The sequence below is a fragment of the Armigeres subalbatus genome, chromosome 3 (genome assembly GCF_024139115.2).
Source record: "Armigeres subalbatus isolate Guangzhou_Male chromosome 3, GZ_Asu_2, whole genome shotgun sequence".
Taxonomy (NCBI): domain Eukaryota; kingdom Metazoa; phylum Arthropoda; class Insecta; order Diptera; family Culicidae; genus Armigeres; species Armigeres subalbatus.
In genome coordinates, this window is record NC_085141.1 from 150,765,813 (window position 1) to 150,826,948 (window position 61,136).

Below are 61,136 nucleotides of genomic sequence, written 5' to 3' on the forward strand. Positions count from 1 at the left end.
GAACTCCTGCACAGATCTATTACTGTGTAAAACGCAGCCTAAATACAACTGTCAAACGTATTGGCTGCGTTCGACAGTTACTTATCAGTTGCGTCCGTATGTACTTCTGCAATATGTTGAATAGATGGCAGTACTGAGCCAACGTATATCACTTCAAAAGTTTACACAAGATAATCAATAAAATTTGTTCTAGCTTAAATATCTGTCATCTGCGATATTTCGGAAACTGAATTTTTTAGAATATTGCCGTATTCCACAAAGTTGTTCGGGTGGTCAAAACCGATGAAAGCAAGTTTTGTTTTAAACACAATCGTTTAGCGGCGCTAGTGTATAAGAAATAACCTGATAGGTCAAATATTTTAAAATCTGGAATTTTTATAAAATTGCCGTATTCTACAAAGTTACTTCATAAGACTAGTTCGTACCATTCCATTTAATTCCACCACTTGGTTGTACCTTTGACAGATACGTATTTCGACCTCTACAGTAAGGCCTTCTTCAGTGTCTCATACTTGACTCGATTCGACTCAACTTGAGCGCCAACGAGTATTGCGGTTTAAAACTAAACTTGCTACCCTTCTAAATCATACATAATAACTAACCTAACAGATAATTCGGATTACTTTTGTATAAGATGGCAACTTTCTAACTCTAACGGATTTAGAAATATTTAACCTAACAGGTTATCAGGCTTCGGAATTCTCGCTCATATGAATAAAAACCTGCGATTAATCCATTAAGCGGAGAGTGATTTTCATGGTCCCGCTATGAGGAACTATTCTCACACAACATTTTTATCCGGATAGAATGGCGGGTGATAAATTCGTGAGCGCCGGATCCGGATAATTTAATTTAATCCAATTTTCCTTCTCGTCGCTTCACCAGATAAATTTTAAAGCATATTTACAAAAATTAGGACGCAACGGATTCAACCCAAAACAATTTTAAAATGTTCAGAGCGCCCACTAAAACCAACCACCACATGAATTGATTGAAAGCGAGGGGAAAAACTGCTGTTTTGAACCTTCTGCTTATCGTGGCGCATCATCAGATTTGATCAGCTTGGAGAGGCAAAGTAAGCTGCATTTGATTTTCGCGAAGCATGGGAAGGAGGTAGGGCTGTGACGATATCGATATATCCGATAATATTGATAAATATCGGGTTGAAATTATCGATATTTCAAAATCCGATATCGTCGATAATTGACTCGATAATATCGCCGACATGACTTTATTTGATGATGACTGTAAACTTTTCTATCACAAGCAGTGTTAAAATATGTTAATCGAATAATTCGATTTAATCCTTATGCGGCCGACGGGGTACCCGTGTTCCTTTTTCAAATTCAAGTGAATTTCGATTTTTATAGCTGAACGCTGAAACTCGGTGACATCTAAGAACTCCATAAAATGTAGCATCTGTGAGAAACCCACATTGATACAGTGTGGAGGGACGTGGGGAGGGGCATCTGAATTTTTTTACCACGTGGATGGCCGACAGGGTACCCGTGTTCCCATAAATTGATATTTTCCTAACTTTTACAATTTTGAACCGATTTAGATAATTTTGACAGTTTTGGAAACAGAAACCAATATACGTTTTGCCCATTGTTAAGGTTTACAGCTTTTTTCCATGGTTATACAAGAAATCTTTGAAGTAAGGCTTAAGAGTTTACACACGTAACCGAAGGACTATCAACCAGTTTCATATATTGTCGGCGTAGCACCAACTTAGAATTCGAAGTCGGACTTCCGAACCGAACTTTCTTCCGAAGTTTTATCTGTCAAACAATTGATGCGTTGTTTAGCGCATCTTTAGGTGAATCCAGCGCACTATTTCCGAAGTTGGGAAAGTTGCCTGTTTCTGGAGAAAAATCCAACTTCGGTATAAAAAGCGTTCTAACTTTGTTCCGGATAGACAATATATCACATGCTCATTGCGCTTCTCAGAATAGTCGGTGTTCACAGTATATATTCTGGGTCTCCAAAAACCCCTGGAGTAAGGCCTAAGTCATTCAAAAAATCCCTGGAATAAGGTCTTATGGCTGCTAACGTAACCAAAGGTCTATCGTAAATTCAAAACGGTACATGCTCTTTATGGTGCTTAGCATATAATGCTTTCACAGTATATGTTCCGGGTCATCCAATGACCTTTTCTTAAAACATGTTTGCATTCCAAGTAGTTCTTGTTGCTGTCATTGATTCCAGATAGTCTACGAACTCCATACAGCCAAGGTCTTCGGATCAATATCCGTAGAGTAGAGTGGGGCAAGAGTACGCACTTAGTTTTCAATCGATCATGTGGCTCTTATGAAGCAAGCTTCTGCATATCAAATCAGTGTCGATGATTCATATACTCTTCCTTTATGTTACCCAGTGGAAAAATATTGAAATTATTGAGATTCCTTTTAGTAGAACCCTTATTGCAAGACAGTGAAAACAATTATCACGGTGGGGTAAAAGTATGGTGTAAGAGTACGCATTTATCCAATCATGTGTTTTAAGTATATATTAACACAAATAAGAGATAACATTTAATTGATGTTTAATGAGCATATATTAGGGAATGTTTAAAGATTAGTAACTTTCAAAGGGAGGGGTCCTAAAATGTGCACTTTCATACGAAAACCATTGTTTTTATATATACAAAAACTACAAAGGTAAAATATATATCCGGTTTCTGGCGTATACAAAGGCATTTTCCTTAAAGAAAGTCCACCAATCACGTAACTATTGGCTATTTCATCACCCTCCCCTATCTTAACTATTTGTATGAATCCTCTAAAATTATATGGATCTCACACATCTCGCAACCCTCCCAGCTAAACGTTGCGTAATTTTTGATTGAATGAAATTATCATTTAGATGAAATTGTGTTTTCGTACTATGTTTAGGTGTTCAACAAGTTCTAATACAATTTCATTATTTCGCCACAGTGCTTTGTTCGCTAAGTCCTTTCTAACACCGAATTACTTCAACTTATCCTAAAACTTGTGATATGAATTCTGTCCCTTTTTTCTTAGTTGTAGATCTTTACGCTTTGAAGAAGTCTTAATTCGGCGGAGATACGGGTTTGACATCATAACTTGAAGATTCATATGCGTACTCTTGCCCCGATTCCTGCGTACTTTTACCCCACATTCCCAAAAATTATTCAAGTAATGGTTCTGACTTCTTGGAAAACCAACCGGATCGGTGTTCTGTACCATAAAGTACTCTATACAATAGGTTATCGAAATGGTATAATGTTCACCTGATTGAACCAGAGCGTTAATGAATAAAGCTTCCAAGGAATGATTAAATTGGTAATGATTAAATCATTTAACTCTATGATTAACGATTATGATTGATGATTTATTCATTTTGACAATGATTAAAGAATATGATTGAAGAATATTTTTTTTTACGATGATTAACGATTATGATTAATGAATATAACGTTTGAAGTATGATTAACGATTACCGATCTTGATTAAATGTTGACAGAATATGTGTATGATTAATGATTAACGATCGATATGATTAATGAATAGTGATAATGAGTAATCAAATTGAATGATTTGCATAGTGATCAATAGTCAAGAAACCTTTCTTTCAAATTGGGTTATTGAAGGGTATAACATTATATGTTTATGATTAAAGATTAATGAATAAAAGCAATGTATGCAATGATTGAAATTGATGATTAATGAATAAACTCAAAACAATTATGAATATGATTAGTGATTAATGATTGAATGTAAAATTATATGATTGACGATTAGTGACTAATGATTAAATCATATTTTTGGATGATTATGATTAATGAATAATGATTAAATAACCCATTATTCATTAATCATGATTAAATATGGTAATGAAATACTAGTTGCGGAAATCCAATTATTTTTAACAAAATGACCAAAAAGTGATCTAACTCCATATCTCCTTTGTTGTTTATTCAAATCGTTCACAATTACACATGATAATAGTTGGCCAGGATTGTTGAACTGATGCAGTGCTGCTAGTTTATCTTTTTTACTTCAAAAAATCGATCTTACCCCACGCGCACTCTTGCCCCACTCTACTCTAATGGAGGTTAAGAGAAGAAAAAGTTGCGTGACCTCTTCTTGGTATATGTTGTATTCTAAGTAGTTCTGTTGTTGTCTGGGCTTCAGGTAGTCTACGAACTCCATAGAGTCAAGATCTGTGGATCAACCTCAGTAACGGAGGCAGTTATTGAAGAATAAACAAGTTGTGTGACCCCTTCTTGGTATTTGTTTGTATTCCAAGTATTTCTTGTTGTTGTCATTAGTTCCAAGTAGTCTCCAAACTCCATAAATTCAAGGTTCGGATCAACCTCCGTAATGGAGGCAGTTAATGAAGAATAAGCAAGTTGTGTGACCCTTCTTGATATATATCTGTTTTTCATGTAATTCTTGTTGTTGTCGTGAGTTCCAGGTAGTCTACGAACTCCATTCAGTCAAGGTACTCGGATCAATCTCCGTAATGGAGGCAGTTATCGGAGAATAAACAAGTTGCATGACCCCTTCTTGGTATATGTTTGTATTCCAAGTAGTTCCTGTTGTTGTCGAGTTCCAGGTAACTGAACTCCACACAGTCAAGGTCTTCGAATCAATCTCCGTAATGGAGACAGTTATTGAAGAATAAACAAGTTGTGTGACCCCTTCTTGGTATATGTGTGTATTCCAAGTAGTTCTGGTTGTTCTCATGGGCTCTAGGTAGTCTACGAACTTCATAGATTCAAGGTCGGATCAACTCCGTAATGGAGGCAGTTATTGAAGAATAAACATGTTTTGTGACCCTTGTTGGCATATGTTTGTTTTTCATGTAGTTCTTGTTGTTTTCGTGAGTCTAGGTAGTCCACAACTCCATACAGTCAGAGTCTTCGGAACAATCTCCGTAATGGAGGCAGTTATCGAAGAATAAACAAGTTGCGTGACCCCTCCTTGGTATATGTGTGTATTCCAAGTAGTTCTTGTTGTTGTCGAGGACTCCAGGTAGTCTACGAACTCAATAGAGTCAAGGTGTGGGGATCGGCCTCGGTAACGGAGACAGCGTTTGAAGAATAAACAAGTTTTGTGACCCCTTCATGATATATGTTTGTATTCCAAGTAGTTCTTGTTGTTGTCGTTGACTCCAGGTAGTCTACGAACTCCATAGATTCAAGGTCGGTGGATCAACCTCCGTAAAGGAGGCAGTTATTGAAGAATAAACAAGTTGTGTGACCCCTTCTTGGTATACGTTTGTATTTCATGTAGTTCTTGTTGTTTTCGTGAGTTCCAGGTAGTCTACGAACTCCATACAGTCAAGATCTTCGGATAAATCTCCGTAATGGAGGCAGTTATCGAATAATAAATAAGTTGCGTGACCCCTTCTTGGTATATGTGTGTATTCCAAGTAGTTTTTGATGTTGTCGTGAGCTCCAGGTAGTCTACGAACTCCATGGAGTCAAGGTCGGTGAATCAACCTCCGCAACGGATGTAGTTATTGAAGAACAACTGGGAGGGACGGAAGGTAGCGGTTTTTCTCCAATACCTTTTTCCAAACTTAATATATCACATGTTGTGCATATGCATAATCGAGTTTCAGACATATTAATTAATTTCCACTGCGGGTGGCTCAATACCCGGAACATAGGCAATTAACTTTGAATGTACTGAACTCGAAAGGCGATCTCTTCGCTTATGTGGTCGGGTTGGGATCTGAGACCAACTGGCACAATCTTCACAACCCTACTTCATCGAGCGCCGTTGGTGATGAAGCAAGTGTAGAGCCAGATAATACAAATACTCATCCTACTTGGTTCGCATTGTCAAATCATATAAGAGAGTTAGTTCTGAGAATGTATTGCGAGAGTTCGGCTGCATGCCCGGTGCTGTGAATTTGTCATCAGTACCCGCTAAGCTGGGAGGACGAGGGAGGTCCTTCGTAGCAGTAGGGAAAACACCAGCCTAGCGTACTGGTTTCGTGGGATCAAGCCCCACCGAAGTTCTGTAGATCAATCTCCGTAGAGGCAGTTATCGAAGAACAAGTTGCGTGGACCCATCTTGGTATATGTTTGTATTCCAAGTAGTTCTTGTTTCTTGAGCTCCAGGTAGTCTATGAAATAGAGTCAAGGTCGATAGATCAACCTCCTTAATGGAGGGTTATTTGAAAATAAACAATTGAAACCCTTCTTGGTCTATGTTTGTATTTTAAGTAGTTATTTTCATTGTCGTAAGTCTTTAGAAGGCAAGGCAAAATACGTGAATGGAATCCGTATATTTTGACGAAGAGACTTACAAACTTATTAACAGGTACTCATAAATGATTCATAATAAGCTACAGGCAGTGAAAGTTATTTAATGAAAATCTTTATTGTTTGGGGCAAATTGGGTCGAAAACGTGATAAAATCGGGTTAGGCAAAATCAGGGGTAGACAAAATCTGGGATAGACAAAATCGGGTCAACCTCATCTGAGTGAATGTACGCATTCCTAGTACAGAGCCGTTCGATAACTGCAAATGTACTTTTCAGTTATCGAATGCCGTTCGATAACTGCAACACTCTAGACGTCCGCAGATAACCGCACTCTAGACGTCAAACGGTTGTCAATCGACGTCAGATGCAATAAAAGTGCATCTAAATGTGCAGCGCAATGCAGTTGTCATTGAGTCTGACGTCGCACAGTGGGCGCAGCAAGCCAAAAACGTGCGTTTTTTTATTTGCGTGCAAACGGTTGATTTTACATAGGTGGTGTCTTCGGAAGAAAATTTTATCAAAAAATAAGTTATCTTTTGGAAGATTGGGTGACCTAAAAGTTTGCCTGTTAGGGTGATCAAAAAATTTTTTCATTTTCTTTCAAAAAATTGAGCGCTACAGAAGTGATAGAGCTAAAATACAAACAACTTCGTAGAATATACCAATCTCTATCTTTTAATGGTTTCAAAAATCGATCTAAACCAGTTTTTCAAGAAAACTTTTTTCTTATTGTTTTCAACATGGATATGTTCTACAAAGTGAACAAGTACATCAAATCACACGTTTTCCAAAAATGTGGATATTTCGGAGGTATATAGAGAAGTTATTCGACTTTTTCATATTATATATATTGCTATGTCCATATCTTTAATTGAGGCAAATAGTGGCAGATCAAACACAACCATATGAAAGTATAGACATCCAACACCAAATGCACTCTGTTTTATTAGGAGGAATTCGGAGGAAATATTGATTTGACAAACATTAAGATGACTCAAATTAGTATAAAAATATTTTTTTTAATATATTCATGGACCACCCTATTATTTTATTTCGCTTGAAACACTGATGCTATGAATATATTTGCACCGAATTGTTAAACGTTTTGTCTTCACAAAAATTATTAGAAAGTTTTTGGAAAATGAGTCGGGAAATATGTATAACTGAACTGTTTTTCATGCATTTTCTCAGTCATCACCGCAATGAGCTTAATATCGTTCAAACGATAACAATATAGATGGAAATGTGAGCAAAGCATCAGGACTTTGAGAAAAATAAAATTAAGCGGATTGATATGCCAAATGCATTCTTAATAGAAACTTGGAGGAGCTATTGATTTGATTTACATAAAATGACTCAATCTTATATAAACATGCTAAAACACTATTGTGGCCAGACACGTTTAAATACTTTTGAGAGCAGATTCCATTTCGATCAGCTAGAAAGCTGTACCATAATTTATTTATTATTCATTCACATTATAAATTCATAGTTTTAATCTTACATTCTAGTATTATAATCTAGCAGACCTTTTTCCCAACATACGAGTCCTTTAAATTTCTTCGATTTGTCTGACTGTAACTCTTAATGTACGAAAAGGTATAAAGCAAAAGAAATGCCTAAAGCATGTATAAGAACGATGTTAAACTCATTTATGTGAAAATGTATGAAAAATGTTTAGATTTATTTCCCAACACATTAAAAAAATGATTTTTTTGTATCTTTAAAGGAGGCTCCGAAAAAAGAATTATGTCCTGTCAAAACGTTCTCAATTTGGACCCAAATATGTACAGAGCATCGAGCGAAATAATTAAAATGATTCAATGTTCAAAGCAAATACCACCTGAAGCTGTTCAGGTTGGTATAAGCACACAAAAATTGTTATCGAGTCTCAATGGATCCAAATAATGTGTGAAAGTTCTAAATTGGAATGCCCGTCTCTAAAGGGTAAGGAAGATGAATTGTTCAACTTCCTAACAGTTCATAATGTGCATATTGCCATATAACTGAAACGTATTTAAAACCAGGATCTCCATTGAAGATCCAAATTATTTTATCTAGAAATGATCGTCTGTGACAGCGCTCGGTGGGGTCCATATGTCATTAGTAGAGTATCAAACATAAATTATTTTCTTCGTTCGAAACCAAAGTTTTGAAACCTTGGGAGTTTCTGTTGAAACCAATTTTGGACATTTTCCTTCATTGCAGCCTTCATTCTTTCAATAATGGGCAGCAAAAATTTGTTGAAAGCTGATCTTCAAATTCTGACTCGCAACAAATCAAAATTCTTCGTAATTGGTGACTTCAATGCCAAACACGTTCATGGAATAATGCTCAAAGCAATTCCAACGGCAAAATTTTATTTGAAGATTGTTCTGCGGGATATTATACTATTCAATATCCCAATGGCCCTACTTGTTTCTTCCAGTCGAAATTTCTACAATTGATTTAGTTTAACGGATTCAAGTCAGCGTGGCCATGGTAACCTATGCTGACTTTGATCGATCACCTTCCTGTGACATTTGACATCTCACAAGAAGATTTATATTCCAATAAGCTCTACTTTTAATTATCATAGAGCTGATTGGGATTTATATAAAACATATATCGATAGGAATTTTGATGTTAATATTCCTACCAAATACCAAAAGGATACCAAAAGTGATATTGATAATGCGCTCGTATCTTTGGCAAATTTAATTGTCGAAGCCAGAGGCATTGCAATTCCTAAATGTGAAATTCAACTCCATTATTATTGACGACGATCTTCAGCTACTGATCCGTCTTAAAAATGTGAGGCGAAGGCAATACCAAAGAACTCGATCCCGCTTTGAAAGTTATTTGGCGATTTGCAAATGAAATTAAAAACGTTTCGCTATTCTGAGAAATATCAACTTTCAGAATATCTCAAAGTTGGATCCCAATTCGAAACACTTGGAAATTAACAAAAATTCCTTAAAATTCTCGAAAGCCTATTTTAGCGCTTAAAGGGGAAATAAAATTTTATTAAAAATGGCGAAAAGGCTCAAAAACTTGCTCAGCAGTTCGAGAGTGCCCATAATTTTAGTCTAGGTCTCACTAGTCCAATTGAGGATCAGGTTACAGAAGCTTCGAAGACATTCTCAATCATGAGAATGTTTTGACCCTCGTTGGGAACTAATTTGGATGAAGTGAGATCTAACAGAAAATTTAAAAATATGAAAGCCCGGTGATGATGGTATTTTCTACATACTTATCAAAAACTTCCTGAGAGCTCTTATTTTTTGGTTAATTTATTTAACAAATGTTTTCAATTGGCATACTTCCCAGATAAATGGAAAACGCCAAAGTTGTTCCAATTTTGAAGCCGGACAAAATCCAGCTGAGGGTCCTAGTTATTGCCCAATCAGTTTGCTTCTTCAATAAGCAAACTGTTTGAAAAGATTATTTTAAATAGAATGATGGTTCATATTAATGAAATTCTATTTTGCTGATGAGCAATTTGGTTTTCGCCATGGGCATTCAACCACTCATCAGTTATTAAGAGTTACGAACTTAATTCGGCTCAACAAATCTGAAGGATATTCGATCGAATTGATCTTGATATAGATAAAGCATTTGACAGTGTTTGGCATGAAGGTTTGATTGTAAAATTGATGAATTTTAATTTCTCTGTACATTATTAAACTGATCCAAATTTATCAGATCGTCACTGCAGGTAAACCATCAGAATTCTAAATCTGATAGATTACCTGTTAGAGCTGGTGTTCCCAGGCAGCATACTGGGGCCCATATTGTATAACATTTTACTTCTGATTTACCTGATTTCACCAGGGTGTCAAAATCTTTGTTTGCAGATGACACAGGTCTCTCAGACAAAGGCGAGCCTGTGTCAGTAGTAGATTGCAAAAAAGTTTGGATATTTTCTCCACTTACTTGAAAAATGGAAAATTTCCGAATGCTTCCAAAACTCAGCTTATAATTTTCCCACATAAGCCAGAGCTTCTTATTTGAAACCTTCAGACATATTGTCTCTATGAATGGGGTTCCAATTAATTGGTCTAGCGAAGCTAAATATTTAGGACTTCTGCTAGATCAAAATTAACTTTTAAAATCATATTGAAGGCCTTCAAGCCAAATGTAACAAATATATTAAGTGTCTATATCCACTTATAACAGAAAATCAAAACTTTGTCTTAAGAACAAACTTTTGATTTAAAACAAATTTTAGACAGCCATGTTGCTGTACCAATATGGACTAGTTGCTGCAATACCAGAAAGAAGGCACTTGAGGGTCAAAATAATTGAAAATGATTCTGAAGTTGCCTCCGTGTATAATACCAATGAACTTCATAGAATTTCTAATATTGAGCCATAGCAAAAAATGTCCAACAAAATAATTTCCAATTTAGATAAAAATCGTTGCAATCTTCTATTGCAACGATTAGCCTTGCACCTTAGGGGCCGTACACATATTACGTAAGCACTTATGGGGGAGGGGGTCCGTCATTTTCTTATGCACCATATAAATAAAAATCATTTGTAAGAAAAAATCTTACATGGGGAGGGGGGGGGCGAAAACCCAGAAAAAGTAGAAGGTTGATGAGACACGACGCCAATTGGACGTAGGATTACGTAAGTGTAGAAGATTTTATTTTGAAACTCTAAATATGTTTCTTGGTGCTGATTTTTGAAGATAGGGCTGTATATTCAATCTGGGTTGGAATATCCTCGACATGTCGCATATCCCGGAAATAAATGGGCGAAAACCCGATTGTTACTATAAACTCATTTGGTTTATAACTATAAGCAGAGTATTAAAGAAACAGAAGATCGGTAAACAACAGCCTCAACAAATCTTCCTCCATGAATATTTGGGCCCTGAAAAGGGCGTTTGTTTATGTTGGCTTGAAGCCTTTTGAAGTGATGTACGCCGTGGTCCCGATGAATGTTAAAGGATGTATCAATCCATGTTGGGCTGAATCTGTAGAAAACAAAGAAAAGAACAAAACGGAAAGAATGTTTCATATTAAATACATTATGATCTAAATATAAATTTAGTTACCAAATACTCAAGTTCATTTTCAGGATCAATTATCTATTTTTGCTACGGACTGTCCGGCTGATGTCAATGATTGGTCATTCTGGTTGAAATCGAACGTTTTGGCAGATGAACTAGCGGAACAACGACGATCAGTGACGTTAATTCACTTCACTGGGATGGCATCGGTTCTAGAATAAAATAACATAACTGATGAAGAGAACTATGTTTAATTCTAAATCATTAGTTTTACCTCGGACACCGCAAGAATCGACAAAATAGGCCGGTGGTAGGAGAAGACGTGCAGTATCTCCTGCATTCACACTTACGTTCCGGGCGAACGTTAGATCGAGACATGTGCTACCCAGAGTAGTCGCTATTGTTGGATCCGAAGCACAATCCAGATAGAGAAACTTCCATGAACCAGATGAAATCTCTGTTCTCCTCTTTCGTCACATCAATATTAAAGTCTCCCGACACTACCACGGGCATGGCAACATGGGTGTACTTTATGAGGTTGCGCACTAAGAAATATTTCTTTTGCTTCAGGGTGGTACCTAGTAAATATACAAAATTTAATGCAAACACTTAAATACAAACACAACTACTATTTGATTATACCTGGTGAAATATAAACAGTAACGTGCGGGTTTCCATGATCGAAACCTCTGCAGCACAGCAGTCCATATTCGTCTGCTACACTCAATGCTGGGTCATAGCTTTCATTGAGCTTGCAATGGCGTGAGAAACGGCCATAGTCGACGAACCAGCACGTTCAAATATTGCCACTCCTCCCGCTCTTGTTCCGTCACTTCTCTTGACAAACACAAAGGTATCCATTGATGTTTGTGGTTGTGCCGTTGTCAGTAGTTTCTCCATTGAGCAAATCAACGGCGGTAAGCAACGATCGTTGCAATGTCCGACGAGTGTGATTCAAACTTTGTACATTGATGCTCATCAACGTACAAGCCAACTTGTTTGCGGTTATAGCTTCCATGATATCGTCTGTAATGGTGCGCATACGATGGTTACTCAAACGTTCAAGTTCCGTCCGAAGGTCGTTCATTCTAGGGGTCATAGAACCCTTTCCGTGGTGGAACCGGAATGAGTTACTGGATTCGTCAGATACAATCCGTCGATTGATGTAACCCTGGAAAGACCAACGTAACAGCTGCTGTTCCTGACCCTTACGTAATTATATACGACTTCCGAGAATGTGCTCCCTGGGACTTATGGATCGAGGACACACGCACTTACAACGGAAACTGAACTCTTTGCACTTAACACCACCGTTAAGGGTTACGTCTCGATCGTTTGACGATTGAGTCCAGCCTGTTTGTAGCACCCCAGGTCTCGAATACACCAGCGGTCTGGCCTTCACTCTCAACATCTTCCCAATGGACTCATTTTCTAATGCCATCCAAAGCCTCGTGATTGTTGCTTGCGAGTTCTCATTGTACTCAACATGCATGGGCTCTCCGATCGCTCCGTTCACGATGCCATCTTCGACATCCACGTTGGTGGTCAGCATATAAGGTGTACCAAGAACAAGACGCAACAGATACGGTAAGCCACCAGTCTCTACTACACTCATCTTATGCACCTTGTGCGAGCACTGGCCAGCTGGGAAGTCCTTATAACCAGAGTATAGGTCATCTGCAGACATCTGAGCCTCTCGATCCATCAACGCCACAGAGTTATACGTTCGACATCAGCGTTCCGATGGAATAACCGGATCCCTCGAGGGACATGCTGCCGACACCACCTCCGTACGGAACCTGCTTTCAATAAACTCGATTTCTCAGACGACATCCGCTCACCGTTGCCAATTTTGTGAGAATGCTGGAGAACTGCTCTTGGTTTGTCGCATAACTTGAACCAATGGGTAGAAGTCGAGAGATTGCCATAAAACGGCGCTCGCATGAGTTTATGCTCGGTTTAAACACCGCCCGTGCATTGACCGGGCAATTGACGAAGATCGCGCAAAATACGATCGGCATTCCACCGAATGGATCGTCGTGTTCCCGTGATTTCCTGAAGCCGGACATGTACTGTGTTGAGGACATCAGCACCCAGCATGCTTGTTTCGTCGATAATGATGAGCTTCACGTTGGCGAAGGCGTTCCGGTACAGTTGTAATGCCTCGAAACTCAGCTTTGAGCTTTGCCTACGCGAATGCAAATCCGGAATGCGGAATGCACTGTTGTTCCACCTTTTACAACTGCTGTCTCTCCAGTGGAAGCGAATACTACATAAGCATTGTGTTGCTTATTATGAGCTTGGCTGTACCGGTTCACTGTCTCCATTAGAATGCGCAAAGTGAACGTTTTGCCACAGCCGCCGGGCCAGTGAAGAATATTTGCACTGGTTTGCAGTTTCTTCAGAGGAATGCTGTGGATTACTTGCACAATCAAATCCCGCTGTCTGCATTCGTGGCACGCACCATTTCACAATATTCTTGCTTTGACAAGACATTTGATCGCTGTTTGACGACAGCTGCCAAGGGTCCTGTTGGCAAGTTGTGAATATCGTCATCATTCGGCTCCATGACGATCGTGCGGACGAACTCATCGCGCTTCTGGTCAATCACCTGCTGCTCATCGTCTTCGCTGCATATGCGGATGTATTCCTCCACAACCTGATCCAAGTTCATTTCGCAGTCATACTCCTTGTGCTTTGCCAAAATGGCGGCCCTGTTGTTCTTATACAACTTCAGGAACTTGTTCCGATCAAGTACATCGCAGACTTCATTCCTGAACGGAGGAAGAGGAGAACCATCTCACGCTTATAGTCGACCATTTCCGCCATACTGTATGAGCACCAACGCAATACACGGGGAACCAAACGGAGTCTATATGAATGCTTCGTGGATCTTTCTTCCGAATAATATGCTGCGAAATCCGCGCAGATATCATCCATTCCTCGGCGCAGTCTATACCGTTGGATGATGTTTAGCCCACCCATCGGTGGAATTGTCGTCGAGATCCTCTTCGTCCATCTGTTTGTTCCGTTCTTGGATTTTATTCGCTCTGTGGCCACATTGTCGTAATAAACTCAACCTAAAACGAAATTGAATTCTAAATTGTGAAAACTATATCATTTGATGAATGGTACCTTGCGGCTGGCTTCTGACATCGGTTGCAAGCAAATACCAAGCAGCCTCCTGGGCAAACATTTCCACGGAATTTAACATTTTATGCTGACCTTCTTCAGCAATCCATTGTAGTCCTGGTCTGGATGTTTACCTACGCATCCGGACGGTCCGGACGAAAACGTGGTATTTGCGAACGGGCTCAACCTGGTCGATGACAGAAGGCGCAGAAAGATGTTTACCAACAGAAATATGCACAGCACGTGACAGGATCTTCGCTGACAAGTGTAGCACGCTGGAGTGCAGACACTCGTTGCAATAAATCGTCCATTTCCGCAATGTTAGAGCCACCAGAAAGCTTCCGCAGAATGCTTAGTAGGTGAGGCCATCTAATTTCATTTGCACTCATCGTCAAAAACATCGGGTTTCCCCAGCTGCCGGATCATGGCGAAAACATCCCGTTTTTTGCAGTCATATTGAACGGAGTTCGGAATAGATTTCAGAAAGAGAGGTTACGCTCAATACAGCTTTCAAAATTCCGATCTTGCAACTGCGCCCTTGTTATGTTGGCCGCCCATGCATTTAAAGGTATTGTTCAATTCTTCCGATACCGCAGCCGCAGATTTTCATGGCCATATACAAAATATGCTGGTCTCGCGCCCCGCCGATCCCGACGTCGCACCTCGCTAGTAGCCATCATGAACGCTGTCACATGGACTTCACGGTGAAGCATCTCGGATGACCAAGATAAATATCGGGAAAGAGCCTCAGCAAACTCATCGTAGATAATGGAAAGCGGTTTCTGATTTTGTGCCGGTGCAAGTTCCAGACACTTGTCTTCATTCCAATGAGCGTATGTTGTTGTCCAATCATCATTTCTACCTCGTTCATCTCGTCGACGACTTCGGCTTACTGCCCTACGTTCCTCCGAAATATCCGTCTGCTCTGTTTGTCCGATCGCAGCCAAGTTTTCTTCATTGAAAACAATTCCATTCCGCCGTAGAGCGGTGTAGTAACCATAGTTCAGCCATGCTTTAACGGTACCTTTCTTCACGTAGCCGGACAAGTAACTTGATTTGTGTATGAAGTGCTTCTTGATGCACACGTTGATAGCATAGTCGCATCCAGGTGGCGGGAAGTTCGCTCACCATCTGGGCCACGTCGACTGAATGTTGATAATTTGGCCGATTATTGCCAAACTACCTGTTGCATGTTAATGAAAATAGGTTAGGAAAATCATATATTTATTTGATGTAAACATTTTAAGTTAAAATAACTTTCCCACAAACCTGCAGTATGCCGCAAACGACGAAACTGATGAAATTGATCCTGGGAGACAACAGTCTTGTGGTGATGGGTCTAGCGGAGGCAAATTGGACGGAAACTTGGGATATGTAAAGCATCTGATTGCGACAATGTGGAATTGATCCGCGGTTCAGGCTTGTTCGACAAGTAGCACACGCCAAAAATCTTCCACCGTTTCGAAATAATTTGTCGCCAGTAACACGGCAGCATTTGAGTCGGAGATTGGTTTCAAATCATTCCTGAACCAGATTCTAGCACACACATCACAAGCGCAACGAAATCGTTTTCCACGAAACGTTTCTGGAACTCCCGATCAGCCCGATCGAAATTGGGTTTGTCTTGTGTTAAAAGCGAAGAAATATGTTCGACTCAGCGACAGCAGACACGTTTTCTTCAAAGTCACCACGCTCATCATCGACATCTGCTCTTGGGACTGCATCACAACATTTTCACCGGCGTGGAATCTTCATGATCAGAGTTTACGACTGTATCAGCACGGATTAAGTTGAATTCTACTCGAAGAAATTGTACACGGGAAGATTAATCCTTATTGACAGACAGATATACATAATTGAAGATGCATTCGCATTTAAAATGACTGTACCAAGTACAATAAACATTTAAAACATAAAAGATGAAATGAAAATTATTGCCAAGCGTACTATAAAAATAGCATAGTAATATAAAATTCAAGTAGTATGTTTAGGATATATTTGTAAAACACATATCCAAAAGTTTAAGTAAATCTTAACTTTATGTCATAAAAATCTATTTGTTAAAATTTTGCGATTCGCTGGAATCTAATATGTTATTGTTCCAAATATTAAATTCAAAATTCAATTGAATCAAATAATAAACAAGTAAAAGACACCGTAGATTTATACGACCCGATAATTATTAAATAAAAATAATATTTGAGAAGCTCCAACTATTTAATTCAAATTTAATCCGAATCATACTCAAATTCAGAACAATTAAATAATATGTCCGAAAAATATATCGAAATTCAAACTCAAGACAAAATAGAAATTGGTTCAAATCTTATCCATTAATACATGGATGAATTCAAACACAATCGATTTGAAATTTAATTCAACACCAAATCAAAGGACCAAATCTTACCGATTGTGTGATTTCAACTCTACTGGAAGGCTAATGTAACCTACCAAGGAATGAATATCGGAACTATATTAACAAATTGAATATCTAAGAACTTTTGGGCTTTTGGGATTGGAATTATATTGTTCCATTTATCGTTTAGCGATTATAAAACCCAACAAACAATTCAGGCTAAATAAGCTAATAAGTAAACATTTGCAGTATATATTTCGAAGTACTTAAGAACTTCAGCCGTTAAAAGTACTTACCATGTTGTCAATGCTACATTTATTGAAAATAATATATAAATTATGTATAATAATGTAATACATTCGACGACAAGCAAAGAGAAATAGAGGTAATCGTAATAGAAAATAGGTAATAGAAAATATTCGTTGATAATTTCACATTTATAGATAAATCTGCTATATAAAATGATAAAATGCAAAATTTCTATAATGTCATCATAGAATTTAAGATTAGTTCACATTATTGATATGTATTTACACATTTGCTGCTAATAATAACTTCCCACCTCGAGTTGAGGGCCCTTCGCAGCGTCCCAACCGAGTCGACGACGTACTACCCTTGGCCGCTCTCAACTTGGCCCGATAACCGTGCCCGATCAGCGTCCGTCCTTGAGTTTGAGGGTGCGTCCGATTGTTGATCCCTTTCACGCTTCCTGGAATCGCGTTTATACTTCGCTGCCAAGTATTGCGACATCGCACTGTATTCACTAGTATCGAATAAACTTCTTCTAAGCACAACTAATGTTTCTCACTTCACCGATGTGACATGAGACACTAACTGTATATTGAAAAAATATGAAAATTGCATCACGTTAGCTATTGAAAAGTTATGCTAGAGAATGCATGCATATTGAATGCCAACTTGAGAGAAAATGTTTATTTCAAGAATACCCCTGTTTAGTAGGTGCTGGGATTAGAGATGATATTCGATTGAAAATTTACTCAAATGTTAGCAATTTTCATATTTATTTAAATACGGCGTTGTTCTGTTGCTCTCAAGCAATTATGAATTGCACTTTGCAGAAAATTCGTCTCAGCTCAAAATACTCCTGTAATATGATAGTTATTATAAGAACCAATTTGTTTTCCACAACGCCTATCCAATCACAAGCAGCAATAAAGCTTATGATTTGTACTTTGAAAAGCATTTGTCTCGGCTCAATCTTCTCTCGTGTGAAATTATGATTCTGAAAAGAACCTATTTGTTTTCAGTAATGCACCTTCCCAATCACAAGCAGCAACAAAACCGAAGCAGAATCTAGAAAAATTTCATTTCATTGCTAAGACCCCAATGTCAGCCGCTCGATAAGTTACCGCTAAACGCGACATACGCCATCAGCGAATCAATTTCGCAGCATCCCTCCGAAGAGCGCTTGCGCTGCTGCCGACGCCAAGCGATTGTAATTTGCACTTTAAGAAGTAAAAAGAAGAAGAAGAAGAGTCGCTGGTTATGTTCGAAAGCACTGGCATCGAACGAACGAAAGGCGGAGCAAACAAGCCGATGCCAAGCGATCATAATTTGCAATTTGAAGAAGTAAAAGAAGAAGAAGAATCATTCCAGTTCGAGACAGCAACACGTACGGACGTGTTTTTTTGCTCGCGCATTTTTTTCGAAGTGTTTTTTCTCGTTCGTTCGCTGTTTACGTTTTCGCTTGTCGCGTTGGCGTTATTTTCTCCCGGACCCGTTATGGGAGACTCGGTGGCCGATTCGGTCGCTGGAAAAGTGCTCCAAGCGCACTGCTCTTGAGGCGCGGTTAACCCCTCCAAGCAGCTTTTGCAGAGCAACGTGTTCTCCGTTGCCACTTGATGATGCGCAATCCGCCGAAAAGAGAAAGAAGCAATCGCAGGTGCAACGGAGCGGAAGGAGAAGTGCCCGCCGGTTTGTCAAGGGCGATCCACCGGATTTGCGCCCAAAGATTCGCCAGCTGATCGCTAAGGGCTGAGATGTACTTTCAGCTCTGCAGCGAGGGCATGAAAGTGATTCCGGCAAACAAGGACCATCATCAATCCGTCGTGGAGTTCCTCGAGGTCCACAAGTATGAGTACTACACCTCGACCACCCGGCAACAGGCGCAAAGGCTTTGCTGCGAGGACTCAGACACATGAAGGAAGAGGAGCTAAAGCTGAGCTCGAAAGTTGCGGATTGAAACCTGTGGCCGTGCACAAGATCGCTCGTCACGACAAGACGAGGAGATATCGCGATCAGCTTTACCTGGTCCACCTGGAGCACGGCTCCACCACGTGGAAGGACCTGAAGCTGGTCGATGTTATAAATTACACCGTCGTTGACTGGGAGCGATATCGGCCAGTGCACCGCGACGACACGCAGTGCACCAACTGCTTTAATTTCGGGCACGTCACCAGGAACTGCCGCATGAAGCCGCGCTGCGACAAATGTGGCGAACTCCATCCGACCGAAGAGTGCGACAAGAATGGAGGTTGTGATCCAAAATGCGCCAACTGTGGCGACAAGCATCGGGCTACAACCAAGGACCGTCCAAAGCGGGCGGCGTTTTTGGAAATCAGGAAGAAGGCCACCAGGTCCCTGCGAAAAGAACGAGTTCCTGCTCTCAACGAGGTGAACTTTCCGGCCATCCCGGCTCCCGGCGAGCGATACCAATTCTTCCACCTTTGCAGCCACACAAACGGCTGGCGGCTGCTGCAGCATTAGTTCAAGCTCCAACACCATCCACCAGCGATTCCGCTTCCTCCCCTGGATTCCGTCGTCAGGATAATGAGCCCTTCCGGCCGAGGGCGACCCACCGCTCTACACATCGGAGCAACTAGTTCCGATTTTCACCCAACTGGCAACGCGACTACGCGGTTGCAAAACTCGCTTCGACCAGATCTTCACCCTGGGCATGTTCGCATTGAAAAGTGCTAGGTGGGTCTGGTCAATTGAACGCTTGCTCACCAAAGAGCAAAATCATCGAGCTCAGCGATTTCTTCAGGAGAAGGAGATTGACGCGCTTTCATCACCGAAACCCACCTGAAGCCGAGGTAAGTGCAACAATTCCGGGTTTTAGGTTGGTGAGGTTCTGATCGAACAAGCTCCAGAGGGGAGGAGGGCAATCGCCTTGCGAAGCACCATCGCCTGCCGCCTGCTGCCGGACTCGCTTAAACTCATCGAAGCTCTGGAGTGGAAGTCACCACTTCTGTCGGAGTCGTCACTCATCGTGGCTTACTGTCCCACAAGCCAAAGTCGACGATGGCTCGTCAGCTGAGCTACGAAGGGACATAGTCAAGCTCACTCGGCGGCAGGGCAGTTCACATCGCCGGAGACCTGAACGCAAAGCACCAATCGTGGGGAAACACCGTCTCCAACCGGAACGGAGCCGCCTGGTCGAACGACGAACCAGAGGGCCACTACACTATCCTGAGCTGACAGCCCCACCCGGTTGACACGGTCCGGGGCCCATGCTACACTCGACGTCTACATCACGAACATGTATACGTTTCCCAGCGGTCGTCTTCCAAGAATGAGCTGGACCACTATCCGGTGGTGGCTGAGGTTGGATCTTCAGTAAATCGACACGAGATAACAAGGCGAAACTACCATCGAGTGAACTGCGCGGTTCCAGCAGTGCGTCGACAACTTCGTCGATTACGAGGTGCGTCCGGAGACGCCAGAAAGTATCGACGCCAGCTGTGCGCCATCGAAGAGGCAATCTCGGTGGCCCGGAGCAGCATGTCCCGAAGGCTCGACAGGTAAGCAACTCCTTAAACATCGATACACTCACAAAGATTTGATTCGATTGCGGAATGTCACTGCAGGCAGTTCCAGCGTACAGGACTGTCTGAGCTTAAGGCACGCTGCAATCAAATCACAAAATTATCAAGGCCAGAAAGGACCTCAAAATAACGACTTCTCGAATAAGATCCGCACTCTCCCAGATTATGCTAAGCCTTTCTGAAAATGACCAAAATTCTAAAATCCAAGCCTCGGCCCATTCCACCTTTGATCCCACTAGACAATAATGGCTCGAAGGATCGCTTGATAACTCCTGCAGAGAAGGTCGCTGAAATAGGTCGTCACTTCGTCAGCTCACACAATCTTGGGCAGAACATCGCCAGTCCTCACGAAGCAGCCGTCAACGAGCATGCAAACAACATCCATTTGATTCCCAAGACTTCTCGGAGGAGTTGGAGATCTCATGGCGAATTGACGGCCTATATCAAATCGTCGAAGAACATGAAGGCCCCAGGCTTCGACAGCATCCTGAATCTCGAGCTCAAACACATGAGTGCTCCGTTCTTTGAGCACCTCTCACTGATCTTTAATCAGTGTCTCCGGCTCAGCTACTTCCCATCGTCCTGGAAGTCAGCGAAAGTCATCCCCATCCGGAAGCCTGGGAAGGATCCTTCCTCTCCCAAAAGTTATCGACCCATCAGCCTTCTCTCAGGGTTATCCAAGCTATTCGAAAAAGCTATTCATCACCGGTTACTTGAGTCTGCCGAAAATCTCAACATCTTGCTCGAGGAACAGTTTGGTTTCGACGCGGTCGGTCAACTGTCACCAACTGACCTGAGTTACCAACGTCCTCAGACGGAACAAATTTCTTCGAAAACATCCGCATCGGCCTTACTCGATGTCGAGAAGGCATGACAATGTATGGCAGATGGCCTGGTGTACAAACTAACGCTACAATCTTCCCAGCTACCTGGTGAAAATCATCAACAACCTGTCGGCAAGGACATTTCGGGTCTCAATCAGCGGAGCGAGTTCCAGCGCACAACATCGTCGCAGGCGTCCCCAGGGCAGTATCCTCGGCCCCTGCTTTTCAATCTGTTCACCTCCGACATGCCAGAACCTCCAGAAGGCGGCATTCTGTCTCTGTTCGCAGATGACACATCCATCGTCTACAACGGTAGAGTGATCAGAGCGCTAGTGGCAAAACTCCAACGAGGCCTGGATGCCCTGACAGAGTACCTCACCATGGAAGATCTATCAACGGCGAAGACCCAGGTCATTTTTCCCCACCCAAATCCCCAAACTTGTTCCGCCTGGGGACTGTAAAATCATCCTCAATGGCACGACTGTGGAATGGGCCAATGAGGCAGACTACCTTGTTGACTCGAGCAAGCTTATTTTCAGGCAACAGGTTGACAAAACGGTGACAAAGGTAACGTTTGTTGAAACTACTGACCCTTTGATCAACCGCCGGTCATCATTGTCGCTGAAAAATAAGCTTGCTGTCAAGAAGCACATCATCCTCCCTGATCGAATACGGCATGCCGGTCTGGGACAGCTGCGCTAAAACCCACCACCATGATTTTTACTTCCACTTCAACGGGTCCAAAACAAATTCCTGAGGATGATCCTCAACACCCTCCCAGGACAAGAACATCCGAGGTCCACCGTCTGGCCGCAATAAAAACCTTACATGAACGCTTTGGTGAGTGTAAAGAAAAGTTTAGGGTCCGTTGCTTGCATTCGGATAGGCTCCAATTAGGGCGCTAGTTCCAATTTAGGGTATCAAATTTTATTGAAATATTAGTGTCATAGTATTAGGTTTCAAATTTATAAACAAATCAATGCTCTTAAAGGCTAAATTGCCAAACTAGAAAACTTTTAAATTCGTCAACTAGAGAATCTTGAAAACATAGAACTAAAGCTGAAGGCCAACTAGCCAAACACTTACCATGTTCATTTTAAAAATACCTGGAAATAAACATGAATTTATTGAAAAAAAATTGTAAAAGAAGAAGAAGAAGAAGGAGAAGAAGAGGCCCTTGTTATGTACGAATGCATTGGCATCGAACGAAAGAAAGGCGGAGCAAGGCGATGCCAATGATACGGCGCTCAAAGGCGGGCCTCGAAGTCCGCAAACGTATTCTGACCAGCTGAAGCTGATTTTCTCGGAAAATCGGCAGGACAATTACATCGCAGGTTGACCAGAAATCACCGGCGGTGAAAAGGCTGAGGAGAAACATCATCAAGGGCGTCTCATCAGTAGTAATAAACTACTACTACTTCGAAACCAGCTAAGATCTGTATTAACGCGGCGAAGACCCAGGTCATCATTTTCCCCACTCCAAATCCCTAAACTTGTTCCGCTCGACTGTAAAATCATCCTCAATGGCACGACTGTGGAATGGGCCAATGAGGCCGACTAATTGTTGATCGAAGCAAGCTTATTTTCAGGCAGCAGGTGACAAAACGGTGACAAAGTGTAACGCTGTTGAAACTACTGTACCTTTGATCAACCGCCGGTCGTCATTGTCCCTGAAAATAAGCTTGCTGTCTACAAGCAAATCATCCTCCCGTGATCGAATACGGCATGCCGGTCTGGGAGCTGCGCAAACCCACCACCTCAAACTTCAACGGGTCCAAAACAAATTCCTGAGGATGATCCTCAACACCCTCCCAGGACAAGAACATCCGAGGTCCACCGTCTGGCCGGAATAAAAACCTTACATGAACGCTTTGGTGAGTGTAAAGAAAGTTTGGGTCCGTTGCTTGCACTGGACCAAGAAGCTTAGGGCGCTAGTTCCAATCTAGGTTATCAAATTTTTATGTAAATATTAGTGTACATAGTAGTTAGGTTATCAAATTTTAAACACACTAGCGCTCTCTAAAGGCTGTCATGATACATTATATTTAATTAAGTAAAATAATAATAATAACAATAATAATAATAATTAAAATTGAAGTTGGAGGCCAAGCCGGCCGATCACCGTACGTTAAAAATAATTGTTGAACAAAAATGCTTTAAATAAAGAGAATTTAAAAAAAAGAAAATCACCGGCGGTGAAAAGGCTGAGGAGAACATCATCAAGGGCGTCTCATCAGTAGTAATAAACTACTACTACTTCTCGGAAATTCGGCAGGACAATTACATCGCAGCGCCGAGAAATCACGGATGAAAAGGCTGAGAAGAAGGGCGTCTCATCGAAGGCGTCGAGTATTATAAATAGCCTCATAAACTACATCTTCGTGCGTGTCGAGCTGGCGAAGCCCGCGTTTCGAGGGTTCCAAAGTCGTCACCAAGTAAGTCAGCTCTAATGAATGAGGAAGTGTTTTAAAACGGCCCTTTTCAGGGCCACAGTCTCACTCAAAGAGGAGAGGAATTTTCCGTGCACGCCGGAAATCAAAATTTTGTAATGAATTTCCACTACTGATGCCACTGTCAGCCAATTTAGGATTTGCCGCTGGAACACGATAGAAGTCATCCATCCCATTACATTGTTTTGGAACGTCTCCATGCAAGGAGCGCGTCGGATGCTACAGCCAAAGAACTTTGCCCGTCACCAAGCGATTATGATTTGCATTTTTGCAGATTTTTGTCTCGGTTCAACCTTCTCTCGTGTAAAAATATGATTTTGTTTCCAGACGCGCCTTTCCAATAATAAACAGCAAGTACACCAAATCAGAATCTTGGGAAAATCTCATTTGACGCAACTCAATGATGTGAGACGTCATCATTGTTTAATTCCCACTTTTAATAGATAGGATTCCAACTTTCTACCGTCGCCAAGCGGTTATGCTGTGCACTTGAAGAAAATATTTTGGCTCTACCTCTCAATAGTACATTTGACAAGAATCGATTTTGATCCACAATGGCCTTTCTAATCAATCATAGCAAACAAACGATAGTCCGTATCTTGCGTAAAAATTCACTTTTCTGCTAAATAGTCACTATTAAGAAAAACATTTTCAGTGACGCCACTGGTATGTGGGGACGTAATCGCTGCCATTTTGCAATCAACTCTATCTTCTCATAAAATTTTGGTCCTGAGAAGAACCGATTTTCTTTCCAAAATGCGCCACTAACAGTAACTAAACGATAGTCCGAAGATTGTGCTTTTAGCGATGGCTCTCGATGTTCCATTTTCGTTGAGACTGTCTACGGGCGTCATCTGTGCCGCTCTCCGAGAAAATTTAGTTGAATGAGGATTGAGTCGAGCCGTAGGTTTGATTTTGATGTGCTTGCGATGCACATCGCGATTGGTTGGTTTACCGATTTTCAGTGCCTAGTAAAATTCAATTTTCAATAGTTCAGCTTTGAATGCATTTTTCGATAGTTGAGCAAAATCTTAAAGAGTTCGTCGATCGATTAACACCAAAATCTTTAAAATCGGTGAAAGACGGCTGAGTTATTAGCCCATACTTCCTGACCACTTTTCGTGACGGTCTCAAATTTGAAACTGCAGAATGACCGGAATGAATGTTCCGGAAAGACGTAATCCTACGTCAAAAATGCTTACGTAATATGTGTAGACCCCTTACTATAAATTAGGTTAAGTTTAGTTTAAGTAGAAAACATTGTAATTCCTACATGGTTTTATTCAACCAGAGGAAATATCCTAACTGCCAGAGGCAATTGAAATGTATTAATAATAACCAAGCGTAACATGCAAATAAGGATGATTGTGATAAGAAAACACGGAACACCTAGTCTAAGAGATGAATGCATGTATTAGATAATTAGCAAATAAAATTAGTTAAAAAAAATTAATATGATTAATGTAGAGTGTTCCATGAATATATTAAAAACGGTTTTTATACTAATTTGAGTCACCTTAATGTTTGTCAAATCAATATTTCTTCCGATTTCTCCCTAATAAAATAGAGTGCATTTGGTAGTTGGATGTCTATATTTCCATATGGTGGTGTGTGATCTGCCACTATTTGCCTCAATTAAAGATATGGACATAGCAAAATTGCATTATATAATATAAAAGTCGAATAACTTCTCTAATATACCTCCGAAATATCCACATTTTTAGAAAACGTGTGATTTGATATACTTGTTTACTTTGTAGAACATGTCCATGCCGAAAAACAATAAGAAAAAGTTTTCTTCAAAAACAGGTTTTAGATACGATTTTTGAAATTTCATCATAACTCGCTACCGTTAAAAGATAGAGAGTTGGTATATATTCTACGAAGTTGTTCGTATTTTCAAGCTCTATCACTTTTGTAGTGGCTCAAATTTTTGGAAAAAAATTGTATCACCCTAACAGGCGAATTTTTAGGTCACCCTAATCTTCCAAAAGATAGCTTATTTTTGATAAAATTTTCTTCCGAAGACACCACCTATGTAAAATCAACCTTCTACGCAAATAAAAAACGCACGTTTTTGGATTGCTGCCACCGTGCGTCGGTTTGAAGTTTAGCGGTCCGATAACTGTAAAACTGTGCTCATCGAATTGCAGTTAAAAGCATTGCAGCTAAAAAGCATTGCAGTTAAATGACTTGCAGTTATCAAACGTCTGTAGTTTTTGTTTTTACCATGGTATTAGCACCGACGAAGTATTAGGTAGTCTATAAACTCCATATAGAAATGAACTGCAGATCAACCCACGAACGGAAGGCTATGGAATATGTTTGCATTTCAAGTAGTTCAAGTTGTTGTCATTAGTCTGGGCAGTTATTGAAGAATAAACAGGATTGAAGTTGAAGTTGTCTATTCTTTGGAATGCAAAATGTAAATAAATTGAAACGCCGAGAACGTGAGGGAGAAAACGGGCTAATATCGCAAAGATCATGTACCATATAAAAATTAGATTAGGGACACTCCTCACGGAAACCAAGTTTCAAAGTGCTCGCGTTTTCGGGGCACACCAATCGATACGGAGGCGGAGCACAACTGTCATTTTGTTGATTTAGCTTTGTTGCTCGCAGTGAAGCGAACTTCCTCTTCGATGTATTGTTCAACCTCAAATGTTAATAATCACCGTTCCAGATGATGTTAAGCGTTCTAAGCCGACGGCGCGGCACTGGTCTTTCGGTTTTCTAGTTCAAACACTCAACTACGGTTAGAATAAAACTTTATTATTTGTATCACTTGTTTGTACAATTATAAACTTCTTTTACATTTCAGCACTTATTTATTTACAACACTTTCATATAATTATAAACTCGAATATTTTCTTTTTTACAAACTTTTACACTATTTCCCGTATGACAATGTCTTTCCAGAGATACTAACACTTTTTGTTTATCGATACTTATTCTGAGACTCTAACACCGATTTTCGATTTTACCGCGACGGACTATTTAACTGTTCACTTTTATATTTTTCAAGAAGTTAATTAATTTAAACTTAGATCTCGATTCGTGCACTAGTCACGAGTGTCGAGGTCTAGGACAACCCTAATTCAATTGGAGTGTTCGGTAGCGGCTAGGGAAACCTAGAAAGCGCGAATTCAATACAAGTGCTGCTGAATATTTGGGACTGACCCTGAGCTTGGAAAAGCGCACGGTATTTATAGTCAATCCTAGTTCTGAATTTCATAATGATTTCATGAATGTGCAATTTCAACTTCGTAAATATCCTCAATTTTAGCTTCCATTACTCAACTTTGCATTCTTGGATGCTCCTAAAGTTCTCTTGCACGAAATCTTAATCAGCTTATTTGAAAAATCCATAAATTCCGAAACAACTTCTTTTTTTCCAAATTTTATGAGAATTAGATGAGTTTTTATTATTGGCAGGGGTTTTGTCGACTATGAATTTGGCCAATATTCTTTGATATAAAGAGCAAAAATTTGTCAGTCATAAAAACCCCTGCCAATAATAGAACAAACCTCCAACTCATTCTAGTTATTTAATTTCTTGTCATAAATTAGCTAATTCAGCCTTAAGGCTCAAGACTCCTAACTCTGTTTTGAAAATTAATGACGTTATTGCTTGTTAGTATTGGTGAGGCAACTTGAGAAAAGTGATGAAAATTTGATGGGTGGAAATGGGTGGTAAAGCTTGTCAGTGCTACATATTGTTGCCAGATGCAACAAAATGTTTATTTTTAGACATTTATGAAATATGTATTATATGGAAACTTATTTTAAATTTCTTCGTACACCACTGGGCTTTCAACATACAGTGTGGGGAAAGTACAGTAAAACACTTGATTCTCGAATATTTACATTTTATCCGGTAGAATTTCTGCACTGAGCAGTCGAGCACACTGATACAGTTTCCCAAATAAATGTAAGACGAAATTAAGTCTTTTTATTCTTCATCCGCAGATTGTTTGTTTGTGCTGCGTGATGTGCCATCCATCCTCACTTTCGTGCAGTGCAATAGAACAGAATCGAGTTGAATGTGACACACAGCCTTGAAAAGTGCTAGCCACAGATACTGATATTAGTTCTAATCTGTAAAACGAGTAAGGAATAATGAAATGAATATTTGCCACCAAAACCGGCTATACGTTGAGAAATTATTCTACGAAAACATTGATTGTGGGGAAAATAGTAAAAGTGTCTGCTTGGTCGTGACTGCTGCAGGGGCTGCCGTAGTTTTTTTTGACTGCATGGTAGGATGCATGGTACGGTAAAATTAAATGTCAACCATTCTCCACCCATCCAACAGAAGCGCAAATTTTCTTTTTTTCTGGTTGATTTGATTAATTCAACAAACCGCAATAATTATTTGATCAAATAAATCTGGCAACGATGAAATGATGATTCTTTTCTTGTATATGCATAAAGTTGTTTGCGTGTCGACTAGCATATTCGATGTATTGTTTTGATATTTCTAAGTTGCTTTGCCGAGATTTTGAGCGCACTATTTCACCTAATGCGGTAGTGATTTGGGTGTTCCGAATTTTGCAACATTCACAATACGGGTCAAATTTTCTCTAACTTCAAATTTTTAAAGCAGTTTTCGTTTTTTTCGACATGAAGTGAAGAAATGGTGTTCACATCAAAGCCAAAAGTGAAAGTTAGGTAGTGAATTATGTTTAGTTGTGATAAAATCAAGAAAGGGCGAGAAAAGAACAAATAAAAACTGAGTGCATGTGTATGTGTGTGTCTCGATCGTTCGGAGTTAGTGTGTGTATATAGTATACGAAAATTTGTCTAGAAAAAAGCAGTTTTAAGCACTTTTCAGTCAATTAATTGATAATTAATTAGCTAGGTGAGTGAAAATTCATATGAAAATACCATGAATATACGTTGACAGAGGTAAGTTGGTGAATAGCAGTGAAATATTGAATTTTGGCAAATTGCATTAGTATTAGTGCGAATGAGAACAAAATCATCTTCATCATCAAATTGATTACGGTTTATAGAGCCTAATATTGGACTTTCATACTTTACGAAATTCCCCTTTTTGGATGTCCCTTTGAAACTGTTCCGTCCGGGGAACGAGCAAGGTGGACTGTAACACTTCGTTATAGGAGGCTGAGCTGAAGGTAGGATCCTTCGCTGGACACTCTGCCTTAGCCGTGGCACTTTACAGCTATCTAAATTTCACCAAAGCTTGGGACTGTGGTACTGGGAATTCAATTAAGCACACATGGATTTTTAACTATTATTACACTAACGAAATGAAAACGCGATAGCAGGAGCACTTCACTGACCATTCATGTCTGAACGTGTTCTGTTCAATGATGCCTTTTCTTCTCTCTTCTCCGCTGCTCGTCAATGGGAAGAGCGGCAAAATTGCCACAAGGAAAGTAACAGAATGAGGGAAGGAAAACGAAACCGATTGAAAAATGAAATAGAATGTTGGTGAACCGATGACTGCTTCCGTGTACGGAACATACACCGCCACGTTGAAATGTCTATTTCAAAATCATATTGCATCTGTAGGCCTTGTGTCTTCAATCGGAGAATTGACAGTTTATTAATTGGACGGCGAAAAGTAGACTTGCGGAGAAAACATCAAACCTCGTACCAGACATCGGCTCCAGGAAACACCTTGGTTACGACACTCCAGCTTCCATTTAGAGGATGCAAATTCGGTTGTGTCTCAGGACAACCATTCCAGGGATAACGTTTGCTTTAAGTTTCTGATTCTTTTTCGAGGTTGTAAGCTGGTTGTAAGCTGCTCAGGTAGTCACGAGACCAGGCCTTCCAAAAGTGGTTTCGCAAGCTCTGAGGTGCTGCCACTTATCCAAACGGCTTGATTGAAGATTTTCCATGAGGGCTCTGGAATTGCGGTGAGTGGACGACCGATGACGTAATGAGCAGGGGTAATTACTTCAAAGTTATCCGGTGCTGATGTCGTAAAAAGCGGACGGGAGTTCAGGATCGCCTCAATTTCCGCTAGAATAGTTACATATTGCTCGAAGTTCAAAAGCGTAATTCCAACTATTCGCTTCAGGTGACTCTTCATACACTTCACAGCAGCTTCCCATATACCTCCAAACTCAGGAGCATCTGCCGGAATAAAATGCCATTCGATTCCTTTGGACAGGCAGAACGATGCAATCTGGTGGGTTTCTTGTTCTTGCTTAAACATCTGATACAGGTGGTTTAACTCTTGGAGGCACCACGAAAATTGGTGCCGTTATCTGAATGAAGCTGGTGTACAATTCCACGACGACTTATGAACCGCTGAAGCGCTGCGATGAATGCCTTGGCGACATATCAGAGACTAGCTCAAGATGCACGGCTGAGTAACATGCACAAAATACCGCTACATATCCCTTCAGACGACGACTGAACACCCTGCTTGATTAAAATGGGCTGACTCGAAAACACTTCACACAAGATCTGGTCACACTACGAACAGTTGAAGCAGCATTGATTAACCAGAAATTCCGGCGAATCACATGAATTAGACCAGTTGGCCCATGTGGAGATGTTCTTCTGTAAGGCGCGAATCAACATTCGAACCATCGGGCTTTTACATGGAAGTATGATTTGATGTTTTACACTGTACGGTAGTTGGGAATGCTCCAAGCGGCCTCCCACTCTGAGCACACCGTTTACTATGATCGGACCAAGTGAGCCTATCTTTCGACAATGTTCACCTGCCTCGAATCGCCTGATATCTTCACCAAGCTCTTGGTGCTGGATCACCTTCACTATTACCTCCAAGGCCAAACTAAGCTCTGGCATTGTAAGTATTGGTTTTTACACGTTCCTCTGAATTCCTTTCTTACAGTTGTTGACGAAACGAAGCACCAACGCAATAACACAGCTTTCTGAACGAGCTGAATTCTAAAATACTTCTAACTCTTCTTCTTCGATTGCAGATACCACGCCGGAGTAACACGGAGTTCGGAAGTCACTTCAACAATTTCTTCTAGCAACTTTCAAATTGCACAACACGTAAAACTCTGGTCCGTGCCACCACATCTCATTTTGTACTAATTCACTAGGCATTAACCCACGCGACACAATATCGGCCGGATTGAATTCGGATCGCACATACATACAACCACTCGAAATCAATTGTCCTTTCTCGAATTGCCGCGCACGATTACGAACAAACACTTGAAGATGCTCAGGAGATTTTCGCAACCAAGCCAGAACAATTTGACTATCTGACCAGAGCACAACACGATGAAACTGCATATCGATTGACTGCAGAGCCTTGTTCACCAACCGAGACAGGAGTGCTGCGCACAGTTCCAGACGCGGAATGGTCATCACCTTTAAAGAGCCACTTTGACTTGCTGCAGAGCAGCTGTAGTTCTGTCGATTCTGCTAGCACGCTACGAATGAAAATGCACGCTCCATAAGCAACATAGAGGCGTCGGCAAATCACGTTCGTAGCACACTGCTCCTTCAGTTAGCACACGTCTCGGTATACGCACCTGGTTGGTCACCGCAAGCGAACATTTCAGCTGCATCCATTGTTGGCTAATTTAATCTTCGACAGGATGTCCCAGCCCACCTTGCGCCACAGCTGCTGCATACAGCCAGCACGAACGATGACGGTGACAAAACCCAAGAGGGTCATACAATTTGGCTATTTCGGACAAAATCATTCGTTTCGGATCTGCTTTCTGCATCGAGGTTTGGTGATGTGATAGAGAACAGGAAATCATCACATCGTGGGTCCCATAATATACCTAGTACCTTGATGACGGTGTTGATTCCTTGCTCTTCCAGGATCTTGGGACTCTCACGTTCACTGGTTGGGATACACTCAAGTAACTGCTTGGAATTTGAGCACCACTTATGGATCGGAAATTAGCACTAGCAAGTAAATCCTTCACCTGCTTCTGGCGTTCAACTGCTGCTGCTAATGTGTTATCACCTGACAAAACGTCATCCACGTAAACATCGTTCTTCCATGGACGTCTTAGGGATACTTAGACGCCATCTTCAGATAGTTGGACTAAAGAGTCGCAAGAAATGGAGCGCCGCTGTGCCATATGTCACAGTATTCAAATTATATACTTTTAACGGCTGCTCGGGCTTTCTCCAAAATTGTGCAGTGGCTGATGTATCGCAGCAACCACACGCTTAAAATCAATAACACAGAGATGTGTTTGCATACACAATACGGACCTAATGCGGAACATCCCTAGATGAGCGATAGTTACAAGCCACAAAAATAGCTCGTGTGGTTTTATTGAAGCTTGGATTTCAATATTTGCAACAGTATTTGGTTTCATCGAAACAAGGAATCTGTACAAACGTTTACATGTTAAAAAGGACCGTTATCACGACCGTATGAGGCATTTTTGTGCCTGTAATACTAATGACACACCGATGGTATTCGTACCATGGTACAAGTTGTACCAGGGTGTCGCCTGTACCATGCTGGTACAACGTGGAAAACCATGGTACAATATGTACTAGGGTATATAACCGTGGTATACCACGGTCCTGTACCACCAGTGTGTCTTTAGTATAACTGTCGCTCATCAGGGGATGTTCCGCATTAGGTCCGTTTTGTGTGATGCAAACACATCTCTGTGTTATTGATTTTAAGCGTGCATGATTGCGGTACATTTGCTTATGTCAGCCGAAAGCATATGGACTTAACCACGAGCGTCTTTTTCAGATTCTTCTTCTTTTCGCTCGAAAAATGACATCCGCTGCGGGCCGATGAACATTTGAGTGAATTCGGAGCTTTAGTTCACCGGATGTTCACGTTGATGTTCATTTTGTAAACTTTGCCCTCAGATGAGGTTTTCTTCTTACTGAAAATCGACGCATGACGTCATCGTGGTTTAGTCCATTTGTGTTTCCGAAATCGCAGTACAATATCAAAGAATGTCTTTTGGACCGTGTCACCTACCTTAAGGACGTCGTTCAGAGACAGGCTGCGCTCGAAGGCTTGGCTGATGCATCGAATACACCTGACACTTTGTGGAGGAGCTATCGGACGGATAACAGCATGGTGTGGCAGGTAGACTTTGAAAGTTGGGTGGATCCATTCCTTCATCAATTTGCTTGCAGTGACCAAGACGTTCATATTCCTGATGAACTGCAGTACTTCCCGAGCTCCGGTTACGACACAAACGATGTTCGAGGAGTAGAATCTTTCCAAGCGATCGATCTAGTCACCTCAACTGGGAGGCGTTTTCCTTTAACGGAAGTTGAACAACAAATCGTCCATCATCGTTGCGTTCATGCGTATAGCGGAAATGATTTACACTCGATCGCTTCGGATGATATAGGTTCTTGATCAGCGACCTCTTCCACGTCCCAGAAACGTTGAAGAGCGTCGTACACGTTTTCTACTGTAACTGTATGGGAATATGATGGACCTTGCTGGGACATTTCTGCTGCAGCACCAGTGAATACCCAACCGAGATGAGTATCACGCAGCTCCGGTAAATTTTCGGCAAGCTGGTACTGGCTTGACTTGATGATTTTGAAGAATAACTCATTGCCAATCAGCATATCGATATCCTGCGGCACGTTAAAATAAGGATCCAGTTGGAACCGGGCGGAATGTACCAGTCGTTATACGATTTTGGAACTCGAATTTGACCAGTTACCACTGGAGTGACGATGCATTCTACCTTGATACGGTAGTCACTATACCGTGATCAAGGTTGACAAAGTTTTCTCCATACTGGTTGTCGTCCGGTTGTTGACGCCGGAAATCTTAACGCTGCCATTCTCTTAGTGATGAGGTTCACCTGTGACCCACAATCTAACAGGATCCGACAACAATGAGGCTTACCTTGGTGATCAAAACACGCACCACTGCTGTCAATAATAGGACGGTTTTCTGGTTGGAGTAGCTTGGATGGAATATGAGGAGTTTGAGAACTTTGATGTAGTTTCACTGGAATGCACTACATCTCGGAATTGGCTTCGATGTTGATTCTGGTGAACCGGAGGATTCGGACGGCTTGTTTCGACTTGTGATTAAGCCTAGCATCATCGTGAAGCTGAGTATGATGACGTTTGCGACACTTCAAACACTTTCTGTCTGATGGACAACTTTCAGTCGATGACCTTTTCTCAGGCAATTGAAGCACATGCCCAAGGACCGTATCTTTCGATGCGCTGGATGACACTCAAACTTTTCAGCTGTTCGCACAAGTTCTTGTGGGCCTCACCGCAGAAATCACACTCTTCACTGGAACCATCACGTTGCTAGTAAAAGCAGCCAGGCTTTTTGGAATGAATTTCGGATTGGATCTTGACTGCTCACTGGGCTTCATATTGAAGGACGGCACACGGGAGAATGCAATTTGATTTGCTGTTCACAGTTCTCCAAAATGTTGCACTGTTGCTTGAGGAACATCAACATAGTTTCATATGCGGAAGCGATCCTCGCACGATGGTTGCTTCCCATTGCCTCCTGGTCACTGGATCCAATGCTGACGCAAGCAAATAAACGACAATTAACTCCGACATAACGAAGGTCTTGCTTCAGGTAGGAGGCTGTCGACATGTCTTGAACAGTCATCAATCAGACGAAGTCACTGAAAGATTCTTTCGCTTTTCTTGAGAGAAAGTAGTCCTGGATGGGGTATTAATGATTATGCGAGGATTTTAAAAACGCTCTGGATGGAGTCAGTATCGTTGGACTTAGCCATCACGTCGAGGAACATCGTTTTGAATTTTGGCCAATTCTCGTACGGCCGTCGAATGTTGGTATCGGGTTCCAGCGGCTGCTGCTGAACGATGATTTGGGGGTTGCAGGCGTATGCTGTATCCATCAGCATCTCCTCGAGGTACGCCGACACTTCGTGGTATTCCCGTTCGAAGTCAGCATATACCTGGTCGTGTTCTTCCATTTTATCATCTGGCAGCAGTTCGGCAAGCTTTGTTGAAATTGTTAAATTCTTCGTAGGCAGCATCAACATTTTTGGCGTACACTTTCAGTTTTGATATGTACACGAGGACGTCAGCATCAATCAGAATCTGTTCTATGCATTTTATTTTTTCTTTGGCCTTGGTACGCTGGCGACTCAGGACAGCAATCTTCCGGTCAGCTCATCCGTCGCATCTGCGAACACTTCTTTTTGTCTTCACCGTTTTCATTTCTTCACTTCTATGCCACCGTGCAGCTTTCCGAGCGGGTTGCTTTCGGGCTGTGCACAAGCGACATTTGAAACACTTTCACTCCAGTAACACCGAATTTACTTCTTCCTATCTTACTTGAGTCTTTTAGTTTCAGTAAGCAGTCCACGCACATAGAGCTACACTGGTTCCTGTTATCCGCCTGAAGGACAATGTTCCGTCCGGGGAACGAGCAAGGGGACTGTAACACTTCGTTATATGAGGCTGAGTAGAAGGGAGGATCCTTCGTGGACACTGCCTTAGCCGTGGCACTTTACTGCTATCTATAATTCACCAAAGCTTGGGACTGTGGTACTGGGAATTCAATTAAGCACACATGGATTATACTTAACTATTATTTATTTTAAACTAACGAAATGAAAACGCGATAGCAGGAGCACTTCACTGACCATTCATGTCTGAACGTGTTCTGTCTAATGATGCCTTTCTTCTCTTCTCCGCTGTTCTCTCCGGAAGAGCGGCAAAATTTGCCACAAGGAAAGTAACAGAATGAGGGAAGGAAAACGAAACCGATTGAGCAAAATGAAAGAGATGTTCGCGAACTCGCATGACTGCTTCCGTGTACGGAACAGAAACCTCTTGGAAAATTCTGTTCTCTTTCCACTCTCTAAAACTCTTATTTCGAGCACACATTCAAGTGGCTACTTCAATTTACTAATGTATTAATTCATATATCTTTTGTATAAAATGAGTATCTCTAAGTCCTGCCCCTTTCTTTACACCTAAATCTGACCATTGCTGCCTCACAGAGTAATGTCTAACAAGTCCCAAATGTTTCATTATGCATGATACTTCTAAACCAACGGAGTTGTGAAAACCTTCACTTAAAATCTGTATTCGAACCCAGCATGGGTTCTTTTAAACAGCGCACCATACCACGAGCTATTAAGCTACCGCTTGTATTACTCTTTGATTTTAAGTATACTCAAAAATCAATCAATCAATTGTTTCTTCTTTCTTTCAACTGGGCTTTGAATTAAATTCCCTTCCCTAAAGAATCATTACCCCTTCGGTCGGTCTTCCTTTCCGAAACACTCAGACCCCAATATCAATATTTCCTTTCAAGTTTATATTGGTAAGAACAAAATCATGTTCTCTGTTTTTCAACTTGCAACAAACCCCTTTATATCAATACACCTGCATACGTGTATGTAGATTCAATGAAGATCTTATTGTCTCTATCATTTTGGCTAAGTCAGAGGTTCCCCAACTATGGGTCGCGACCAGGGGGCGGGCTGTCTGAGGGGTCCGAAAAGACAAATCTTAATTCACAATTGTCTTACTATTTTGTCCAAAATCTATTTCATATTTTGAGTTAGGATCTAAGTAATGATTTGATGATTAAAAACAACAAACCTGTCAAGGTCAACGGCCTTTTTTGTTATACGATATATGGGCAAGTAGAAGGAAGTCCTATATAATCTAAATCTAAACGAACTAATCCAAACCAATCCTAATCCAATTCGAATCTAATCTAAATCAAATCCAAATCTTTTTAAATCCAATCCAAATCTAATTCAAATCTAATTCCAATCATAATCGAAACGAAACCCAATTCAAATCCAATCAATAAATTTCAAATCCAACCCAAATTCAATTCAAATCCCATCCAAATCAAACCACATCCAATCCAAAAAATTGACGAAATTTGTGACAAATACAATGATGGAATATCAAGCAATTTATTATGATCTGTGCAATCTAACGCAAACTCATTTTATCTAATTTCTCAAAATCAATGCATTTGGTACCTGTGGTCAAGCAATATGGGATTCTGCTAGGTGGGTCGCATATCAAAGTTTGGAACCTCCAATGTATTATTCCGCGCTCCTCACCCAAACAAATTTTTCCTTAGTGTCCTATACATATGCGCCAATGACATCATCAATGACATTGCGGCATATATGTACGTTATTGATGTTGCATGAAGTAAGATGATAATCGATTTCCATAACAAGAAGTTTGTATCTTCTCTTCTAAAAGCAATTTATAACGATAAGCAGTACGGGGTGGACTTCTTATACTGTGTTTTAAGTGTAATAAGAAAATTTCGAATAGAAATTTTTTATATAGTAGAAGGAAAGTCCAACCCCGTACTGTTACTATTTTAATTAAATTGCTTTAGAATTTTGAGAATAGTTTTGAAAACTTCTCCGTATGGTTTACCGTGAGATTTTCGATTATCATCTTCTGCTTTTCCTATCAACATCAAAGGCCAATATCGTCACTGTCCAATATGTGAGCATGTTTGAACATGTCAATCCACCGCGCTCCAGTTAAGTAAATCTGACTAAGCTTTTTTGACGGTTTCGCCAAACCATGATAGGCGTGATATTTCACATAACTTTTAAATTGATGAAAAGTAAATTAACCCAAAAATTCCTACATGCAACATTTTTAATTTATGTTGATTGCTTAAATTACTTTGTTGAGTAATTGAATATATTCGGCCTTGTTTCATATCCCTACCATCAGTATTTAAAATTGTTTTAGGAAGGTGTCGGCACAAAGGCTGTGCATATCCTTCCATCCCATCGAGTTGAACATATATAGTAGATTATGCTCAATTGTTTGCGCCGGAAAATCCGAGTAAATATATCGACCATTTCAATTTAACGGTCAAAGTAACATGAATTATACTGTCAATAGTGATTTTATGCCACATTGACCCTAAGGTCTGAGGAAGGGTTTTCCGTTAAAAAGCACGTGGCAGCACTCTCTGAGAGAGGAAATTGCCCAATTCAGCCCGCCAGAATGACGCTGTCAGCCAAAATTTTTCATCATTATGCAGTTTACAATTGCTTGAGAATTTGCCGAAACGGAGAACAAAAGGAATTGGCAAAAATGGGAAGAAATTTATCACCATGCAGTGGTTCGCGAGAGAACAGCAGCAGCGCGACCAATCACGCAATGAGGAAATCTAAATAAACAAACTCCAGCTGGTTTTGGAAAATGAAAACATGAGCGTTTCTAGAACAACATTAGAAAATATCGTGGAGGATTTCTGTACAAGGTTTCCACAAGCTTTGAAAAGTATTTTGGATAACAGTGCTGCTAGTGTAAGTAAGACAAAGGACAAATAAGATAAATAAGACAAATAAGAACAAATAAGACAAAAAGACAAATAAGACAAATAAGACAAATCAGACACAGACAATAAGACAAATAAGACAAATAAGACAAATAAGACAAAAAAACAAATAAGACCAATAAGACAAATAAGACAAAGACAAATAAGACAAAAAAACAAATAAGACAAATAATACAAATAATACAAATAAGACAATAAGACAAATAAGACAAATAAGACAAATAAGACAAATAAGACAAATAAGACAAATAAGACAAAATAGACAAAATAGACAAAAGACAAAAGACAGATAAGACAAATAAAACAAATAAGACAAATAATACAAATAAGACAAATAAGACAAATAAGACAACAAGACAAATAAGACAAATAAGACAAATAAGACAAATAAGACAAATGAGACAAATAAGAAAAGACAAAAAAGACAATACAAATAAGACAAATAGACAAATAAGACAAATAAGACAAATTAAACAAATAAGAAAAATAAGACAAACAAGACAAATAAGACAATTAAGACAAATATAGGAAATAAGACAAATAAGACAAAATAAGACAAAAGACAAATAAAACAAATAAGACAAATAATACAAATAAGACAAATAAGATAAATAAGACAAATAAGACAAATAAGACAAATAAGACAAATAAGACAACAAGACAATAAGACAAATAAGACAAATAAGACAAATAAGACAAATAAGACAAATAAGACAAATAAGACAAATAAGACAAATAAGACAAATAAGACAACAAGACAAATAAGACAAATAAGACAAATAAGACAAATAAGACAAATAGACAAATAAGACAAATAAGACAAATAAGACAAATAAGACAACAAGACAAATAAGACAAATAAGACAAATAAGACAAATAAGACAAATAAGACAAATAAGACAAATAAGACAATAAGACAATAAGACAAATAAGACAAATAAGACAAATAAGACAAATAAGACAAATAAGACAAATAAGACAAATAAGACAAATAAGACAAATAAGACAATAAGACAAATAAGACAAATAAGAAAATAAGACAAATAAGACAATAAAGACAACAAGACAATAAGACAAACAAGACAAATAAGACAAATGAAATAAGACAATAAGACAATAAGACAAATAAGACAAATAAGACAAATAAGACAATAACAAAAGACAAATAAGATACAAATAAGACAACAAGACAAAAGACAATAAGACAAATAAGACAAATAAGACAAATAAGACAAATAGACAAAAAGACAATAAGACTAAGCATAGCAAAAAGTCAAATAAGACAAATAGGACAAATAAGACAAAAGACAAATAAGACAAATAGGACAAAAATGATAAATAAGACAAATAAGACAATAAGACAAATAGACAAATAAGACAAATAAGACAAATTAAACAAATAAGAAAAATAAGACAAACAAGACAAATAAGACAAATAAGACAAATAAGACAAATAAGACAAATAAGACAAATAAGACAAATAATACAAATAAGATAAATAAGACAAATAAGACAAATAAGACAAAAGACAAATAAGACAAATAAGACAATAAGACGAATAAGACAAGATAGCGGCTGAGGACGCCTCAGATAAATGGAGCCGCATCATCGGCCAAACGGAGACGTCATCCATGTCGTCATAAACCATCGGCAAAGGAGGGAATTAGATACAGCGGATTGTCAAAAGCAACTCTGTGTGCAAGCGGATGATTTGCAAAATTCTAAATATTACTTATTCTAAATATTTCAATTTAAATTGTTACTCTAAACATCTTAATTCTAAAAGTGAATTTATTCTACCTATATAAATACTTAAATTTGGAACTGTGTTACATGCAATCAACATAAATACATAAAGCTAGAGAATAACACTCAACTACTGAAACAGTCTAGTGGAACTAAAACTAGATCTCTGAAGTGTCTTAGAACATTCTTGAGTAAAAGGTACTTATTATATGCAACATTAGCGACCATATTTACAGATCAATCTATTTTATAGTAGTTAGTGCAGTCTTAGGTGATCTGGTTGACAGATTGGAATCAGAGTAGATAGGACACGAACGTGTAAGTGTTAGAAACAATGAAATTTAACCTAACTAATTGCAAAATATACTTATAGTTTAAAGCGTTCCCTCATACAACCAATCGTGTTTGAGTTTTGAAAACCGTGACGATCCCAAGTTCTGCTCCCCGATAAACAGCTTTAAACGTTCGTTATGAATGCGTCGAACAGGTCTAGAACGCCAGAGCCTACGAACAGGGAGACTGCGTACATTGCTCGCGCCCCAACCCAATACATATGACAGGTACAATGCGACCAATGCAATGGTGGATATGCGCTGCGCGGTGTAACCGCTTGATAGCCGAAGACCATGGACTTTCAAACTTTCTGCCTTTGAGCGTGGTTACATCGACACAGTCTCGAACTTTTACAATTGCAGCAGCTAGAGGAAGAGCGCGCATCAACAACGCGAATGGGCAGCAGGCGGAAATCTTTACAAATGGAAGAAATGCATTGCAGGAGAAGTACCATCTATTGGAGCAACAGTTAGAGGAAAATAGAGGAAACAAAGCAATCGTAGCGAGTGAGTCATCGATCCAATCAGCAACGTAATCCAGGGGAAGACCATCTCGGAAGGAGCTGTGGGGGAACATTGCATGGTGCTGAGAGCTAATGAACAAGCATGGAATTGAAGAGCAGAACGGTGGCACCCAGCTGACAGTTAATTCTGCCTTCATCGCCAACGAGACGACAGTGGTCCTCATGTTGCAAAGGAAGACAACACGAACAACTACCCTTGCTCCAAGTACCACAGATTATCGGCTGCCAATCGATGTGAATCCACGGCGCATGTTAGTGCACCAAGGCTAATCCGAAGAATCAAGTCTCGCCATACATTGGTTTGAGATCAGGAACAGGTAACCCTATGTCCTTAGAACCCCCTGTACAGTCACAAGGTAAGCCACAAACAACTTTAATTTAAGAGAAAACCTTCCATCAAGCCAACTGGCAATTATGAAGACCGCTTGCAAAGTAGGATCCATTAGTCAACTCAAACTCAAACTGCCCAACAAAACGATTTGGCACTGAGCCACCTGTACATGCCCAGAAATACACACGTAGCCTCTTTCCCTACGGTATTCGAGAGAAAATAAGAAGGAATGTCAATTTATTGAAACAGATGCTACTAATCCGCTCCCCGTGCCTGCACCAGTACACGGATAAAATTCAAAAAAGATTAAATTCTAATCTAAAACCATATTCGTCCATCCACTCATTGCTTTTGTATAATTCTACGATAAGCCTATGAAGAATACATAAATTTAATCATTGGAAGGATTATTCTTTTTATCTAATAATGATTAAGTTAATTAATTTAGTCAGTAGATTTTTATCCCAAAAAAAAAACATCTGACTTTTCAAAATAAATAGAACGAATGTTGTTTCAGCAGTGGCTTTTTGTCGTCACGCCGGTGAAAATGATTTTCGCCGGGTTCTGCAGGGAATAAAACCGAGATTAAAACCTGATGAAAACGTAAAAAACAAAACCAAAAGTGAGCTCCTTTAAGATGGTGGGTTTGAACGAGGGTGATGGTGGTTCGATTTTTCTCAGCCTTATCGCGGGATCATATGGGTGGAACATAGTATTGTTGAGCCAGGAGAACAACACATATTTTCCAAGCCGTTTGCCAATGCCGAAAAGATATCATGCAGTCAAGAAGAAAGCAAACCGCACAAGAATATGCCGTCTTTTCGGCTGAAAAAAACACGTGTCGTTCCCTTGGGATTGCTTTGTCGTTTCGGTGTAACTCCGAACAAGTGCGGAAATTAGTTTCTGACACGATTTTTCGTAGTCTTATCGCTGACTGCGCAAAGCCGAACTCGGAGCGGACGGAACTGACGTAATCCGATCAATATGGGCTGGAACCACCTGAAAAAAAATCTGTAGAAATTTTGACCGATTCGACCCACCTTGATGAGCGACAAATATATAATGAATATTTTCTCAAGTCTCAAGAGTAGCAATGAGCTTGTTAATCATTTAAAAAGTATATTTCAGAAAATCATACCAATGTTAAAAGCAACCCAGGCTAAATTTATTAATAATCCTTGCAACAATTAAAATTTGAAAAAGCATAAATGGAAAAATATGCTTAAAAGCTTTTTCATTTTATCCGTGTAGTACCTAGTTCCTTCCATCCCCTTCGCAACTAGCTGCACGGCAAATCATGTCCTCGCGATCTACCCCTTCTCGTGATCCGATAGATTGGCCTATGTTTGTTAGTTGTCATCACAACCGCCGCGTGTGGATACTCCAATAAGAAAACCTCGCTAGATTACAAAGTGTTGAAGGGTGCATATGAAGCAGTTCGCAGTCGACTCTTTCTGCCAGCTGCAGTTCCACAAGTGATAAATACTCTTCAGCTACTGTATGGGAGACGGAGTTGTTGATAAACGTACTCTTGAAGAAGGTAAGAGCAACACCAGCATCTAAAACGGAAAAACTAGAAACACTCATCGAGTTCGGGATGGCCGTACAGAGCTTATGGACCACCTGGAAGCAGCGAATCAAGAGCCACATCTTACGAACCTCATCTGCTTATGGAGAGTGGAAAAATTACCAACACATGTGAAATGGAATGGCAAGCTACATGCAACAATATCCGTTAGTAAACCTAAAAACTTTTGGTGATTTCATGAACGGATTGTAATTCCGCCAGCAAGGTTACCTTATACACTGGTGGAATCAGCAAGGAAAACCAAACCTGATCCGTTACCAAGGTCAAGGATGCTCAATCAACACGCACAGCAGTCGGTCGGAGTTTAGAAAACGAAGAAAATTATGTTGTGTTTGTGGTGGCCGAGGGCATCGTAAGTTCGAGATTGCGATAGTTTTAAAACGCTCGGTGGATGAGCGCTGGAGAACAGCACAAACTTATGAACTGTGTCGCAGTTGCTTACATGCGCATGGCAGAAGAAGCTGTCGGTATTCTGTGCAATGCGGAATCAATGGATGTAAATTTCGACATCATCCGTTGCTCCACTCAAACCGACCAACCAATCTCCACAAAGATCAATTTCTCACATGATCCGGAAACTGCAGGGAATCATACTCATGGATCACTGAAACAACCACTGCTGTTCAGAATCATTCCGGTGACGCCATACGGGCCTCGAAAGTCTGTGGAGACATTCGCCTTCCTAGACGATGGGTCGCACCTTACACTAATGGATGAGGACTCGTCAACGAGCTGGGAGTTAGAGGTAGCAACATTCCCGTGCTTAACTTGGACAGGAAACGTAACACGAATGGAGGCGAATTCGATGCAGTTGCAGTTAATGATATCCGGTGTCAACGATGGAAAAGATTAAAGCTTGACGACGTCCGTACGGTCGAAAAAGCCTGCTTTGCCTGGACAAACTTTGCAAATAAAAGACCTTACCAGAAAGTGTCACCATCTCCGAAATTTGCCAATCCGAGGGTACGAGAACGCCGTCCCTCGACTACTAATTGAAGTCAACAACTTACACCTTACTGTACCATTAAAGGTGAAAGAGGGGACATCAACGAACCCATAGCCATGAAAACGCGCCTTTTGGAGTGTATGGAGGCGGAACAATCCAGCAGCGACAATCCAACAGTCGTTCAACTTTCACGCATGCGACTGCAACTGTGATCGTGATCTACATGACATGGTGAAGGATTACTCCGGAGGATATCCCAGTGAAGAACCAGTGAATTATCCAGAAGACAGGAGAGCTCAACAAATTCTGCAGAAAACTACCGAGAAGATTGAGACAAGCGAAACAGGTTACTGTAGTAAGACAAAATAGAACCACCGGACAGTTATTTAATGGCTAGACGTAGACTAGAATGTTTAGAACGCCGTATGGAGAGAAACCCCAAATTGAGAGAGAACCTGGAACATCAAAGAAGAGTATCAACGAAAGTGTTATGCCCATCGAGCCAGCGAGAAAGAGTTGATCGAATCCGATATGAAGCGTGTTCGGTACCTACCACTGGGGGCAGTGGTGAACTTAAGAAACCCGATAAGGTACGCCTTGTAGGATGCCGCTGCCATAGTAGATGGTACATCACTGAATCTCGTTGCTGTTAAAAGGACCAGACCAGCTAACATCGCTAACAGCAGTCTTAGCACGATTCCGACAGTTTGATATAGCCGTTTCGGCAGACATCATGGAGATGTTTCATCAAATAAGAATCTCCCAACAAGATCGACAATCACAACGCTTTTTATGGCGATCAGATCCTCTCGAGAACCAGATGTTTTTGTTATGGACGTCGCAACGTTCGGATCAACGTGTTCGCCGGCGTCGGCGCAGTATATATCAAGAACGTAAATGCGGCCAAATTTTCAGAGAAATATCCCGAGGCTGTAACAGAGATCATCGAGAACACTCACGTGGACGATTATTTGTCCAGCTTTGAATCCGAAGCAGAGGCAGTAAGAATTTCCGAGCAAGTGAAGTTGATTCACGACGATGGTGGGCTTTGCTGCGCCATTGGAAGTCGAATAGTAAATACGTAACCCAATGTCTGGGAAATACTATAGAGTCGCGCCGAACATCATCTGTTTAGGACAAGACGAAAGCATACGAGCGGGTTCTTAGCTGTGGCCATTGATGAAGATACGCTTAGTTTCTGTACCCAACTGACTGATGAAATTCGCAAGACAATTGAGTAACTCACATCCCACGAAAGGCAAGTTTTGTGCTGCCTAATGAGCTTTTCGACCCATTCGACTGTTGTTTCTCCTCGCACGATAAAATCTTATTGCAAGACATATGGTGTGCCGGTACCAGGTGGGATCAGGAAATCAGGAAGAACATAGTGAACAGTGGTTGAAGTGGACGGTTCCATTGCGTCAAGTTTCTGATGTGAGAATCCTCGGTGTTACTCTCCGAACGTCACTCGTCAGGATTATCGTGATTTACAGTTGCATATCTTCGTCGACGCAAGAAGTGGCATCGCTGCCGCAGCGTATTTTCGAATTATCGACATACGGAAGTTCATTGTTCGCTGGTCGCAGCGAAACTAAAGTCGCCCTCTAAAGCCATTATCAATACTCGCCTGGAGCTGCAAGCCGCTGTACTCGGATGTCGATTGACGTTTTGTTCTAGAGTCGCATGTTAACGTTAAGGAACGATATTTATGGTCAGATTCTTCTACCGTTTTGCATGGTTGAAGGCAGACCTCGCAAATATAAACAATATGTGGCTTGTAGGATTGGCGAAATTTAGCAGTACGGAACTAAATGAGTGGAGGTGGTGCTTCGAAGACAAACCCAGCGGATTTAGCAACGAAGGGGGAAATGGCCCATCTCTAAGCAGAAGGAATCTGTTTACAGGGCCGCTATTTCTACAAAATCCAAAATGAGTGGCCACAGCCCAGGATGTTACAGAAAACTACGAATGAAGAGATACGCATGTGCAACATTCATTGTGAGAATATTGTAGTTTCATCCTTGATTGACTGGAATAGATTCTCAGCAATATGAAATCAACGAAGCATACCGATTGGCCTCACCTACTAAGCATTCTGCGGAAGCTTTCTGGTGGCTCTAACATTGCGGAAATGGACGATATTGTGCAACAGTTGTCTGCACTCCAGCGTGCTACACTTGTCAGCGAAGATCCTGTCACGTGCTGTGCATATTTTCACAAGTTGGTAAACATCTTTCTGCGCCTTCTGTCATCGACCAGGTTGAGCCCGTTCGGCAAATACCACGTTGTAGGTGCGTCCGGACCGTCCGGATGCGTAGGTAAGAGCATCCAGACCAGGACTACAATGGATTGCTGAAGAAGGTCAGCATAAAAATGTTAAATTCCGTGGAAATGTTTGCCCAGGAGGCTGCTTGGTATTTGCTTCGGCAACCGATGTCAGAAGCCAGCCGCAAGGTACCATTCATCAAATGATATAGTTTTCACAATTTAGAATTCAATTTCGTTTTAGGTTGAGTTTATTACGACAATGTGGCCACAAGAGCGAATAAAATCCAAGAAGCGGAACAAACAGATGGACGAAGAGGATCTCGACGACAATTCCACCGATGGGTGGACGCTAAACATCATCCAACGGTATGAACTGCGCCGAGGAATGGATGATATCTGCTTGGCGGATTTCGCAGCATATTATTCGGAAGAAAGATCCACGAAGCATTCATATAGACTCCGTTTAGTTCCCCGTGTATTGCGTTGGTGCTCATACAGTATGGCGGAAATGGTCGACTATAAGCGTGAGATGGTTCTCCTCTTCCTACCGTTCAGGAATGAAGTCTGCGATGTACTTGATCGGAACAAGTTCCTGAAGTTGTATGAAGACAACGAGGCCGCCATTTTGGCAAAGCACAAGGAGTATGACTGCGAAATGAACTTGGATCAGGTTGTGGAGGAATACATCCGCATATGCAGCGAAGACGATGAGCAGCAGGTGATTGCCGACCAGAAGCGCGATGAGTTCGTCCGCACGATCGTCATGGAGCCGAATGATGACGATATTCACAACTTGCCAACAGGACCCTTGGCAGCTGTCGTCAAACAGCGATCAAATGTCTTGTCAAAGCAAGAATATTGTGAAATGGTGCGTGCCACGAATGCAGAGCAGCGGGATTTGATTGTGCAAGTAATCCACAGCTTGCATTCCTCTGAAGAAAACTGCAAACCAGTGCAAATATTCTTCACTGGCCCGGCGGGCTGTGGCAAAACGTTCACTTTGCGCATTCTAATGGAGACAGTGAACCGGTACAGCCAAGCTCATAATAAGCAACACAACGCTTATGTAGCATGCGCATCCACTGGAAAAGCAGCGGTTGCAATAGGTGGAACAACAGTGCATTCCGCATTCCGGATTTGCATGTCGCGTAGGCAAAGCTCAAAGCTGAGTTTCGAGGCATTACAACTGTACCGGAACGCCTTCGCCAACGTGAAGCTCATCATTATCGACGAAACAAGCATGCTGGGTGCTGATGTCCTCAACACAGTACATGTCCGGCTTCAGGAAATCACGGGGAACTACGACGATCCATTCGGTGGAATGCCGATCGTATTTTGCGGCGATCTTCGTCAATTGCCACCGGTCAATGCACGGGCGGTGTTTAAACCGAGCATAAACTCCATGCATGGCGCCGTTTTATGGCAATCTCTCGACTTCTACCCATTGGTTCAAGTTATGCGACAAACCAACGAGCAGTTCTCCAGCATTCTCACAAAAATTGGCAACGGTGAGCGGATGTCGTCTGAGGAAATCGAGTTTATTGAAAGCAGGTTCCGTACGGAGGAGTGGTGTCGGCAGCATGTCCCTCGAGGGATCCGGTTATTCCATCGGAACGCTGATGTCGAACGGTATAACTCTGTGGCGTTGATGGATCGAGAGGCTGTCGAATGTACTGCAGATGACCTATACTCTGGTTATAAGGACAATTCCCAGCTGGCCAGTGCTCGCACAAAGGTGCATAAGATGAGTGTAGTAGAGACTGGTGGCTTACCGTATCTGTTGCGTCTTGTTCTTGGTACACCTTATATGCTGACCACCAACGTGGATGTCGAAGATGGCATCGTGAACGGAGCGATCGGAGAGCCCATGCATGTTGAGTACAATGAAGGAAACTCGCAGCAACAGGCAATCACGAGGCTTTGGATGGCATTAGAAAATGAGTCCATTGGGAAGATGTTGAGAGTGAAGGCCAGACCGCTGGTGTATTCGAGACCTGGGGTGCTAAACAGGCTGGACTCCAATCGTCAAACGATCGGCGAACGTAACCCTTAACGGTGGTGTTAAGTGCAAAAGAGTTCAGTTTCCCGTTGTAAGTGCGTGTGTCCTCACAGTCCATAAGTCCCAGGGAGGCACATTCTCGGAAGTCGTATATAATTACGATAAGGGTCAGGAACAGCAGCTAGTTTACGTTGGTCTTTCCAGGGTTACATCAATCGACGGATTGTATCTGACGAATGCCAGTAACTCATTCCTGGTTCCACCACGGAAAGGGTTCTATGACCCCTAGAATGAACGACCTTCGGACGGAACTTGAACGTTTGAGTAACCATCGTATGCGCACCATTACAGACGATATCATGGAAGCTATAACCGCAAACAAGTTGGCTTGTACGTTGATGAGCATCAATGTACAAAGTTTGAATGCACACTCGTCGGACATTGCAACAGATCGGGTGCTTACCGCCGTTGATTTGCTTGCAATGAGCGAAACTTGGCTTGATTAACGGCACAACCACAAACATCAATGGATACCTTTGTGTTTGTCAAGAGAAGCGTGACGGAACAAGAGCGGGAGGAGTGGCAATATTTGAACGTGCTGGTTCGTCGACTATGGCCGTTTCTCACGCCATTACGAAGCTCAATGAAAGCTATGACCCAGCATTGAGTGTAGCAGACGAATATGGGGACTGCTGTGCTGCAGAGGTTTCGATCATGGAAACCCGCACGTTACTGTTTATATTTCACCAGGTATAATCAAATAGTAGTTGTGTTTGTATTTAAGTGTGTTGCATTAAATTTTGTATATTTACTAGGTACCACCCTGAAGCAAAAGAAATATTTCTTAGTGCGCAACCTCATAAAGTACACCCATGTTGCCATGCCCGTGGTAGTGTCGGAGACTTTAATATTGATGTGACGAAAGAGGAGAACAGAGATTTCATCTGGTCTATGAAGCAGTTTCTCTATCTGGATTGTGCTTCGGATCCAACAATAGCGACTACTCTGGGTAGCACATGTCTCGATCTAACGTTCGCCCGGAACGTAAGTGTGGAATCCAGGACATACTGCACCTACTTCTCCTACCACCGGCCTATTTTGTCGATTCTTGCGGTGTCCTGAGGTAAAACTAATGATTTAGAATTAAACATAGTTCTCTTCATCAGTTATGTTATTTTATTCTAGAACCGATGCCATCCCAGTGAAGTGAATTAACGTCACTGATCGTCGTTGTTCCGCTAGTTCATCTGCCAAAACGTTCGATTTCAACCAGAATGACCAATCATTGACATCAGCCGGACAGTCCGTAGCAAAAATAGATAATTGATCCTGAAAATGAAACTTGAGTATTTGGTAACTAAATTTATATTTAGATCATAATGTATTTAATATGAAACATTCTTTCCGTTTTGTTCTTTTCTTTGTTTTCTACAGATTCAGCCCAACAGTGGATTGATACATCCTTTAACATTCATCGGGACCACGGCGTACATCACTTCAAAAGGCTTCAAGCCAATATAAACAAAGGGCCCTTTTTAGGGCCACCAAATATTCATGGAGGAAGATGTTGTTGAGGCTGTTGTTTACCGATCTTCTGTTTCTTTAATACTCTGCTTATAGTTATAAACCGAAATGAGTTTATAGTAACAATCGGGTTTTCGCCCATTTATTTCCAGGATATGCGACATGTCGAGGATATTCCAACCCAGATTGAATATACAGCCCTATCTTCAAAAATCAGCACCAAGAAACATATTTAGAGTTTCAAAATAAAATCTTCTACACTTACGTAATCCTACGTCCAATTGGCGGTCGTGTCTCGGATACAACCTTCTACTTTTTTCTGGGTTTTTCGACCCACCCCCCCCCCTCCCCCCATGTAAGATTTTTTTCATACAAATGATTTTTTATTTATATGGTGCATAAGAAAATGACGGACCCCCCCTCCCCCCATAAGTGCTTACGTAATATGTGTACGGCCCCTAAGGGTACAAGGAGCTAATCGTTGCAATAGAAGATTGCAACGATTTTTGTCTAAAATTGGAAATTATTTTGTTGGACATTTGTTGCTATGGCTCAATATTAGAAATTCTATGAAGTTCATTGGTATTATACCACGGAGGCAACTTCAGAATCATTTTCAAAATTTTATTTTGAATCCTCTGAAGTGCCTTCTTTCTGGTATTGCAGCAACTAGTCCATATTGGTACAGCATACAACATGGCTGGTCTTAAATTTGTTTGTAAATCAAAAGTTTGTTCCTAAGACAAAGTTTTGATTTTCTGTTTATAAGTGGATATAGACACTTAATATATTTTTTACATTTGGCTTGAAGGCCTTCAATATGATTTTAAAAGTTAATTTTGATCTAGCAGAAGTCCTAAATATTTAGCTTTGCTAGACCAATTAATTGAACCCCATTCATAGAGACAATATGTCTGCTAGAAGGTTTCAAATAAGAAGCTCTCGGCTTATGTGGGAAAATTATAAGCTGAGTTTTGGAAGCATTCGGGAAATTCTTCCATTTTTCAAGTAAGTGGAGAAAATATCCAAACTTTTTTGCAATCTACTAAAATGACACGAAGGCTTCGCCCTTTGTCTGAGAGACCTGTGTCATCTGCAAACAAAGATTTTTGACACCCTGGTGGTAAATCAGGTAAATCAGAAGTAAAAATGTTATACAATATGGGCCCCAGTATGCTGCCTTGGGGAACACCAGCTCTAACAGGTAATCTATCAGATTTAGAATTCTGATGGTTTACCTGCAGTGAGCGATCTGATAAATAATTTTGGATCAGTTTAATAATGTACAGAGGAAAATTAAAATTCATCAATTTTACAATCAAACCTTCATGCCAAACACTGTCAAATGCTTTATCTATATCAAGAAGATCAATTCCAGTCGAATATCCTTCAGATTTGTTGAGCCGAATTAAGTTCGTAACTCTTAATAACTGATGAGTGGTTGAATGCCCATGGCGAAAACCAAATTGCTCATCAGCAAAAATAGAATTGTCATTAATATGAACCATCATTCTATTTAAAATAATCTTTTCAAACAGTTTGCTTATTGAAGAAAGCAAACTGATTGGGCGATAACTAGGACCCTCAGCTGGATTTTTGTCCGGCTTCAAAATTGGAACAACTTTGGCGTTTTTCCATTTATCTGGGAAGTATGCCAATTGAAAACATTTGTTAAATAAATTAACCAAAAAGGATAAAGAGCTCTCAGGAAGTTTTTTGATAAGTATGTAGAAAATACCATCATCACCCGGGGCTTTCATATTTTTAAATTTTCTAGTAATAGATCTCACTTCATCCAAATTAGTTACGAAGGGTCAAAAACATTCTCTTGATTGAGAATGTCTTCGAAGCTTCGTGTAACCTGATCCTCAATTGGACTAGTGAGACCTAGACTAAAATTATGGGCAATTTCGAACTGCTGAGCAAGTTTTTGAGCCTTTTCGCCATTTGTTAATAAAATTTTATTTCTTAAGCGCTGGAATTGGCTTTTGAGGTTTTTTAAGAATTTTCGTTAATTTCCAAAAGGGTTTCGAACTGGGATCCAACTTCGAGACATTATTCTCAAAGTTGGTATTTCAGAATAGCGAAACGTTTTTTAATTTCATTTGCAAAATCTCGCCAAATAACTTCAAAGGGGATCGCGAGTTCTTTGGTATTGCCTTCGCCTCACATTTTTAAGACGGATCAGTAGCTGAAGATCGTCGTCAATAATAATGGAGTTGAATTTCACATTTAGGAATTGCAATGCCTCTGGCTTTCGACAATTAAATTTGCCAAAGATACGAGCGCATTATCAATATCACTTTTGGTATCCTTTTGGTATTTGGTAGGAATATTAACATCAAAATTCCTATCGATATATGTTTTATATAAATCCCAATCAGCTCTATGATAATTAAAAGTAGAGCTTATTGGAATATAAATGGCTTCTTGTGAGATGTCAAATGTCACAGGAAGGTGATCAGAGTCAAAGTCAGCATGAGTTACCAATTGGCCACACAGCTGACTTGAATCCGTTAAAACTAAATCAATTGTAGAAGGATTTCGACTGGAAGAAAAACAAGTAGGGCCATTGGGATATTGAATAGTATAATATCCCGCAGAACAATCTTCAAATAAAATTTTGCCGTTGGAATTGCTTTGAGCATTATTCCATGAACGGTGTTTGGCATTGAAGTCACCAATTACGAAGAATTTTGATTTGTTGCGAGTCAGAATTTGAAGATCAGCTTTCAACAAATTTTTTTGCTGCCCATTGCATTGAAAAGGCAAGTAGGCTGCAATGAAGGAAAATTGTCCAAAATTGGTTTCAACAGAAACTCCCAAGGTTTCAAAAACTTTGGTTTCGAACGAAGAAAATAATTTATGTTTGATACGTCTACTAATGACAATGGCGACCCCACCACAGGCGCTGTCAAGACGATCATTTCTGTAGATAAAATAATTTGGATCTCTTTAATGGAGAGTCCTGGTTTTAACATACGTTTCAGTTATAATGGCAATATGCATATTATGAACTGTTAGGAAGTTGAACACCATCTTCCTTACCCTTTAGAGAGCGGGCATTCCAATTTAGAACTTTCACACAATTATTTGGATCCATTGAAACGGAGTCCGATAACAATTTTTTGTGTGTACTTTATACCAACCTGAACAGCTTCAGGAATGGTATTTGCTTTGAACATTGAATCATTTTAATTATTTCGCTCGATGCTCTGTACATATTTGGGTCCAAATTGGTAAACGTTTTGACAGGACAAAATTCTTTTTTTCGGAGCCTCCTTAATAAAGATACAAAAAAAATCTTTTTTTAATGTGTTGGGAAATATATCTAAACATTTTTCATACATTTTCACATAAATGAGTTTAACATCGTTCTTATACATGCTTTAGGCATTTCTTTTGCTTTTATGTACCTTTTTCGTACATTAAGAGTTACAGTCGAGTACATCGAAGAAATTTAAAGTGACTCGTATGTTGGGAAAAAAGGTCCGCTAGATTATAATACTAGAATGTAAGATTAAAACTATGAATTTATAATGTGAATGAATAATAAATAAATTATGGTACAGCTTTCTAGCTGATCGAAATGGAATCTGCTCTCAAAAAGTATTTAAACGTGTCTGGCCAACAATAGTGTTTTAGCATGTTTATATAAGATTGAGTCATTTTTATGTAAATCAAATCAATAGCTCCTCCAAGTTGCTTCTATTATAAAAGAATGCATTTGGCATATCAATCCGCTTAATTTTATTTTTCTCAAAGTCCTGATGCTTTGCTCACATTTCCATCTATATTGTTATCGTTTGAACGATATTAAGCTCATTGCGGTGATGACTGAGAAAATGCATGAAAACAGTTCAGTTATACATATTTCCTCGACTCATTTTCCAAAAAACTTTCTAATAATTTTTGTGAAGACAAAACGTTTAACAATTGGGATTGCAAATATATTCAGTAGCCCATCAGTGTTTCTAAGCGAAATAAAATAATAGGGTGGTTCCATGAATAACATATTAAAAATATTTTTATACTAATTTCCTGAGTCATCTTAATGTTTGTCATCAATCAATATTTCCTCCGAATTCCTCCTAATAAAACAGAGTGCATTTGGTAGTTGGATGTCTATACTTTCATTATGGTTGGTGTTTGATCTGCCACTATTTGCCTCAATTAAAGATATGGACATAGCAAAATTGCATTTATATAATAAGGAAAAGTCAGAATAACTTCTCTCACAATATACCTCCGAAATATCCACACTTTTTTTAGGGAAAACGTGTGATTTGGATGTACTTGTAATCACTTTAGTAGAACATATCCATGTCGAAAACAATAAGAAAAAAAGTTTTCTTGAAAAAACTGGTTTAGATACGATTTTTTGAAACCATTAAAAGATAGAGAGTTGGTATATTCTACGAAGTTGTTTGTATTTTCAAGCTCTATCACTTCTGTAGCGGCTCAATTTTTTTGAAAGAAAATGAAAAAAATTTTTTTTTGGATCACCCTAACAGGCAAACTTTTAGGTCACCCTAATCTTCCAAAAGATAACTTATTTTTTGATAAAATTTTCTTCCGAAGACACCACCTATGTAAAATCAACCGTTTGCATCGCAAACAAAAAAACGCGTGTCGTTTTTGGCTTATTTGCAGCTCCATCTGTGCGACGTCAGACTCAATGACAACTGCATTGCGCTGCACATTTAGATGCACTTTATTGCATCTGGACGTCGATTGACAACCGTTTGACGTCTAGGAGTGCGGTTATCTGCGGACGTCTAGAGTGTTGCAGTTATCGAATGGCATTCCGATAACCGGAAAAGTAAAACATTTTGCAGTTATCGAACGGCTACATTGTACTAGGAATGCGCAGCATTCACTCAGATGAGGTTGACCTGATTTTGTCTATCCTAGATTTTGTCTACCCTCGATTTTTTGCTCTTAACCCGATTTTATCACGTTTTCGACCCAATTCTGTTCCCAAACAATAAAAGATTTTCATTAAATAACTCCCTCACTGCCTGTAGCTTATTATGAATCATCATGAGTACCTGTTAATAAGTTTGTAAGTCTCTTCGTCAAAATATACGGATTCCATTCACGTATTTTGCCTTGCCTTCATAACGGAGCTTACGACAATGAAAATAACTACTTAAAATACAAACATAGACCAAGAAGGGGTTTCACAACTTGTTTATTTTCAAATAACTGCTCCATTAAGGAGTGCTTGGATCTATCAGACCTTGACTCCCATTTCATAGACTACCTGGAGCTCAAGACAACAGAAAAAGAACTACTTGGAATACAAACATTATACCAAGATGGGGTCACGCCAACTTGTTTATTCTTCGATAACTGCCTTCCATTACGGAGAGATTGATCTACAGAACTTCGGTGGGGCTTGATCCCATCGAAACCAGTGGCCGCTAGGCTGAGTGTTTTTCCTATCAAGCTGATACGAAGCGACCTCCCTCGTCCTGTGCGGCAGCTTAGCGCGGGTACTTCAGATGAAACCAAATTCACAGCACCTGGGGCAGCATGCAGCCGAACTCTCGCAATACATACTCCCCAGAATCTAACTCTCTCATATATAGATTTTGTACAATGCGGAACCAAGTAGGGATGAGTATTTAGTATTATTCTGGCTCCTACACACTTATGTTTCATCACCAACGGTATGCTCGATGAAGTAGAGGTTGTGAGAGATTGTGCCAGCTGGTCGTCAGATCCCAACCCGACCACATAAGCGAAAGAGAGATCGCCTTTTCGAGTTCAGTACATTCAAAGACCAGTTGCCCATGTTCCGGGTGGCATTGAGCCACCCGGAGTGGAAAATTAATTAATATGTCTTGAAACTCGATTATGCGTATATGCACAATATGTGATATATTGTTTGGAAAAAGGTATTGGAGAAAACCGCTACCTTCCGTCCCTCCCAGCTATTGTTCTTCGTAATAACTACATCCGATCCAGTGAGGTTGATTCACTGACCTTGACTCCATGGATCGTTCGTAGGATTAATTTTGGAGCTCACGACAACATCTAAACTACTTGGAATACACACATATACCAAGAAGGGTCACGCAACTTATTTATTATTCGATAATCCGCCTCCATTACGGAGATTTATCCGAAGATCTTGACTGTATGGAGTTCGTAGATCACCTGAACCCACGAAAACAACAAGAACTACATGAAATACAAACCCATACCAAGAAGTGTCATAATAGTAACTTGTTATTCACAATAACTGCCTCCTTGAATATGTTGATCCAACTTGACCTTGAATCTATATGGAGTTCGTAGACCACCTGGAGCTCAATCGACAACAGCCAAGAACTACTTGCAACATAAATACATATCGTACAAAATCACAAATCTGTCATTCTTCAAACGCTTGTCTCACCAAAGCTTACTGATGTTGATCTTTAACACTTTGACTTCATATTGAGTTCTCGTAGATCTACCTGGAGTCCCTCGACAATAACAAGAACTACTTAAATATACACATATACCAAGGAGGCCACGTAACTTGTTTATTTCTTTTTTTCATTTTCGATAACTTGCTCATTACGGAGATTGTTCCTGAAGACTCTTGACTGTGGTTATGGAGTTCGTGATCTACCTGGAACTCATTGAAAACAATAAGAACTGGCACATGAAAAACAAATATATGCCAAAGGTCAAGGAGGTCACAAAACATGTTTGCCTTCAACAACTGTCTTCCATTACGGAGGTTGATCCACTGATCAATTTTGAATCTATGAAGTGCTCGTAGGATCAATTAGGGTTTCAAGGAGAATGAATCAGGAATTCTACTTTGGAAGTCATACATATATACCAGAAGCAAATAAGCACAACCTATTTATTCTTCAATAAACTGTCTCCTATTAGCGGGAGATTGATTCGAATATCTCGACTGTGTGGAGTTCGTAGGATTACCTGAACTCATGAGCAACAACAGAAATCTACTTGGAATACAAACATACACGTATAAATAAGGGGCCAGAAATCCTGTTTATTCTCCGATAATCGCCTCTCATTACGTGAGATTGATCCGAGTAATTTTAACTTGAATGGGAGTTCGTTGTAGACTAACTGGAATCATCACGACAATGGCAATTATTACATGAAAAACAGATATATCAAGGGGTCACATAACTTGCTTTATTCTTCATTGTCTGCCTCCATTACGGAAAGTTGATCCACAGACCTTTGAATTTAAGTGGAGTTTTACATACTTGGAATTAATGACAACAACAATAAACATTTTGGAATAGCAAACAAATACCAAGAAGGGGTCATACAACTTGTTTATTCTTCAATAACGTTTCCTCTGTTACATTGAGGCAAGGATCCACAGATCTGGACTTCATGGAGTTCGTCAGATCACCCAGTCCCACGAGACACAAATAAGAATCCATTTAGAGATACAAATATATACCAAGAAGATAGGTTACGCAACTTGATCTATTCTTCAAGTTATTAATCTTCTGCATCATTAGAGTAGAGTAAGCAAGAGTGCGGGGGTAAGAGTACTGTTTTCGATTTTTTTAAATAAAAAAGATAAACTAGCAGCACTGCATCAGTTCAACAGGTATTCTGGAAGCTATTATCATGTGTAATCGTGAACGATTTGAATAAACAATAAAAGGAGATATGGAGCGGATCTACTTTTATTGTCACATTTTGTTAAAAATAATTGGACTTCCGCAATTGTGTATTTCTATTACTATATTTAATCATGATTAAATGAATAATGGGTTATTTAATCATTATTCATTAATCGCAATCATCCAAAATATGATTTAATCATTAGTCATCAATCGCTCAATCATATAATTTTACATTCAATCATTAATTACCAATCATATTCATAATTGTTTTTGTTTATCCATTAATCATCAATTTCAATCATTGCATTACATTGCTTTTATTCATTAATCTTTAATCATAAACATATAAATGTTATGTCTTCAATAACCTTAAATTTGAAAGAAAAGCAGTTTCGGACTATTGATCACTATGCGCAAATCATTCAATTTGATTACCTCATTATCACTAGGTTCATTAACTCTATATCGATCGTTAATCATTAATCATACACATATTCTGTCAACATTTAATCAAGATCGGTAATCAGTTCAATCAGTACTTCAAACCGTTATATTCATTAATCTATGAATCTCGTTAATCATCGTAAAAAAAAATATTCTTCAATCATATTCTTTAATCATTGTCAAAATGAAATAAATCATCAATCATAATCGTTAATCATAGAGTTAAATAGATTTGAATCAATATTTACCAATTTAACGTTCATTCCCCGGCTTTATTCATTAAATGCTCTGGTTCAATTCAGGTGAACATTATACCATTTCCCGATAACCTATTGTATAGGAGTAATTTTATGGTACAGAACACCGATCCGGTTGGTTTTCCAAGAAGTCAGAACCATTACTTGAATAATTTTTGGGAATGTAAAAAGCGACGCAGGAATCAAGGTAAGGCACAGAGTACGCATATGAATCTTCAAGCGATGTCAAACCTGTATCTGCCGGCCGAATTAAGACTTCTTCCAAAGCGTAAAGATCTACAACTAAGAAAAAGGGACAGAATTCGAAATTATCATGTAAGTTTGGTAGGATAAGTTGAAGTAATTCTGGTGTTAGAAAAGGACTTAGCGAACAAAGCACTGTAAAGCGAAATAATGAAATTGTATTAGAACTTGTTGTACACCTAAACATAGTAATGAAACACAATTTCATCTAAAATGATAATTTCATTCAATCAAAAGAAACATTGCATAACGTGCATACGTTTAGCTGGGAGGTTTGCGAGTAAGATGATTGACGATCCAGTAATAATTCTTGGAGGAGACATATAAATAGTGTAAGATAGGGGAGAGGTGATGTAAACAGTCAAATTTTTACGTTACGTGATTGGTGGACTTTCTTTTTAAGGAAAATGCCTTTCGTATAAGCTGCCACGCGAAACCGGAAGATATATATTTTCACCTTTGTAGTTTTTTGTATAGGGTATAAAAAATAATGGTTTTCGTATGAAAGTGCACATTTTAGCACCTCCCCTTTGAAAAGTTACGTAATCTTTAAACATTCTCTAACATATGCTCATATTAAACATCAATTAAATGTTATTAACTCTTTATTTGTGTTAATATATACTTAAAACACAATGATTGGATAAATGCAATTTTAATTCTTATTCACCTGATGCGCACTTTTACCCAACTGGTGTGGTAAAGAGTGCGTTTTTCTACTTGGTTCTTGGCAATAAGGGTTCTACTAAAAGGAATCTTACTGAATTTCTAATATTTTTTTCCATTGCAACATAAAGGAAGAAAGTATATGCGAATCATCGACACTGACTTGATATGCATGAAGCTTGCTTCATAAGAGCCACATGATCGATTGAAAACTAAGTGCGTACTTCAGTTTCTACTCTACTCTACGGATATTGATCCGAAGACCTTGGCTGTAAGTGGAGTTCGTAGACTATCTGGAATCAATGACAGCAACAAGAATTGATTGGAATGCAAACAGTGTTTTTTAAGAAAAGGTCATTGGATGACCTGGAACATATAATGTGAAAGCATTTATATGCTAAGCACCATAGTGAGCATGTACTGTTTTTTGAATTTACACGATAGACCCTTTTGGTTACGTTAGCAGACCATAAGACCTTATTCCGTGGATTTTCGAATGACTTTAGGGCCTTACTCCAGGGGTTTTTGGAGACCCAGAATATATACTGTGAACACCGACTATTCTGAGAAGCGCTATGAGCATGTGATATATTGTCTATCCGGAACAAAGTTAGAACGCTTTTTATACCGAAGTTGGATTTTTCTCCAGAAACAGGCAACTTTCCAATCATGGGAAATAGTGCGCTGGATTCACCTAAAGATGCGCTAAACAACGCACCAATTCAGTCGACAGGATAAAACTTCGGAAGAAAGTTCGGTTTGGAAGTCCTGACTTCCGAATTCTAAGTTGGTGCTACGCCGACAATATATGAAACTGGTTGATAGTCCTTCGGTTACGTGTGTAAACTCTTAAGCCTTACTTCAAAGATTTCTTGTATAACCATGGAAAAAAGCTGTAAACCTTAACAATGGGCAAAACGTATATTGGTTTCTGTTTCCAAAACTGTCAAAATTATCTAAATCGGTTCAAAATTGTAAAAGTTAGGAAAATATCAATTTATGGGAACACGGGTACCCTGTCGGCCATCCACGTGGGTAAAAAAATTCAGATGCCTTCCTACGTCCTCTTCCACAATTGTATCAATGTGGGTTTCTCACAGATGCTATATCTTATGGAGTTCTTTAGATGTCTTCGAGTTTCAGCGTTCAGCTATAAAAAATTCATTGAAATATCACTACTAGAATTTCAGCAAGGAACACGGGCAATTTCGTCGGTCAGATAAGGATTAAATTGAATTATTTGATCAATATATTTTAACACTGCTTGTGATAGAAAAGTCATAGTCACTATCAAATAAAGTCATGTTTATGAGTATTATCGAGTCAATTATTTATTGATATCAATTTTGAAATATCGATAATTTCAACCTGATATTTATCAATATTATCGGATATATCGATATCGTCACAGCCTCACCTCCTTCCCATGCTTCGTGAAAATCAAATGCAGCTTACTTTTGCCTCTCCAAGCTGATCAAATCTGAAGACGTGCCACACGATAAGCAGAAGGTTCAAAACAGCAGTTTTTCCCTCGCTTTCAATCAATTCATGTGGTGGTGTGGTTTTAGTGGGCGCTCTTGAATATTTTAAAATTGTTTTAATTCGAACTCTGCTGTGGTCCTAAACTTTTTTGTAAATATGCTTGTAAAATTTATCTGGTGAAGCGACGAGAAGGAAAATTTGTGGATTAAAAATTAAATTATCCAAGGATCCATGCTCTGATGAATTTATCACCCGCCATTCTATCCGGATAAAAATGTTGTGTGAGAATAGTTCCTCATAGCGGGACCATGAAAAATCACTCTCCGCTTAATGGATTAATCGCAGGTTTTTATTCATATGAGCGAGAATTCCGAAGCCTGATAACCTGTTAGGTTAAATATTTCTAAATCCGTTAGAGTTAGAAAGTTGCCATCTTATACAAAAGTAATCCGAATTATCTGTTAGGTTAGTTATTATGGCGATTTAGAAGGAAGCAAGTTTAGTTTTAAAACTGCAATACTCGTTGGCGCTCTGTTGAGTCGAATCGAGCTTACATGAGACACCGAAGAAGGCCTTAGATTGCAGAGGTCGAAATACGTATCTGTCAAAGGTACAAACCAAGTGGTGGAATTAAATGAAATTTGGCATGAACTAGTCTTGTAAGGAAGTACCCTTGTAGAATACGGCAATTTTATGCACCCAGATTTGCAAATTTTATAAAATCAATTGACCTATCAGGTTATTTCTTATATTAATTAGCGCTGCTAAACGATTGTGTTTAAAGAAACTTGCTTTCATCGGTTTTAATTCAATTGAACAATCTCTTTGTGGAATACGGCAATATTCTAAAAATCTAGTTTCCGAAATATCGCAGATGACAGATATTTAAGCCAGAACAAATTTTATTGATTATCTTGTGTAAACTTTTGAAGCGATATACGTTGGCTCAGTATCGCCATCTATTCAACATATTGTAGAAGGCATACGGACGCACCTGATATATTCGCTGTCGAACGCAGCCAATACGTTTTACAGGTGTTGTATTTAGGCTGCGTTTCTTACAGTAATAGATCTGTGCAGGAGTTCATCAAATTCACTCACCTGATGGATGA

The 61,136-nt window shown here is 39.9% G+C and overlaps 1 protein-coding gene across 1 annotated transcript; it reads right to left on the minus strand.

Annotated features, from left to right (window-relative positions):
* Positions 1-29,577: 29,577 nt before the first annotated feature.
* Positions 29,578-29,982, minus strand: LOC134222059 (uncharacterized). Its single transcript, XM_062701209.1, has one exon. The coding sequence runs from the start codon at positions 29,980-29,982 to the stop codon at positions 29,578-29,580; it is 405 nt and encodes a 134-aa protein (XP_062557193.1).
* Between the last annotated feature and the right edge of the window lie 31,154 nt (positions 29,983-61,136).

What these genes read in the sequence shown, in the direction of transcription:
- LOC134222059 (XM_062701209.1), bottom strand. Translation starts at nt 29,982, where the DNA reads ATGTTTAAGCAAGAACAAGAAACCCACCAGATTGCATCGTTCTGCCTG.